The sequence below is a fragment of the Lepisma saccharinum genome, chromosome 9 (assembly GCF_977018435.1).
Source record: "Lepisma saccharinum chromosome 9, izLepSacc3.1, whole genome shotgun sequence".
Lineage (NCBI taxonomy): Eukaryota > Metazoa > Arthropoda > Insecta > Zygentoma > Lepismatidae > Lepisma > Lepisma saccharinum.
This window is the reverse complement of record NC_139237.1, coordinates 85,025,804-85,097,892: the sequence shown is the minus strand read 5'-3', so window position 1 is coordinate 85,097,892 and position 72,089 is coordinate 85,025,804. Positions and strand designations below refer to the sequence as shown.

The window sequence follows — 72,089 nt, the reverse complement described above, 5'->3', positions numbered from 1 at the left end:
AATAAATAATTACTATACAGTTTTAAGTGTTGTTTCGTCATTTACGACCTATTAGCACATTATCTCCGTATTATCCGAGTTTTTCTATATCCGAGGTGATCTCGGTCCCAATTAGCTCGGATAATCGCGAGTCTACTGTATATATATAAAAATGGATGGATGTATGTGTGTATATATGTATGTATGTATGTATGTTTGTTCCGGCATAACTCTCGAAGGCCTGGAGCAATTTCAACTAAACTTGGTACACGTATGACTTACAATCTGGGAATAAATACTGTTGGGGTAAGACACCCCTGGCACCCCTAGGGGTAGGGGGGTGGGAAGGGGTGAGGTAAAAATAATCGAAAACGACCGATATTAGTGTGGAATCCATAGTTTTCGGGGTCGCTAAGCTAATTGGTGACATTCACCATTAAATTTAATCCCAAATAGGTGTAAACGATTTTACTTTATAATTTGAATAATACATTTTACACTATAGCTAGAATTCATTATTTTCCTGTCTAATAGACGATTGGGATAAATAAATACCCGGGCAACGCCGGGTGATCAACTAGTACAGAATAATTCTCTGTTGGGCTTGTGTTTGTAATTGGTGTTTCATTACTTTCATCATATGGGGTGTAAGGGGTGACACTTCCTAACTATACATGTGAACCCGCCTTCCACGTAGCAGACTAGCAAGGCATTGGCGCCTGGACTCTTGCTCAGTTTAATCCTCGGCGGGGTCTTGTTGTTTTGTCCCTGTCTGTGATTGCCCCTTTATCCACTCCATTCGTCCTCATCGTCGCGATTAGCTAAAAATGGCAGAAAGGCGAACTAAAATAAAGCAAATGAACAATTTTCATTGTATCTCCATTAATTCTCGTTGCCGCGGTTAGCCAAGTGTGGAAGGAAAGCGACGTTTCAATAGAAGGAATGTCATTTTCATGGGCGCGATTGGCCTAGAGAGCTAAAAAAGCTGTTAAATTAAACTACATATTCTTGAACATGTACATCATTACTTCACAGTCTATAACAACGAAGTCACAGAATATAAACTGTTAGGTCAAATCCGGCCTACAACAATTAGCCATCTGTACACTCGTAACAAAAGGGACGAAAATTAAAAAAAAAATAGATATCAGTATTTGTCCTTTAGGGAAGAGCCAGTCCAGTTCGTAAATCTTGTTTAAAGCAGCAAAGCTTTTTGAGTCACTGTTTTGCATGAACAGAACGTTCCCTGTTGAACACCACGTGTCTCCAATGAGTACATCCTGCTTGCGACTCTCGGCACACGAAAACAAGCCAGCTATTCACATACCATTATTTTTCCTTCATAGAACTTCACTTTGAATCTTGCCGCGCAGGCCCTATTTACTAAAACCTACCCTTCCTGCTTTCACCGTTGCTTTTCATCCGAGGGGTCACGGGTTAGAGTCTCGGCTGGATCAAAATTCGGAAGTAGCGAATTGGTGATATTCTCTTGTACCTTGCGTGCTCCTCGATGGGAACAAAAATCCTCTGAACATACATGTTTGGGGTCACTTAATTAAACCTTAACAATTGAGATTCATTGATAGTATAAATTAGAGCGCTGCAGCGAGAGGATTTCGTTCGAGTGCCAAATAGTTCGCACGCACGACGCTAGATAGCGCACGGAGTTTAGATCAGCTTCGCTGGAGAGAGTAACGCTCGAGCAGGTAAACGAACCCTATACGCTCAAGCCGCAGTAGTACACGTATAACCGTAATTTGTCTGTGGTAGTGGCCCTCAAGTATGGACAGTGCAGTGAAATTGAAACTTAAGTAAACATTGTCATCATCTCCATGTTAAAATGTAGTTTAGTCTATGTTATCAACACACAGTGACATGTGAAGATGAAGTAGATGATTGTGGGCTGAATCTGCCAGGATGAATATTTTGCCAACGATTATTGTCACAATAAAATTATATTCCATTGTAAATGATGGAGGGTGAGAGACTCGAAACAATGCAAGCGAGCGAAAGTGTATATGAATTCATCTACATTGTCACACTGCTGTAGTTGCGAGATGTAAGGTTAAGTTCCTCTTTAAAGCTTAAGGGGGAAAATGGCTGGAACCATCCTGGCTGGAAATCGTTACCACGGCGTCGCTCCCAACCGAGGCAGGTAATCTTTTATGCATTCCACCCGGGGCGAGCCGTACATCATCGAAACACTACCGATAGTCTGAAACACCCTTGGTACTAATTTTGGAAAATGTCACCGAGGGGGCGAGGAACAGACGCCAGCGTTATGGGAAGGGGGGCAAATCACTTGAGGGGAATGATAGTGTGTTGTCGTTGTGACTAACTAACTAACTAACTAACTCCCTAGCCTTCTTAAACCCGAAGGTTCATGGCTGCAGCAACACAGGCCTTCCATCTTTCCCTATCTTGAGCAAGTTCTATATACTCTTTTCCATCCCTACCGATTTCCCTTAGGTCCATCTCAACGTTGTCCCTCCATCTTCGTCTTGGCCTTCCTACAGGTCTCTTACCATCAGGTTTCCCAACAAGAATCCTGTAAACTCCTCTTTCCTCTCCCATTCGTGCCACATGGCCTGCCCACCTAAGTCGTCTTGATTTAATTATTCTAATAATATCTGGACATGAATACAAATTATGTAGTTCTAAATTATGTAACCTTCTCCACTCACCTGTCTCCTCATCCCTTTTAGGTCCAAAGATTTTCCTAAGGATCTTATTTTCAAATACTCTCAATTTATGTCACTCTTTCCATGTAAGCGACCAAGTTTCACATCCATATAACACTACAGGCAAAATTACTGTTTTGTATATTTTAACTTTTAGTTTCTTAGATATTAAACGAGAAGACAAAAGTTTATGAAGAGAGAAGTAACATGCATTTCCTGAATTAAGCCTACTTTTTATTTCCTCTTTAATATAATTTTCATTTGTTAATATTACTCCTAAGTATTTGAATTTGGAAACTGGTTCAAACGAGTTGTTATCAATAATTAGATTTTGATTATTACCTAACACTTGGTTTCGGCCTGTAAGCATATGTTTAGTTTTCTCTTTGTTAACTTCCAAACCTATCTCTTTAGCATTTTTGAAAAATAGTTTAGCATTATTCTTAATTGTATTCACATCATCCCCCAGTAAGTCTACATCATCTGCATATGCTAACAACTGAGTCACACCATTTAATTTTAGTCCTTCTTTAGTTTCTTTTACCTTCCTAACAGCATATTCTAAGGCAAAATTAAAGAGCAATGGAGATAATGCATCTCCTTGTTTTAACCCATCATGAATTGTAAATTTATCAGACATATTAATACCCACACGAATTTTACTTTCTGTTTCACTGGTGCATACTTTTATCATACTAACAAGCTTCTTAGGTATTCCAAACTCTACTAATATATTATATAATTTATCTCTTTTGACCGAATCATACGCTTTTTTGAAATCAATGAATAGCTGATGGACATTTTGATTATATTCCCACTTTTTTTCAAGTGTCTGTCTGATATGAAAAATTTGATCTGTAGTTGATCTGTTACGTTTAAATCCACATTGATAATCACCTATAATTTCATTAGCATATGGGGTTAGTCTTGTTAAAAGAATGTTAGATAATATTTTATATGTTGTTGAGAGTAGAGAAATTCCACGGTAATTATTGCAGTTCATTTTATCACCTTTTTTAAACACAGGAACAATTAGGGATTCTTTCCACTGTTGAGGGATTTCTTCTTTATTCCATATTAAACAAATTAATTTATGAATTTGACATATTAATGAATTTCCACCTATTTAATTAACTCAGCTGGTATTAAATCAATGCCAGGTGCTTTGTTATTTTTTAGCCTTTTAATAGCATCTTTAACTTCAGTCAAGTTAGGTTCTGGAACTAAAGGTTCTGCTGTGTGGACTTCATTTACTTCTGATTTATCTCCTACATGGACATTTAAAAGGTCATTAAAGTAGTTCTTCCATCTATTTAGAATATCGCTTGGGTCAGCTAGAAAATCACCGTCTTTATCTTTTATCAAGTTTACTTTAGGTTGCCACCCCTTTCTAAACTCATTTACACCTTTATATAGATATCTGATATTTTTATTTTTGCTGTTTGTTTCAATTTCGTTAATTTTCCTTTTCAAGTAATCTCTTTTTTTACTTCTAAACGTGCGGTTAACTTCTCGCTTTATTCTATTATAATTGTTTAGATTTGTATCATCAGAGTTATTTAACCACCTAAGTCTAGCCTGATTTCTTATTTCTATTAGATTATGACATTCATTATCAAACCATGGCTTACTTTTTCTCGGTTTATGGTATCCTATACTTTCTTTAGCTGCTGATTCTATTGCATTACGTATGTGCTCCCAATTCTTATTTACGTCTGTTTCATTTATATTTTCATCATCATTTAAATCCTGCAAAACATCAAATCTATTTGACAGTTTAATTTGGTAATCTTTCTTAATTCTTTCATCAGTAAACTTTCCTGTATCAAATTTTGTAACTTTTAGATTTTGTTGCTTATGATTTATCACTGAGAGTCTTTCTCTTAATTTAGCAATTACTAAATAATGGTCACTGGCACAGTCAGCACCTCTATGTGTACGAACGTCAATTATACTAGTATGCCTTATCTTATCAATGAGAATATGATCTATCTGATTATGAGTTTTACCATCTGGAGAAGACCAGGTATATTTATGGATATCTTTATGTTTAAAAGTGGTACTTTTCACAATTAAATTCTTTGAGGTTGCAAAAGTAATCAATCTTATACCATTATCATTACTTAATTCATGAAGACTTTCTTTACCAATCGTGGGTTTAAATGTCTCTTCTTTGCCAATCTGTGCATTACAGTCACCTAACAGAATTTTCATATCATACTGAGAAAATTTATCAAAGACCTGTTCTAACTCTGTATAAAAATCATCTTTAGTATTATCATCTTTATCTTCCGTTGGTGCATGTATGTTTATTAAAGTAATTTTACACCACCTACCCTGTAAAACTGCATATTATATCCTATCATTAATAAATTCTACTGTTTTAAGAGCCGAGATAATTCTATTATTTTTAAAAAGCCTGTTCCAAAATTATGATTTTCAGTACCACCATAGAAAAAAGTATAATTTTTAGTTTTACAATTCCCTTCTCCTGGCCACCTAACTTCCTGGACAGCTACTACATCTAATTTATATTTAACTATTTCATTAACTGTACACTGAAATGCCCCAGGCCGGTAAAGGCTCAGAGCATTCCAGGTGCCTAATTTAATATCCTTATTCCTAACGTAGATCTTATCCTTAGTCCAGGGACCTCCCAAAGTAGTCCCCACCCGGAGATCCGAACGGGGGACTATTTTACCTCCGGAATATTTTACCTTGGGAACATCCATGGCCTTATATTGCTGTTTCTTGACATGTCTTTTTACAGTGCAGAGTTGTCAGCTCTACGCCTAACCCCAATATGAATGGATTGTTGTTGTTGTGAAGGTTTTTTTTATTCCAACGTCTCACTCAATTTGAATTTTGACTTTTCGCTTCAGCGTTGGTCTGATTTTGAGATCCTAATATAATTCATAGTATTTTTTTATATGTAAATACTCTCTGTATTCACTGTAGATCTGGGTCGATTTGTAAGTGACAGCAGAGGCAAGCCGAAAAGTTTAAAACCCCATCCCTATCCTTTTTGTGGAGCCGCGGTGGTGTAGTCGGTAGGGCGTCTTGACTTTTACGGAAAACCCAGGTTTGATTCCCAGGATGGGTGATCTAAGATATAAATCTTGGCCTTAAACCTCCAATTACAGAAGGAGTAGACTGCGTTTAGTTGATACAATACAAATTACATTGAATATACAAACGCATATTCATTCATGCACAGCACACATATATATTTATACGTAAAACATGAGAACATACATACACTTATCTACATACATTTACGCAAGAATTAATTCATACGTATTGCACACTGTAAATGGAAACATTTATATTTACCTTTCTATAGTCTATTAAAGGTTCGTTTTCTATAGTACTGAGTTTATTATTCTTTTATATACGTATGTCAAGTGGAAGTGAAAAATCTACACATTGGTTTCTTGCAATAAGGATATTGTAACTATGACACATTCTATTTATTTGTGAGTTTTTATATTTCTGAGTTTTTGAAATTTTAGAAGTCAGAATATTTCTATTACGCAGATTGTTTTTTCTTATATTGAATTGTATTTGACCGAGAAAGGAGCTGTTGTCTCAAGATACCATTAATTGTTTTATACAAGATCTAATATTTTCCTCCTGCGAACACACTTACACCCAAATATGTCAAGCAGATTATTATAATTCACGTTATTTTGTCGTGAGGACATACGAGGGGTGTCCCATAAGTAGCGAGCCTAACGTAGAAGAGAACATGATGGTACCACAATAGTAACCTATTTTACTACGTAGTCTCCCTGCAGGGTCACACACTTTTGCCAACGCTTCTGCAGTGCTTTTATCCCGGTCTCATAAAAGCTTTCCTCAAAAAATAGTCAAAATAGTCACCCACAGCACTGATGACGTCATCATCACACTGATTATGCACACCGCCCAAAGCTTTTTTCAGGTTAGGGAAGAGATGAAAGTCTGATGGAGCAAGACCGGGTGAACAACGGGGATGTTCCAACAATTCGAACCCACAATCACGGATGGTTGCCATCGCAACAAGTGATGTGTGAACACGTGCACTGTCCTAATACAGAATCACCCCTTCAGAGAGCTTTCCCCGTCGCTTAGTCTTCAAAACACCTCGTAATTGCCTCACCAGGGAAACATAATGCTCTCCTGTCATGGTGTTTCCCTTTCGGAGATGATCGACCAACAAAACACCCTTAAGAGTCCCAGAAGACTGTCGTCATTACTTTCCCAGCAGAGGGACCAGACTTTGCCTCCTTTGGGGTGGGGGAACCGGGATGTTTCCACAGTTTTGATGCCTGTTTTGGCTCCGGTACATAGTGATGAGCCCAGGTTTCAACAGTCGCAAGTCGTTCAACAAATCAGTCTGAATCGGCCTGGAACAGCTCAAGATTTCGTTCTGAGATCATGCGTCATGTCAACTTTTATTCAGTTGTCAGAAATTTTGGAACCCAACGCGAAGAAACCTTTTTCATCCCCAACTGGTCGTGCACAATGCGCTCCACTGTTGGTATGGACATCTTCAGTTCCTCTGCAATATATCGCAGCGTCACACGTCTGTCTGCAAGAATAATCTTGTGCACTTTCTCTACATTTTCTTCTGTCACCATCTCCACTGGCCTGCCTGGCGAGGGTCATCTTCCACACTTGCTCTCCCCCGCTTAAATTCGGCTACCCATCTCTTCACCGTGGCAGAGGATGGAGCATCCTCTCCTAATGTTGTCACCATATCCTCATGGATTTCCTTGGGACTCAACCTCTTTTTCAACAGATAATTGATCACTGCTCGTTTCTCTTCTCTCTTAATTTTTCTGACGTTACGCACTTAGCACACTTCTAGCTCCTGCAAAGACGTATAGGATGGTTCGAACTGGACATCGCTTTGCGTATCCACTTACAAAGAATTGCTATTTTAAATCCACAAATTATTTTCAGATTGAACTATGGGAACCCTATCAGGCTCACTACTTATGGGACACCCCTCGTGTCATATTTTTTTGTAAAACAGATACCTTAGGAACCTTTTCTGAATTCTTTCTATGCTGTTTTCGTATGATCTATACATTGGAGACCAAATAATGGATGCGTATTCCAGTCTACTTCTTACTATGATCTCATATAGAGTTATAATACAATGCATATTCTTAAAATCTCTAGAATTCCTTATAACAAAACCTAATGATCTGTAGGCCTTATTTACCATATATGATGTGTGTTCTTTGAAGGTCAAAGAAGAATCAATGAAAACGCCGAGATCTTTGATTAGATTTACCTCTGGAAATAATTTGCCACAAACAAATTGAATATGTACACCTCAAATTATTTCTTTTATTCGTTAATTGCATAAAGTAGCATTTATTTGTATTAAATGTGAGATCATTTAAGCAGCTCTATTCATATAGTTTATCTATATTTTCTTTGAGATCTATTGTATCGTCTACACTTTAATTACTTTGTACAATTTGATATCATCAGCATACAAAAGGATTTGCGAGTTCTTGATACAACTTGGTAGATCGTTTACAAACAAAATAAATAAGAGAGGTCCTAGATTAGATCCTTGTGGGACAGAGTTTACAATATATTCACATGATTTTGACTCTTTGTAAGTTACATATTGTCTCCTACCTTGAAGATACGATTTCAGTACAATCAACAGATTATTTGTCAAATCAAAGCCTGATAGTTTGCGTAGAAGAATATGATGGTTGATTTTAGCAAAAGCTTTAGCACATTCAGTATAGATTGTGTGTACAGCAGATCTACAAGAGAATGCAATATATACATCTTGGACAAAATCTTAAATTAGTTGTAGTAGATCTACCTGGAAAGAACCCATGTTGGCTATTGCTTATGTAGTTTTTAATATGTTTGAATATTCTTGTACCTAGGTATATACAATTTACTCCAACACTTTAGCTGGTGCAGATGTTACAGCAATTGGTCTATAATTTTCAATTCTTGTACTTTCACCTGATTGTAAGATTGAACAGACTTTAGTTAATTTCCAAATCTTTGGAGACATTGTGTCTTCATTATTAAATTATAAATAAAACATAAAGGTTTCTGAAGCACTTCGGCGCAAGCTTTAATTACATATGGAGGAATTCCATCTGGTCCACTGCATTTTTTCGGTTTTATTTTTTTTACTGTATGCCAATTTTCTTTTTCAGTTCTATTGTTTGTGAGTGAATTAAATACCTTTAATTCAACTTCATCAGTAATTTCCTATGTGCTAGATTATTCAGTGTAAACATTTAAAATATAGCTGTCAGCTATACATTGATTTGTTTGTAAAATTCTGCTGGGTGTCATAGTTTGATTTCAATACGCGTTTATACCCTTCCTAGTATGTACATAGTTCCATTGTTAATGCTTTTCTCAGTTTCTTTTATGTACATACGATATGCTTTATTTATTTATAATTGCATTTGCCTTTTTGCGAGTTTCTCTATATTTTGTTTTACTATCATCAGCGTATTTCATATTCAAGGAACAAATTTGCTTGTAGAATATATTCAGTTGTCATTGCCTTATTGTTTCTTTACATGTATAGTAAACTATTCTTCCGGAAACAATAGCAAAAGATGTATGTGATTTTTACAATAAATAATTCCTGTTACTCGAATTTTGTTTCTATATTTCCCTTCGTATCCTTTGTTGTGGCATTTTCTATTGACAAAGGCCACTGTCTTATTTTGGATTGGTAGCTTATTGCTCAAACTTGTTTTCAAAATATTTGTCAACAGCACTTATTGCTTAAAATACAACTGTTTATGTAAAGTATATCATTAGCAATAGCTTCTTTCTAAATGACTGTCCTGGTATATTTCTAACACTACTTTTTCTTCTCTTTCATTTCAGGTATGGTTATGTTCCTTTCCATTATTTTATGGTTTCTTCAGACGAGGACATTTCAGCTAAAGTTAGTTAATGTAACCTGTCACTGTTCCTGAAGGGCTATTCTCTTCAGTGCAACACATCCTTGAACGGCAATAAAACAGGTCAGTTTTGAATAGGGATGGGCGATATCCGAAAGTTGATATCGCGATATATCGTCAAGAAAATATCGTCACAGACGATACATTTTTTCCGTATCGGGATATCGGCGATGATGGGCCTATCGTGTCCACGATATATATCGCCAAAAATCGTGACGATATATCGTGTGGACGATATTTTATCAATATGGCGATATATCGTCCAACATTAGTTTTGAATCATTTTGTTTCATAATCTATGTAACAGCGTTTCAAATACGAAAGTATCACAGGAATTTTCAATACGTGTAGAAACGGTACAGTGGAATTCTTCCTATTAAAGCAAGGGGTGAAAATCAACATAAGCAAACTTGCTTTGCCCCAGAAGAACACACTAAGTTTCGGGGTTTGAATTTAGGCATAACAGAAAAAATTGAATGTCTGAGGTACGTGTACTGTTCTGGAAATGTAATCTTAATGGAACTCTTTTCGGTACTTGAACCGAGAACCTTTCCAAGGTATGAGGTTGGAACAGTCCTAGGACGTCGACCAATGCCTGTTGTTTCACTGCACACCAATATTCGGGAAGAACCATGCCATTCTGTAAATCATCCCTCATCGCTTTATGATTGTCATGCATGTACACATGAAACTCGATTTTCTTTGATAGTACATAGCCTGAAAACTACGAGTCTGATGGGAAATTTGAACAAAACAAAAGAAAAGCAACACGGTAAAAGAGGTCTCTCGAGATAGAGAGAAAGTCGTATATCATGCAGTCATTATATTGACATTTGACAAATTTACTTTTTGTTATTTAGCATCGCTTTTCTCCCACTTTTGGCTAGTCGCGACGACGAGGATGAGTGATGATATTATGAAATGGATGAAGGGACACTCACAAAGAACAGGGGCCTCCCCGATGGCGCAGTGGTAGCGTCTTCGCCTTGTAATCAAGGGGTCCCGGGTTAGATACCCGGTGGAGGCACATAGTGGTTCGGAACCCACTTTAAACTGTAGGGCCAGTCCCGATTAGCCTTACTGTGCATAATGTGGACTTAAAACACTAATTCAATCAATTCAAACTCACAAAGAACACTCATTCCCAAGCCGGGATTCGAACCCTAAACCCCTATTGTTGTAGGGAATTTTGCGAATTAATTTATGGAATAATATGATAAATTTTAAAATTTTAAGTACTATTTAAACAGCATAACAAAGTTCGTACTAAAGACTCGAATTTATTATATATTTTAATAATGAGTTTAATTTTTTGAAAGTATACAGATGCGCCAAAGCGTACCAATTGCATATACTACTAAGCAGTGCGTTATTTGAAGAATTTCCAGTGAAGGGAAAATTCCAGAAGTACTCTTTGAAACGTCGGGATGTTATATAAATTAAACATCATCATCCCCCTCCTCCATTAGTTAAAAATTACCAACGAGAAGGGGAATTCCCCCCAGATCAATCTTTCAAATACCGGCATGCTAATGAAATAATGGTTCAGCGAACGTGAATGGGCGGCTGATTTTTCCAACATGGCATCCAGTTGTAACACACTTCGGAAAGATAAGGAAACTTTTGTATACTGTACTGAACATTATACCAAATATAATTCATTTCTAAATGGACGAACGGTAGCCTTTCTAGAGTTTATATTTTTCATATTAACCATAATGGCGATTTCGATGGACTGACGCCTACCTTCGTGGCGGAGCGGTTATCAAGGGTCGCGGGTTCGAATTCCGTCTGAAGCAAGACATTTTGCTAAACCTTCAACGGATCATCCTAGTATTTTCCTTGATGAAATAGGTAACCGCTTTCAATTCGATAAGTTCCATGAAAACTCAGAAGTCACTATTGGAAATATCCATATATTAATCCCGTATTTATCTACATTAATTTGTGTCTTTACTTTTGTTATTATGGGTCTCAATGTCTCAGTGGTAGCGTCGTCGCCTTGTAATCAAGGGGTCCCGGGTTCAATACCCGATGGAGGCACATAGTGGTTCGGATTCCACTTCAAACTGTAGGTCCAGTCCCGATTAGCCTTACAGTGCACAAAGTGGACTTAAAACACCAAATAAAAAATACTTTTGTTATAGAAATTTATACAGCGTAAATGTGTATTAGCAATAATGTGGTAATAATTATTTATGCATCATGTTAATTCAACACAAAGTTTTCACGAAACATAAGAAAACAGCAATTAATAACAAAAATAATGTATTATACATCATGCACAATAAATAAAATTTAAACAATAAATAATAGATGAAATAAATTAAATATTTGGGCCAGTTACACGACCTTCCTAGTGTCGTAGACTCTTGAGGCGGTTTACATTATGCTCAGTTATCACTGCTGTACTTCACAGCAAATTACACGGATGACAGCAATGCACATAGTTTAAATCACCCTGTGGCCGAGTGGTTAGCACATCGCGCTGCGACGCCAAGGGTCCAGCGTTCGAATCCCGGTCGGGCTTGGTTGTTTGTGAATGTCCATTCATCAATTTCATCATTTCATCACTCATCCCCATCTTCGCAAATTAGCCAAGAGGCACAAAACGCGAAGTAAAATAAACTAAAATCATTCAATCAATCAATCAATAGTGAATATGCTTATTATTCGCACTAAAAATAGTACATTAAATTATGTACCAATTACTATGATTCGAACTATATGCAAAAACGTTCTTATCTACATTCTTTTGTTTTCAACAACTGGTTGCTAAGGAACAACACAGCATACTATTACATTTCTTTCTTTTCTTTTTAAACATAAGAATTGTTTATATGTTTCTCAATTTGAGCATGGGTGTTCTTGTGAACGTCAATTTAATCGTGCTCATTGTCGCGATTAGCCAAAGTGGCAGAAAAGCGACGCTAAATAACAAGAATCCAATCAAATCGATGGACTAATATCTCCACTTGTTGATCGGTGCCACGGATCCTGCACACGGATCCTGAGCCTCGCCCTTTTCCTCGAGACAGACCCCGCCACTACTAAAAGCATGGGATGGTGTTTCAGGACTATTTCCGAAGCTTTTAACCAATAAAGCCTAAAGTGACAAGTTCTCAAAGTTGATGCGTTAGGAGCCTGCGCCTAGTTACCACGTCGTCCGAAAGAGGTCTCTGAAAGGCGGCCAATTGAGCAGTCCTCTTGGGTGAAACTTCACCTGGTCGCCGGTAGATGACTCTGTGGTCATTAACAGTTTGTGCAGCTCTCTTTTCTACTATTCTACATTGACGGGAGGAAGAAAATTGCCCTTGGCAAGGGGGGATGCAGAATTTCCCATCGTTGTGGGTGTGGAACCCCACCAAATTCTTCCGGGGGGAGAGTTTTTGTTTTAACAACAAACCAATTAGTTTGGGATTCGAAAATTTTTGCTGCTCCTCCCTTACGCAAATCATTGTTCATAGCATCAGTAATACATTAAAATCTTCATTTTGCAATTACATTTTAAATGACAGACAGTCGTTATAATATATTGTATATTTTATAATATAATTTTATTATTTAAAAATTGACATATATTTAATGACATTACATATACGTACAGGTTTATATATGGTATAATTTTGTGTGTGTGTGTGTGTGTGTGTGTGTGTGTGTTTGTGTGTCTGTCTGTCTGTCTTTCTGCTCCTTCCCCCACACCAATCTGCAATGATTTCAAACCCTGGTTTTAAGTTACTATGAAAGGTGTGTAAGGGTCAATTTAGAGCCAAAATGATCATAAATTTGGCCTTTGTGAAAAAAATAAGGGCAAGGGGATGTTAGAAAGGAGGATGTTTAAATGCGGATAATTTTCTATCCTGATTTCAAATATATCGGGATATCGGATATTCCTGTCAGGATATGAGGATTATCCGGATATCCAAATGTGTGTATTATCACGACAGTTTTATCATTTATCCGTTTTACGGGCTAACCACGTATTTATTTTTTTATTCGTCATGTTCTTATTTCACTGTACGGATTTTCTACAATCCCTTCATCAAATCTGTGAATCCGAAATTGATATAGGCTAATTTGAAATACGGACAGCCAATACCAGATTTTGAAGCCATTCCTAGTTCGGAATGTTTAGTCTGAGCACAGATAAGGAAGGGTATTCCCTTATGTGTCTGAGTTTATTTTTAAAATTCCTTTATTTTCGCATGGATATTTTTGTCATCCGTTGGGAAAGCTTCATTCCGAGGAAGGAACATCACTACACAACACTCCATGTTCGTATAAATTCGTGGGGCCTACCCAATGGCACAGTGGTAGTTGGGCGTCGCCTTGTAATCAAGAGATCCCGGGTTCGATACCCGGTGGAGGCACATAGTGATTCCGATCCCACTTTAAACTGTAGGTCCAGTCCCAATTAGTCTTACTGTGCATAAAGTGCACTTAAAACACCAACTCAATCAATCAGTGGTATAAATTCGTGCACCTGATGGGAATTTTATAGCCGTATATATTAGGCTGAGCCGATAGCGAAACCGATTTGTGGGTATCGACCGATTCTAGTGGTATTGGTGACGGTTTAATTATATTTGCCGATACTTTTCTGATCGTTCGCGGGGACAGCAAGAATGCCCCACGATACTAATTATCCTGGACATTATGCAAAATTTGAAGTTTATATTGTTTGTACCAATATTAGATGGAGAAACTGGATTTTGGGATGACGTAACAGGTATTTTTTTATATTCTGATGTAATTTTTGAACGATTTAAAGCAAAGCACTGGTGATTTCATGCTTATAGTTGGAGGAGAATACTTATCCACTAATGTTAACCAACACGTTTAACATCTTTTGTTACCATTTTCAAGCATGTGTATTGGTGGGAAGCTGTACGATTATCGGTATTGGTATGAATATCGGTTCAACCCTAGTATATAAGATTATGTAAGTCCTACAAGACTTTCATCAGATCGGTTAGTTCATACAGGGTATCTACCAGTCAAGAAAATGTCAAGATATCAAAAGGTAAGTCAAGAAATTATGCTAGTGGTCAAGATTTTTCGCTATTTTTTTTTTTTTTTTTACAGTCTAGTGAATTTACATTGTTATATACCTGTACTGAGATTTGATAAAATTGAATATTTGGAAATCTAAAATTGTATTGAGTTGTGGTTACTATTTTTTCGCTTTGCTACATTCTTGTATGCGTGAAGTTTTGTAAAAATATTAAATATGGTAATGTGGCCATTTCCCATCCAGGATGACGTCTGAAGCATTAATTTTTATATATATCTATCTTCTATATATATAAAAATGTATGTATGTATGGGTGTGTATATTCAATCAAGTTACAGTTACAGTTATCATTTGCAATCTGGAAATAAATGCTGTTGGGGTAAGACACCCCTAGGGGTGGGGTGGGAAAGTGTGACATATAAAAATAATCGAGAACCACCGATATTAAATTTCGCACAAACAGACATCCATGACTCTATGCAATCCGCACAACGGTAATGTTTCTCGGGTTGTCTAACATTCAGGCTGTGTTGCGAATGGAATCCAAAGTTTTCGTGACACTCCCAATGCGGTTCAACTCCAAGTTCATCACCTATCGACATGGGGGGGGGGGGGTGAGAGGGTGTGAAAAATAAAATGCCACAAATGACCTAGATTAGTGTCGAATCCATAGTTTTCGGAGTCGCTAAGCTAATTGGTGACATTCACGATCACATTTAAAATTTGTTACATTTTACACTATAGTTAGAATTCATTATTTTCCTGTATAATACAAGACTGGGATAAACAAATTCCCGGGCAACGCCGGCTAATCAGCTAGTACATTAATAATTAAAGCAAGTCTGAATCTCTTGTTAAAGTAGAGCTTCAGTTTTCATCTTAACCGACCTTGTGGTAGGGGTTTTTCATTGAATAAAAATATCTCTTTTCTTAATTTCCACCTCTACCTAAGTAGGGGCTATTAAATAAATGCTAAGAAAAAGGATAAAAATCCAAGAAAAAGGAATGGAAGGTTAATTAAAAGTCATGAAAAAAGTCAAGAATTTTGGTAGACACCCTGTCAACTTTCCAGTCTAACAATTACCAGTGTGTATTTAGAGATCGGTTATTTATTGATTGATAGATCCCTAACAGTCCAAGCCCAAGTTAATTGAACTTTCTAGCCTAACTATTGCCTATGTTGGGGGCCGCAGGAAAAGGTTCTTGAAGTCCTTCCCTTGACTCATTCGCACCCAACAGGTCGGTAGGTGCCGGGGCTTGTCCCGAGTTGAGATGAGGCCTGCTCGAAAACGTTTTGACTTCCAAGGCGGGAGAAGCGAGCTTGGTACGGACCGAGAATAAATAGTTAAAACGAGCCGAAAACGAGACTTCTGCAAATTCTCGTCTCTCATTAACGTGCGAGTCGGCGCAAGACGGCGACACTTGAAATCGCACCGGGCTAATAAAAACTAATGTCCTCCCGTTACGAGACGTGCGAAAGGTTTAGAGCCCATTAAACTGCCTTATCATAATCTCCGGACCCCATAATGGTTGCAAAAATGGGTGGAGTGGCGGGGAAGTCATTTGCTACATGTTCTTTTTTAAAATTACGGCCAAATTCGTAGGACTTTATGAACTGGGCGTGACGAATTATTTTATTTGCTTGCTTTTGAATGCGTGGTGCTTGGTTGAAAGTTCTTTTATATGGTATACAAAGACACAATTTACGATAATTATCCTCTGCAGCGTCCGTCAGTGATTAACCCTTCATCAGTGTCATCTTATCATTCATCTATCGTCACGATTTGCCTGAAGATGCTGAAGATATGGTATTTGGCCATGTTAGATGTGATTACCAACCTCACAATTAATATTATTATTTTTTATTTTTTTTCAGCATCGTTACTGCATAGAAAATGAAAAATGTTAATACAGAGCATTCCCTGAAATTCGCTACGAGACTCGGCAGCAAGCGGCCCGGCATCAGAGCTTGTCTTTCCCGGTGATCGGGTCCGCGACAGTCGCTTATATTAAACCTCGTAAAACGTTTCGAGTAACAGGGTCAGTTCTGAATAAAAGTGGAAAGAAAAATGGGGAAACAAAGTATACAAAGACAAACCGCACACCATCCGCGAATTAAAAGAGAGTATTGTACGAGAAAAACTCCACAAAAACTTTCCGTGATTATAAACGACCACAAAATTTTAATTATGTATATTACGAAATTTATACGCCGGGCCCTGTGGCCGAGTGGTTAGCACATCGCGCTGCGACGCCAAGGGTCCCGGGTTCGAATCCCGCTCGGGCTTGGTTGTTTGTAAATGTCAATCAATTTCATCATTTCATTATTCATCCCCATCTTCGCAAATTAGCCAAGAGGCACAAAACGCGAAGTAAAATAAACTAAATCAATCAATGAATACAAAATTTATACCGATTCAAAAGAACACCTCAAAGAATTTTAACGGGTGTGTAATTGTTGGCGTTAACTACAACAATAGGTGGCACAACAATAAAAGAATTGAAAAAAATAGCCAAAAGTAGGAGAAAAACACATTTTAGGATGTATGAGAAAATTGAATGAAAATAGGCATGGACAATTTGCACGGTAATACTCATGGATCCCACTATACAATGCTGTATGAATGAGTGTTGCAAAGAAACGTCAAATAATAATAATAAGAAGAAGAAATGTAATGGTGGACAAGAGAGAACACACCAAAAAATCTTTCGATTGTTAATGTGCTATTGTAAATGGCATTGTTGTTAGATTTGTACAGTGGAATCCATGAGTATTACCGGGCAAATTGCGCATGACTATTTTCATTAAATTTTCTCTTACATCCTAAAATGTGTTTTTTCTGCTACTTTTGGCTATTTTTTCCCATTTTTTCATTCTTTTATTGTTATACCATCTATTGTTGTAGTTAACGCCAACAATTACACATCCGCTAAAATTCTTTGAGCTGTTCTTTCGAATGGTATCTGTATAAATTTCGTAATATACATAATTACAATTTTGTGGTCGTTTATAATCACGGAATGTTTTTGTGGACACGCTGTAGATTACAACTTCTCGAAATAGTCGAGCAACCAGTGCTAGACCACACACTTTATGCTTTATTACCCTTTTAATAAGAAAGATCAAGAAAGTGTGGGGCGTTACCCCTACACCCCGTATACGCCTTCATGGCGTGGTGCTAAGCACAGGGGAACACTTTACATTTTTTTTTTTACCTTTTACCCTGTTAATAATATAAAGTTTCAAACCACGCACAGTGGCGAGTTCGATGTATCGATAGTACAGGGCCTCCCCGACGGCGTAGTGGTAGCGTCGTTGCCTTGTAATCAAGAAGTCCCGGGTTTGATGCCCGGTGGAGGCACATAGTGGTTCGGATCCCACTTTAAACTGTAGGTCCAGTCCCGATTAGCCTTATATAAAGTGGACTTAAGACACCAACTCAGTCAATCGATAGTACTGATATCGACAAATTCCAGTGATATTCCATATATCAGCCGAGACTTTTCTAGGGTGGATATAGAGTTCGTAAATATACCATTCGACACTTACGTAGGGCCTTCAAAATACGAAATTTTCATTTTTTTTTTGCTGCTTTTGTGTTAGATTGTAACAATCAGTTCACGATTCCATTTTAGTTCTTTGAGTGACTTGATATGCTGTGAACACCAAGTTAATGTTCAAGCATTGGTAGTCGAGGATATTGTATTGGTATCAACTCGGCCTTAGTTGTATCACCTTATGTCTAGCTGTGAATTACATGGTAAAGGCTGTGTCTATAATTCGGAAAACATTGTATTGTGCGCTGGCTTCCGTGGCGGAGTAGTTAGCACAGCACACTACGAAGCCAGGGGTCTCGAGTTCGAATCCTAGCCAAGACATGAGTGTTCTTTGTGAGTGTCCCTTCATCAACTTCATCATGTCATCTCTCATCCTGGCGATTAGCGAAAAGTCGCAGAAAATCGACGTGAAATACCTTAATTCAATCAATCAATCAAGATTGCATAGGTCAGACGTGGGTTTCATGTGACGTTAGGATGCACACAGACGCCGCCATGTTTGAGGCCAATTTAGTCGTTTTAAGGAAATACCCACCACGTTACATGTGCACCAACTGAACGCTTGTTTTGAATCACGAATGTCGGTGTGAGTATCTTCCGCCCGCCCGCTTGTATTCCGTATGCTTGCAAGAACTTGCCTCGATCATGGCTGCTCGAAGCCACAATGCAGCAGTTTGTGGCCCAGGGGAAACACATCTATTGTGCGTAGAGAGAAATAAATACTGTGAAACAAGTAAGAACGTGGTCTGACAATATGTACTGATGTGGGAGCCCAATTTTAAAAAAGTGTAAAAAATGCTTTTCCCCCTAAAAAACAGATTTTTGCCCACCACTTCCATTATACAGGGTGTTTCCGGGCTGATGATACAAACTTTCAGGGATGATGGAGAAGGACACATGTATCAATTTGAGATATGGAACCCTGGTCCGAAAACGACTTAGTCGAAAGTTATAAGCGAAAATTGGCGTATGAAGATGTAGGCTAATACTTTTATTACCTGTACAAATTTCACAAGCTGTTCCGTGGCCAGCTCGGTCACCTGATCTGACACCACTTGATTTCTTCTTGTGGGGTCATGTGAAAAGTCTTGTGTACGAGACACCTGTAGTACACTGAAGAGGATCTACTGGCAAGAATTCTCGCTGCCTGTGACATTGTTCGAACATCCCCAGGGTTGTTCCAACGAGTACGCCAGAACTTTGTGCAACGATGTCATGCCTGCAGCGAAGCTGGGGAACGCCACTTTGAACAACTGTTGTGAACGTAGCAGCTTGTGAAACTTGTGCAGGTAATAAAAGTATTACATCTTCATGCACCGATTTTCGCTTATAACTTTGGACTAAGTCGTTTCCGGACCAGGGTCCCTTATCTCAAACTGATACATGTGCCCTTCTCCATCATCCCTGAAAGTTTGTATCATAAGCCCGTAAACACCCTGTATAATATTGAATATTGAGGATAAAACAAGAAAATGATTACAATGAGAAGTAATGGAATAAGATGCGATCTTTCTCCAGCGAACGTTAACGCTGGAGGTTGGCGATAAATCTCCACCCACAAGTACCCCTTCGGCGAACAGATACTGAACCGTATGCTTATTTGGAGTTTTGGGGTCAATAAGGGCTTTTGTAGCGTGCTCACGTTTCGCTAGATGGAACTTTCAGTCTAGCCATATTGACTCTCCAGGAGCCCTCCCTCAGACGGCAAGTTGATATTTTTTACTCTCTGAACCCTTCTTATGCCCCCCAACTCCCTCACCTTTCATGGATGCTATAGAAATCGCTCGTCTCATGTGTGCCAAGGGATTCCGTATATTGTGCGGTACCCTTCTGTGTCTTCGTATCTTCAGATTTATGAAGATGTTGCCAGATTTCTCATCTCTTCCTATAAGGTGTTGGTGCTGGAAGGAGAGGGCCATATTTAATATTGATAAAATACCTTTCATGGAAATTCATTTCCGTATTTGTACCACTTTGTAGAACTGAAATCGTAAAGGGAGAATTCAGACCGGAGTGACAAGCTACATGCGACACGCGACATGTATTTCAGAAATAAATGCAACCTTTCGAACTAGACAAGACGAGCTCCTAATACCTTGCATAGTGTCGCTTCGGTCTGTTGTTCGCACAACGGCGATGAATATTTTGCTTAAGTAGATTTGAGACCGGAGTGACGCGCACATGCGTAGCTTGTTACTTTTTATTTACTTGTAAAGGAGATAGTAGGTCAAAAACCTAAAATCTCAGGTCTGATAATATGTACTAGTTTTGGAATTCTCCAACTTTAATCACCAATTTAGTTAATACGAGTCGATCAGTCTCGTGTCAGCCAATTATGATGCAAATTGTGACACACACAAAATTTTATGTGAAACCTGTGCTCCAGTGCCATCTTTATTGTATCACTGACATTTCTGAGTTGTAATCAGTGACGGCGCAGGCCTAAAATAAGTGGTGGGCTACGGATTTCGGAGTCAAATTCTCGGGGGCTAACTAATATTGGCTAAAAGGTAATTACGTAATACTTTACTACGGTATAATTTTACCAGTGACATGCTTTACAGTCAGGTCCAAAGATGAATCACTGAGATGTTATGTTGCATTTTGTTCCACAGGTACGAATCTTTTATATCAAATAAAATGCAATAATTGTATTGTTTTATTTTCTTAAGCCATTATCGAGAGGAAAAATATCATATACTTATTATTCATATGAACAGTAAACAAAATGCCCTATAAAAAGTACACTCATCAACTCGCTGGATATATGTATAAATATTACACGTAACACTCTTTCTATGTAAACAATGCGAGTACTTTTTTTTTTTTTTTTTTTTTGATAAAACAAGAAAATAACCACAGCAAGAAACTACGATAAGATACGTCTGTTCTTATGAGCAGCTACATCATTGTTTAAATCCAAAGATTTTGCAAGCTCTTTCTCACAGGACAGAATAAATATAGCACTCAACCTCTTATTACCATTTCGATTACGAAGGCAACACTTGATTTATCGTGAGCAGCCTTTGGTGGGAGTGTGCACATTTCAATAACACAAAGCTTTTAAAGTTCGTAAAAGGCAATTTTAAATATTTCAATCATTGCAAGCAGCTGCTGAAGGGTCTTTATTTTGAATTCCTTTCTGCCTCAGTGTGCCATAACTGTAAACCGTTCAAATCACAACAGTAGAGAGCGGCGAAAGATTGTAGCTTTTCGTGCTTCAGAAAAGCTACACTAACTTAATAAAGTAGGCATCAAATAAAGCAATGCGAGTACTTTTTTACTTACCACCCTTGCATAGAAAGTATGTTAATGATACTATTTTCTCTTCCATGATGAAATATCTTACTTTTTCTTGTTCAACAACTGGAATTCAGAACTTAGGGCTAAAAATGGGGAGGATGCGAGAAATCTGTCCACTTAGGAGGCGCCACTCTCAAGGAACAAACATATTTTCACTACAAACTCACCTCCACTAGGAGACAAATACATTGACACGAAAGCAATGAATATAGTTTCAACTATTGCACTGGGCATTTTTATTATTGGAAATAACTACTGAAGTTTTAAATTAAATTTATTATGCATAAATACTGAACAGAATTGGATCAATAGTTTTAGAAGTGCTTCACATATTGACTCTTCTGCACAGAATCAAGTTTGGCCACTATGGTGGTATTGCAGCAATAATTTCCTAACCTAACAAATTATAATTAATTAACATGTAGGATTAGGACTGCGAACAAGAAAATTGCCCAAGACCGCTGAATGCTCGCACCGTATTTCAATGATTGCTTCATTGAATTTGTATTAAGGTCTATTATATGCACAGAGGCTAATCGGGACGAGAGCTACAGCTTCTAGTGGAATTGAATTGAATTATTTTTTTTTAAAGTCCACTGTAGGTTAATCGGGACTAGACCTACAGTTTAAAGTGGGATCCGAACCATTGTGCAATATGCCTCCACCGGGTATCCAACTGTGCAATATGCCTCCACCGGGTATCCAACGCAGGACCCCTTGATTACGAGGCAGCACGTTGCCATTACGCCATAGGGGAACCCCTTCTAGTGGAATCTGAATGACTTATTGAAATGTTACCTCCACAGGGGATCGAACCTGGGACCCCTTGATATCAACGCAGCAATTCTATCGCTAGACTAAGGGGGCTGGTAGGCCAATTATAGTCTAATATTTCCATGTTTAGCATTTAGGAATTGGGTAGTTTGTGTACTATTTTATTGTTTAACTTCGTATTTCTCCCTCTCGAAGATTTGCAGTGATGATGATAGGAAGGCTTGTGTTGCTACAGCCATAAACCTTCGGGTTTAAGTATGCTGGAGAATTTGTTACTTAGGAATAGATATAACGATGACGCCAATGAGAGAACATCTCTAACTCTCATACAATTGTCGGTACTCCAATGAGGAACTAACAAACAGAAAGGAAAAATAGCGGTTCTTTACATTTTGAACGTCGCTCTACTTTTAAAAATTCATTTGTCACACCTGTTAGACCTTTCAGAAATATAGTGATAAGAGTTACAAAGGCTGCCAACGACAATCAAAGAACAACGTCAGAGCCACTGAATAGGTCCATCTTGCAGGCAGGCAGCAGATTTCGTAGCAATTTTGGCGACTCATGTCTGGCAAATTACTTGTTAGTATCGAATGACCAGTGGCCCATTGATTTCAGAACACATCGTAATAAAGTAATTGCGATCTACCCCAACTAGAAAATGTACTTGAACATTGTACTTTACCCAATGGAAGTTTCATAATGGAAAATGGAAATTTTACTTTTTAAGTTTTCGGTTGAAATGCGTTTACCGTACTACAAAAATCTAGGGCCTACAGGGGGGCTGAGGTGCTTTTGGGGGGCTTCAGACCCCCTGTAGTGCCGTCCCTGGTTGTAATGCTTCCACTGAAAGTCAATGAAGTTGTTACAATCCAGAAATGACCACGAGTGTGCATAATGTAATACTTTGGGTTCTACAATAAGATTATACCAGCAGCATAGATCATGGATAGACTCAAGTACAAAGAAGCGTTGAGTAAAACTAATATTGAAATAACACTTAAGAAAAAGTAATATACTTTTATTTATTTTACAAGGCCCTGACTGAATAAAACAGCCATGCACACGTAAGTCCACACCCTTACACTTTCATTTCATTCATGTTGTACATGAGACTCGTACATATAAATAATAAATAAATACTTATGTGAAGAAATGCAACTTCTTCGTATTCGAAATTTACAGGCGCCTGATAGTATATGTAATGTAAAATGTTGAATAATTATTTACTTCACACCATAACGTGTGATCGACAGGTGTTCAGAACAGTGATGTCGGTTTATTTCATTCTAAAAATATAAACTTTCAGTCTTTTTGCACCAATATTTGTACCTCTAGAGTAATAACTCTGTCATCAGCATGGGTATGTAGAGGGCTGTAACTGTTGAATATATAACTGTATAGTGTAATGTGACATTATTCTTATGTACTTTTCGCTTACAGCACTAGAAAGTGCATGCCTGAGAAATTGAATTAAATCCCTGTCATTTCTAAACCCAAAGGTCGAGAAGCTACCTAAAAATTGTATTTCATTTCTGTTAGTTTCGGTTCTATTTTGCAAAGAGCAAGGGGTTCTTTGTTACCTGACACCAGGAAAAGTGAAGATAACTTTTAAATTTCTTCTTCTTACACTCATGAGAATCAGCAAATAATTTTAAAAGTACTTTTCTGGAAAATATCCACCACCTGTTTTGAACCTCTTCTGGAAAGGCATTCCCCACAAGAACCCTTGCGTAAATTGATAGCGTATACAACTGTATAAATCACAGACCTCCGGTACTAGACTGAAAATGTGAGCCTTTTAACATGGGTCAACTTTAAGCCAAAAATTTCGAAGTGGGGGGTGGGGGGATACTATTTTGGCTGCTAACATACCTTCGCATTTTCACTTCTAACATCTATTTTGAAGTTTGTGAGTCATTGTACCGCACAAGATTACAATTTTAAAGTTTACTAAAAAGAATATAGCTCTACACATTTTACTTCACAAGTGAGAATAAATCATTTATTCATAAATATGAAGACAATAATGCGCAGCTCCGCCCTATTTCTATCTCCCTGACTTTGCGCGAGCGCATTGTTTCCAGTCTGAAATGTCTGTGGTATAAATGACGTCGTTGAAATGCACGAATCTGTTGCTTATGGATCCTCTCAGAACTATTTTTAGTCCTAATCTTGTTCTACTTATTGCAATTGTTCAAAATATGAATTTAAAATTTTCATTGAAACCATGTATTTGTGAAAATGAAGTCATTTTTTTTAGAAACCTGGGTGCTGTGTAAAATAACATTTATCCTGTGATAGATTTTTACTTGCCTTGTTGTGCTTTGGTTTGATACCATTAATGAAATTAAGTGTTCGATTTTTAGAAGCTTCCGCAATGTGCAGCTGAAATAACGCGTTGTAATTTAAATGGCGTCTACTAAACACCACACTGTCAACCTAGTGCAGTAAACGCATTACCCGTGTCAGAAATATGCAGAGAACATAATATTTTCCTGCAGCAGTAGAGTTGTCACCATCAGTATAGTACGAGGGGTCTACAATTTTCTCCAAGCCTTTTTGATCAGATCCGCACCCTTCTCCCCAATCATGTACGTCGGCGTGGTGAGATGCGCACTGGGCAGCGTGGGAACGATGGAAGCGTCAACAACCCTCAGCCCCTTGATGCCGTGGACCCTGAGCTGCGGGTCCACCACCGCGTCGGGATCCGAACTCGGACCCATCTTGCACGTGCCGCACTGGTGATGGAGAGGGAACGTGAGGTGCCGAATGGCGCAATCCCAGTATTCGTCCGTGCCGAATTCCATGCTTCGGCATCCAGCGACTGGCGTCCGATGCAGCGTGGAGCCGTACTTCTGGAACGCCTTCGTCTCGCTGAGCGCGATGATTTTCTTCACGCCTTCTATCATGATCTCCATGTCCCTGTAGACGTCGAAGTAGTTGTGGTACATGAGAGGCCAGCTGTAAGGGTTCTTGCTCTTGAGCTTGACGCGGCCTCTGCTCTCCGGACGCATGAGGACGGGCATGGCGCTCCAGACGTCCCTGTTGTTGATCGGCCTGAACATGGAGTTGTACGTTTCCTCAGTCAACCCTAGTCCCATCTGGATGGTGCCGCCTCCGTCAGAGTTGATGCCGCCTGCCGTGAAGAGGATCTCGACGTCAGGCCTGTCCTCGGCCGGGTTGGCGTACTTTGTGTTCTCCCATCCGATGGCTTCGACTCCTCCTGGAATCGTCATGGGACCGCTGCGGTTGACGTAGTACTCCAGGAAGGCCCTTGCGTTGTGCAGCCTCTTCTCCACCAGCGCTATGGACTCGTTGACGAGGAAGACAGCCACGGACGCTCCGAAGTGATCCTGCAAGTTGTACCCAACCTTAAGGTCCTGTATGACGGGGATCCCCAGTTCCTCCAGGTGCTCCCTGGGGCCTACTCCAGAGAGCATGAGGAGCTGCGGGGAGTTGATGGCCCCAGCGGACAGTATGATCTCCTTTCTAGCTTTAACGACCCTCTTTCTTCCCCTGCGGACATACTCGACGCCGTACGCTTGCTTCGTGTTCGGGTCGATCAAGATCTTCGTCACCCGTGCCCGCTTGGCGAGGTGGAAGTTGGGCCTGAGCCGGATCGGCCTGAGGAAAGCCTTGGCGGCGCTAACCCTGGCGCCTCTCCTCGTGGTGGCTTGTATGTAGGAGTACTTTGACTGGCTCTCGGCATTGTAGTCGCCGATCTTCATGCCCTTTTCCTTGGCCGCTTCCAGGAACGCCGTCCGCAGCGGCGTGTGCCAGGCGATCTCCTCGATGGTGAGGTACCCGCCGGTGGAGTGGTACGAGGAGTTGGCCAGCTCGGGTATCCTCATGTCCTCCATCTTCCGGAAGTACGGCAGCAGATCGTCGAACCCCCACCCGGGATTCCCCATGGCCTCCCACTCGTTGTAGTCGTGCCGTTGCCCTCTGGTGTTGATCATGTAGTTGATGACGCTGGTCCCTCCGACAGCCTTCCCGCGCGGCCACGAGCACCGCCTCTCCTTCATCCCGAGACACGCCGAGTTGGACGGCTGCGTCCGGTAGCCCCAGTTGTAGTCCGTGAGCTGGATGTAGCTCGTGAAGACTGGGATGTCGGAGAAGAAGAACTCGTCCTTCCCGGCTTCGAGCAGGAGGACCTTCCACCCCGGAACCTCCGTGAGCCTGTTGGTGACCACCGACCCTCCCGGGCCGGCGCCGATGACTATGAAGTCGTACTCCTCGAGGACCTCCCTGGTGTCCGGAACTTTGGCTTCCGGGTGTGTTATGGCCTTCCGGTACGCCTGTATAGCCATTTCCCACAGCGACAATGGGATTATAGCTTGGATCTGCACGAAGCCTAGCGAAAACAACAAAAGAAGAATTGGTTTGGCCATCTTTCTCGGGTGTTGTGTTTCACGTTCGCTGAGACTTCACTATGGTTCCCCAGTGGTGGTTGATGAATGCAGGTTTTTCTGCAAAAAAGAAAACTGAATTAATATCGCTGTACACATTGTGCAAACATACCGTTATAATCAAGCCACACCAAGTATGGAGACCTTTACCACTCTTGTTCTGTGTGTTGTGTTACACCATTTAGGTGTTTCACCACTTTCGGTGGCAACTGAGTTGAATATTTTGTAGTGTACTATAAAACTGAAGATTCTGGAAAACTGAGGGAAAACACAGAGCGTCCACGTGTTAACCCTGAGGTTGTAGCGAAGAAGTACACGTGGACGATACTTGAAAATCAACACAAATCTGCATTACTTGCATGATGATGTCACTACAGTACTAATTGCAACAGCTTCAACATGCTCCGTGAAAAAAAAAAATCAGGTCCCTCGAAACAAAATCCGACTTGTCCTGTGTATAGTATGACAATTAAGCTGGTATTGAGATGGTTAGGCTAAAGTCATAGTTCCACCTCTTGCAATCAAAAGAATAGATTTAGTCACATGTTACTCAAAATGTATTCATGTAATATAATGAAATGTGTCTGGAATTGCAATTTGAACCACTTTGAATAAATATGATGGTTAAAAGGCAAATTTGTATACTACGACAAGTTATCAAATTGTGCAATATTTTGAATTCATATTTATAAGTTATTTTTTGACTGATAATATCAAAAAACAATATCAAACATTACTTTGTATGTGTGTTCCCTCAAGGAAGCAAGATAGAAACATTCAGATTTATAAATAACTTTATTGAAATTATATACATTTACATTGATTGCATCAAGATTTATGTACAAAGGTAAACTCTTTAAAATTGCTCAGTGTATAGAAATTATGTCATTCTTGGTATTTTGTAACAACATGTAAAGAACGATAATTGTAATTGCCAGATATGTATATTTTTATCTACATTGCGAAATAGCTGAATCAGAGCAAATGTGTACATTTAGATCACAAACACCAAAGCTGTTAAGCACTAAGTACTCAAATTATAAAAAAACAATTGGAAGATCACATGTGCTTAGGATTTTTCTGGAACTAGTTGTCTGTGACCATAGAAAAAAAATCTGGTGATGGAATAAGGATAAGTACAAATGTAGTATTTTTGAATGGCTTCATATTTGGACATATATTCATGTCTTAAAAGATTATACTCGAGAATTTAATCATAAATAGTGGGCTTTAGCAAGGTAGAAGCCTTTTTTCTCACAAATCAATATTGAGAGGACGTTGATTATTGTATAATCTTTAAAAATATATTCCCGGATTTGAATCCCAGGCTGGACATGATCTTTCGTGAATGTCCCTTCACCATATCACTTATCCTCATCGTCGCGATTAGCAAAAATGGCAGAAGAGCGACGCTAAATAACAAGAATAAGATCAAACTACACTTGTGGCAAATTCGGCGGAAAAAAATGGAATTTGTTCATTTACTGGTCGGAATTCGAATTTAGAGTAGCTCGACGCCAGTGTGTGTTCGTTTTGTTGTTCTCTGGCCACGTACGCCAGGATAAAACTTAGGCCAAAACCGGATCCAATATGTTCTCAACGTTATGTAATACAGATTTGATTGATTGATTGATTTGGTGTTTTAAGTCCACTTTGTGCACAGTAAGGCTAATCGGGACTGGACCTACAGTTTAAAGTGGGATCCGACCCACTATGTACCTCCACCGGGTATCGAATCTGGGACCCCTTGAATATGTAATGCAGAGAAAGAGAAAACAAGATGAGGTCGGAGAACAGACAGCCCTGCCAGATAATGCCAACACGCTAAGACATAGAGCTGCTCTTTACTTGCAAGCCGTGTTGGGTGTCAGCATTGTGCAGTGTCCGTCAAGGATCCTCGGGTCAAGTACTCAAGGTTCATCTCAGTCTGATAGCCATATCTTAAGTTTCTTACTTTCTCCGTCGTTGCTGGCGAGAATAAAGGAATTATCTATTATAAATTCCCTACAAGGCTTGCGTCTGTCTGCAGATACATCACTTTCTTTTCACGGCCACCTGCACGCACTGCGCACAACGTCTAACCCAGGGTTGTTAAAGGTCCACGAACCTTGCAGGACCGGAACCCTTTTTCTCGCACAATTTAAATTCGGTCCAAGCTGCGTATTGTTTCATTGAAAAAAGGTTCCTGTACCGTATTTAAATTGATCTGTTAATAAGGTTCCTGGACCGAATTGAAATACTTTATAGATAAAAAAGTTCTTTACGGTGCAGAACCAATTTACGCTTGCTGATTGATTTTCTCTCCTGGACCGGAATTGAATTTATTTAAAATTCCTGGACCTTTAACACTGGTAGGTGCGGTCGCGATTAATTTGTGTATCCATATACGTCTCGACTCATTTAGACATATATCGACTTGCTTTTAGTACAATATGATGTAGATTTTGTAGAAAAATCGATTACCATTACTCAATTACATGTCTATGACAGACGCTATTATGAAAAACACAATATCCCCCCCCCCCACGAGAATCGGCTCCTCAATAAACTCAATTCGAACCAGTCACCGTACATGCGGTCAAGATCCTCCAGTGGATCAAAATGAAAATAAATTTTGAATTTTGCATCATTTTCAGGATTATTAGATTCCGAGCAATTGCATTTTTTCGGACCCCGTGGAAGACTACGGTAAATACTAGCCGCTACCGATTCCACAGGTGTCGGCGCATACAGATATATCGACACCGGCATCGGCTAGGTCAGGGTGTGTAAAAGTCATGATTTTTTTTATTTAAATAATCATTTTTTATGATTTTTATATAAATATAATTTTCTTGATTTAAATTACTGTTTTGTTACAAGACAAATGCTTCAAATCTTTTATATACGTTTTTCGGCAGAGCATATATAAATATGTTACGTGTCTTTAAATCAAATAAGAGAATTGTGTGTAAATATACTCTTTTCTGATAATGTACATGAACCTACTTTGGGAAAAAATGTTGAGGATATTCATGAAATTACATAATAACTTCAGTAACTTTTCTTCTAGTAAAAATAAAAAAAAAATTAGATGTACACCCAACGGCGAAAGAAACAGTAGGCAAATTGTCCACCACTATTTTCACTTAGCCTGTATTACACAATGTGATGAAAATTAATTGAAATAATGACTTCAATAAGCAGACAACAATGCCTGCATCGAACCAACATAGCTCCATTCCTTAAAACAACACAGAATGTAGAATAAAAAAGTAATTAAAATATCGGTGGACAATTTGCCTACCATTATCTTTGGCGTTGACTGTACTATATAATTGTAACTTGTTTTTAAATGGTATTTGCAAAATATTATTTACAGTTTAATGAAAGCGTCACTATTTACAGTTTAAAATGATTTATTATTTTGCATATTTTTCTACGTAGGTCAGGGTGGATAAATATTTGCTACTTTTGCCTATGAAAATTATTGAGTTTTAAAACAACAGAAATTTAAGGTTTACAGTTTATATATTACGAGCATCACCTCATCAGTACAAATATTTTGTTCTCGTGTTTTTCCTTTGAAAATGTGAGATTCTAAGAGCCCAATAAGCATCACTGAATGATTATGAGATGAATGTACTTTCACGAAAAGTGAAGTTGACGCTCTCGCGACAACTGTGGATAAAGTAGCGATGTCTAATGTAAGGTTAGATGTCAGAAAGAAGGTGCCAGATATATTTGTATTTGGGAGGACACCGGCCAACATCCTTGCGACAAGGTACGTGCTTATTTCAATTGTAATTGTAACTGTAATTGTGAAAAGTGGAAACATTACAAAACAAGCGGTTTCTGTTACGGACTTCCTGTAACGCAATTTGCCGGGACCTGCTGCATGACTGATCCGCCGAGCGGCCGACGCTCTCGCGGTAAACGACTGAAATAACCTCCCTGTACGAATTAGCTTACGTATGAATCGTAATTTGTAGAAAGTACATGCATCTGGTAATCATTCAATGGTGTTTCTTAGAAAATCTTTACATTTTCAAAAGAAAACACGAGAACAAAATGTTTGTACTGATGAGGTGAAGCCCGTAGGAAAAGGGAAAATGTAATACGTATGTAAACTGTAAATTTGTTGTTTTAAAATTCACAATAGCTTATTTTTACAACCTTGGGCCCAGTCCTTTTATAGGGCGAAATGAAATGTCAGAAATACAAAACTTCACACGCGTTCTCGCTTACCTGTATCAGTCTGCCCCGGCAGCACGAAGCACCACACACAGGAGGCTACATCCCAGCGCAGACTAAACCCTAACCTTCTCGACGGAGCGTTTTAAACCTGCCGAGCCCGCCAAGACAAGGTGAATAGCCTTGTAACGGACTGCTCCGGATATGAGACTTGGAGACTCGGCTCACGTGTTGGTCGTTTACTTCTTTTGGTTTCTTTCCTCGGGCTTCTTCCGTACTCTCCACACTTCTTCGTGTTCCCCCGCGTTCTTTTGTTTTCACCGAAAATAAAAACAACAAACGCCCCGAGGCGAGAGGATGGGAAGAAAGTGAAATTCCTTCTGGCGAAACGGGTTCTGCGACTGCTAATGATGAACGCGCTTGCAACATCAACTGTACCTCAAGTTCAAGTTCATGGCGAATGTCTTTTCGCGTACAGGTGTCCGCGAGGCCCCAGGGCTTGTTTGCTGCATTCGCAAATCGTGTACCCACTGTCGGAAGCTAGGGTGTTTTATTGCAATGCGGCTTTGCCCGTAGCTGCTTTTCGGAAACCCTAGAGCCAGATGTCTGCCGACAAGACGTTAATGTGTCCTGAACCAGGGTTGTTAAAGGTCAAGAAATTATAAGTAAATTCAATTCCGGTCCAGGAGAGAAAATCTGCAATGGAAAAGGGTTCTGGATCAAAATAACCTTTTTATCTCTAATGTATTTCAATTCGGTCGAGATACCTTGCTTCCGGATCAATTTAAATACGGTCCAGGAACATTTTATCAATGATACAATACGCAATTTGGACCGAATTTAAATTGTGCGAGAAAAAAGGTTTCAGTCCTGTTGGGGAACCCAATAGAACCCATTAGAATTTATGGGTTCCAGGACTTTTAACAACTCAATCTAGAACTTCCACGTTGAAGTCTTTGATAGTAGCCTGGAGCCAACCTCCGTGGCGTAACGGTTAGCATATCACACTACGACGACAAGAGTCCCGGGTTCGAATCCCAGCACGGGCAAGTGTCCCTTCATCAAGTTCATCATATCACACTCATCCTCATCGTCGCGATTAACCGAAAGTGGGAGCGGCGGGACAGGTGCTGGATCTTTTGATGAGGGGAGGGTGTGGTTCAAAGTCGAACCACCATACATATAGCGTTTCCACTGGAATTACTACCAATAACAAATTAAAATATTTCCTGAAATAATGATGCTAGAATAACGATTTTTTGAAAACAGAACTCGCCGAGTTTTGCCACTACCCATAAAAGAAAATAATTGCTACATAATGCGAATCCCATTTCTGGATTTTCCAGGGGTTTCAAAACTTTTTCGTTTCATGGCGCCCTTAGTGTTTCAAGATCTTCCCGCGGCGCCCAAGTCAGAATGAAGGCCTATCTAACACTTGCAACGCTCTGTTACTGTGGTTAGGTTGCTGGCCTTGAGTTGAAAATTAAATACATATTTTGATTCAGAAATATGTCACATGTAAAAAGTACTAAATAGCTCATATTTGAAGCAATCATAACATTGATTGAATTTCAGTGAAAGTATTGGAACATTTCGCGGGGCTCCTGTTGGCGTCGCGGCGCACAGTTTGGGAACCACTGTTGTAGTCTGTCTCATCTTGGTCTTTTTCGAAATCTTATCATGTTTGAAAAATACGATATTCTGACAAAATGCATCTGTTCGGAATTGCTTTCTAGATCACGGTGGTTGTTTTTTTGAGTTTGTTTTTTGAAGTCCACTTTACACATGAAAAGGCTAATAGGGACTGGACCTGTGCAGTTCAAAGTAGTATCCGAACCATCATGTGGCTCTACCGGGTATTGAACTCAGGATCCCTTGATTACAATGCGACGATGTTACCTCTATGCCCTCGGGGAGGCAGTGATGGTTTGTGAATAAGTCCCGGACAGTTTCTCGGAATTACTTGTGCAAGTAGAGGGAAAAAATAGTATGGTTTTTCGTGATGAACTGGGAAGATGTACCGTTACCCGTTGCCATTAAGTTTCGTGCCGAACGACCCGTGGTTCTGTTCCAGAGGCAGCAATTACTTGGCAGCCACCTCTTCCGGAATGCGCGAAACAAAAGAAGTGTGCCTGCCATTGAAGTCAGTTGAAGGCTTTACAACTGGTGGTGGTTGACCTCCTGCATGAACTGACTCAATGCGAACTTGCAAGAGTTAAGTCAGTGGTTGGCATGGAACGGTTGGACATCACTTTTACTTTCCTTGTTTGGATTTCGAAGCAAGGATTCTGGATTCAACACCAGTAAGACGTAAGGGATGTTCTGGAAAATTAGCACAGCGGTGCCTCTACGTTCCGAGTTCCCAGGTTGACAAGATCAAAATAGGTTTGCGTGACATTCGACAGAGTATAATCGTCTTTCACCGACAAAAGCGCAATCACAAGTTGAAAATAAGAGACAACAGTGTGAAAACAATATATAGCCTTAATATTGTACGACGGATGAGGGCAAGAATTTGCTTACAGCATCTTTTAGTAGTCTTTTTCATAAGAAGCGACTGTTCTCTAGATAAAAAGGCGAGTAGCAATATTTATTGAGGCTGTATACTGCGTTTTTACGATTTTGTCTCCTATTTTCATTCCCCGTTTTCTGGGTTCATCTCCCGGTAGACGTAAGGGATGCCCTGGAAAATCAGTACAGTAAACTCCCACGGTGAGGCTTGCTAGGTAGTCAACATTAAAATATAGGATAAGGTCGCAATCACAAGTTGAATATAGGGACACTATAGAATTATCACAGCTTTAATAAAATTTCTAGTCACCTTTCTTGTAAAAAAAAATCAAAAAAATCAGTAGATGTTGTGGACAAGAATATACTTTGTTATTCTTGATCTTAATTCATCGAGTGTGCTGCATTACATCACTGCGACCGCTATGTACTATTGAAAATTCTTTGTTGTGTATTTGCTGTATTTGTGCTGTAGTATTTGCAACCTGATTTTTATGTTTCATCACTACCCTTCAACCACAGGCAGAAATATCACTAAATATAACTTTATGCTGAAATTTATCTCCCGTACACATGCATGCATTTTCTTTTTGGAAGATGGTCCGAAAACAAAAGATTGATCGGCAATGAAACAGGTCAATTTTGTAAAGTTTTATTTCATATGAAAAACGAAAGTATCACAGAATTTTTCTTTACATATAAAAACGGTACAAGAAATCTTGAGAGAAATTCCTCCTATTCAAGCTGAAACGGTAAGGAATTCAAAAGAGTCCTGCGAAACCATTTTGAAAAATATTAATGGCAGACTCACTCCTAACTTGCTTTGCTCCAGCGAACTCAACACATAATTGAATATTTTTTTTTTAAAAGAAGTATACAGGGTGAAGAGAAACTGTAGGGACAAACTTCAGGAGGTGATTCCTGACAGGTAAAGGAACAAAAAAGTTCGAATCAACATATGTCCGGAAACGCATATTTGCCAAGGTAGATGTCACTGAAGAACGACATAATTCTCTCATAACAACACTCACAGTGTGCTTTTTTGTGTTGGAGATTATTTGATTGGAGCTACGTCGAAGAACCATGGTGCGTTATTCATACCAGGATCAAACCGAGATGGTCTTCGTATACGGTCAAGCAGATGGAAACGGTTGAGAGACCCGCCAGCATGATGTAAGTCAAGCGACGGTGTTGTGTATCCTGTATGAAAACCGCTACTATCCCTATCACCTGCAACGTGTGCAAGGATTATCCTGTGGATTTTCCTCCAAGGGAACGGTTTTGTCGCTGTTTTTTGTAACTGGCTACCACCATATTGGGATTTCTGTCGTCAGTCCTCTTCACCGATGAAGCGACCTTTGGTAGAGATGGCATCGTCAACATACACAATCGTCATCTGTAGGCTACAGCCAATCCTCGGGCAATGATTGAATCGTCTCGTCAGCAACGGTTCAGCATCAATGTATGGGCAGGGATTATTGGCGACCACCTACTTGGACCATTTGTTCTTCCACAACGCCTTAACGGACAGACGTATCTGGATTTCCTGGAGAACACTCTTCCTCATTTGCTTCAGAATGTGCCTCTGGCAATACAAGTAATGTGGCTGATGAATGATGAAGCGCCAGCCTACTTTCGCATTATTGTTCGTCAACACCTCAACAACATCTTCCCCAGAAGATGGATCGGACGAGGAGGCCCTGTGGCATTGCCCGCTCGATCACCGGACTTCAACCCCTTGATTTTTACTTGTGGGGGCATCTGAAAAGTGTTGTGTATGCTGAGCCAGTTCCTGATGTGCAGACCCTTGAACAGCGTGTCCGTGTAGCCTGAGACGCTATTCGGGTACAGGCTGGAACATTCGAACGAGTGAGGCAATCCATAATGCGACGTGTGGACGCTTGCATTGCATCCCATGAAGGCCACTTTGAACACCTGCTGTAACATGGATGAAAGTCATGCCATGTAATGTGTACCGGTACTAATTGCTTTATTGCAGACTCACCGTCCATTTCCGGACATATGTTGATATGAACTTTTTTGTTCCTTTACCTGTCAGGAATCACCTATAGTTTCTGTTCACCCTGTATACGTGTGAATGAGAATGGTACCTCGATCGAGTGTTAGTCACGAAAATAACATCGTAGTTTATCGACAGCAGATCATGTGATATCTTGGACACTATCGTCTTAGTGGTGTTTTGAAGACAGTTTTCACTCACAGTGCGATTTCCATGCTTTTTCAATAATATTTAAGGGGGAAGATGTGGCTTGAACCCCTCCCGAAATGTACGCAAAGCGGAAAAAATATGGTCATCATACCTTGCTGACTTAAAAATTATGATTCTGTAAAGTACTACCCGTAGGGTATGAATTCCTGAGGCATGTACACCCAACAGAAAAGGAAATAGTAGGCGAATTGTCCATCACCCTTATAATTTAGTTTGTATCCCAGAATGTGATGTTATGATTTTGAAATGCAAACGTCAATAAGTAGTTTACCCAGGACTGCAGACTAACGAGGCTTTGGCGACTGGCCCGATGACCAGTATAATTCTGTGTCGTCCTGTGTTTTGTCCTTATTTGTGCCGAGTGCCGTTTTTAGCCTCAGCTTTTAACGAAGGTAAGGAAATTTTAGTTTTCAGACGTTTTTGTTTTTGTTATGATAAGGGGCTGGACCCCGTATAGTGTGACGGGTGCAAAATAGCATCAGAGCTGACGCACACAAATTTTTTAAATTCAATTTCAAATTCAAAATGCAAACGTCAATAAGCAAAAGACCATATCTCCTTCGCATCAACAGAATCCCATATCTTAAAATAACACACGATGTGGAATACAGGAGCATTAATATAGTGATGGACAATTTTCCTACTATTATCTTTACCGTTGAATGTACTTACGCAGTGTAATGGTGGAGATCTCGAAATGAGATCGTAAATACGCCACTGACTGTTTATACAAATTATAACCGTCGTTTGGTGTGTGGTTCCCAAGCTTTCTTTATAATATCCGCTGCCTTTTCGGCTATCATGTATATCGGTGCGTTTATATGCCCGGTAGGTATGTCTGGCATTATAGAAGCGTCCACAACTCTCAACCCTTTCACTCCGTACACTCTGAGATTGGGATCCACCACCGCGCTGGGGTCGTCTCGCGGGCCCATTTTGCACGTCCCGGACTGGTGGTAAATGGTGAAGGTCAGGTGCCTGGTGGCGCACCTCCAGTACTTATCCGATCCGAACTTGAGATGGTCGCAGCCCGGTATCGGGATATCGTGGAGCCGTGTGCCGAACTTCTGGAAAGCTTTGGTTTTGCTGAGGGCTAAGGTCATCTTGGTCCCCTCGACGATCGTGTCCAGGTCCCTCTCGTCCGAGAAGTAGTTGTGGAAGATGAGGGGAGCGTGGCGGGGATTTCGGTCTTTGAGTTGTACGATTCCTCTGCTCTTGGGTCTCATCACCATGGGGAAAACCATCCACGCGTCCTTGTCTAAGATGGGCTCGTACACCTTTTTGAAAATCTCGTCGCTGATTCCGAACGTGTTCTTGGTCATGGGAATGGTGTTGATGGAAGCGCCGATGAAGAGGAGTTCTACATCGGGGAAGTCTTCCGTTTCGTTGGCGTACTTCGTGTTGAGGAACGCCAGGGCTTCCACTCCTCCCGCCACCGCCAGGGGACCTTTGCGGAACCTCTCGTACATCGAAACGTACTCCAGGCGGTCTATTATCCTGTCCGACATGATGCTGACCGAGGAGTTGACCAGGAACGTCAATCCGCCCAGCGCCATGTGGTCCATGAGGTTGTGGCCCACCTTCAGGTCTTGCAGGACCGGTATCTTCAGTGACTCCAGGTGCTCGCGAGGACCTATCCCCGAGAGCAAGAGCAGCTGCGGGGAGTTTATGGCTCCTGCCGACAGGATAACCTCTCTTTTTGCACGTATGTCGTGGGTCTTCCCTCTACGCGTCATCCGCACGCCGAACGTGCGCATTGTACTTGGATCAACGAGAACTTTGGTTACCAAAGTCTCCTTTGCAACGTGAAGATTTCGTCTTGACCTGATGGGATCCAGAAAAGCCGTAGCCGAGCTCCACCTTCTGCCGTTCCTGGTTGTGGACTGTATGAAGGAAAACCCCGTTTGCGTCCCACCATTATAGTCCACTATGTCGAACCCTTTCTCGACACCCGCTTCCAGAAACGCTTCGCTCAGCGGCGTGTGCCAGGAAGGGTAGGAGACCGTCATGCGTCCACCGGTGGAGTGATACCTGGACCCTTGCAGCTCCGGTATGGACATGTTCTCAAACTTCTTAAAGTGCGGAAGAACATCGCGGTACCCCCACCCTTTGTTGCCGAGCGCTTCCCAGTTGTCGTAGTCCCTCTTGTTCCCTCTGGTGTACACCATGAAGTTGAGGACGCTGCTCCCTCCGAGGACTTTACCTCTCGGCCAGTGGCAGCGCTTGTTCCTCAAGCCGAGGCAAGCTGACGGTTGCGGCTCGGTGAGATAATGCCAGTTGGCGTCCGTGACCTGCAGCATCGGCGCCAGCAGAGGGATGTCCATCACCCAGTTCGCGTTTCTTCCAGCCTCCACAAGTAGCACGCTCCAGTCCTTGTTTTCGGTCAGCCTGTTGGCCAGGAGGCAGCCTGCGCTCCCGGCTCCGACTATTATGAAGTCGTACTCTGGAAGAAAGTTCTCGGCGTCTTCCGGAAGGCCGTCCCACGCCAGACCGCCTTCCACCAGGAAGTTGAGGAGACTCTGGAGGAAGCTGGGGTCCTCTTCTGCTGCAAGACTGTCCAGGTGATTGACTAGAAGGATGGCGCATATTGTCGTCCATGCATGGTACAGTCTTGACGATGACATCTCAGCGGCGTGTGGCTTCTTGACGGTAGGATCTGATGGGAGACACCTGAAAGTACAAATACATTGTTTTGAATGCGGAAATATTGTCGACTTCATCAAAGAATACAGCCTTAACAGTAGCCAGAATTTTGTTTCGGAAAGGAGGGGCGGTCATCCCCCCATCACCAGCCGCCATTTTAAGGCGAGAAAGTGGGAAGAAGCCCTGACTATGAAATTCTCAGTATATTACAAGTTATTATACAAGATGTTTAATGGAAGTAAAATTAGTTACTACTACACACTATTTACCAGATTATATATTTGTAGAATTTCGGATGGGGCTTCAACCCCCTTCCCCCGAGTCTTCCTCCTGGCTACGTGTGAGCGTTAATCTCTTGGTGTAATATCTCATAGGGATGGTTCCTCGATGAGACTTTCACTCTGTCTCGGGGATCTGTGGAGCAAGGCTGAGCCTGGTGGTAGTAAAGGGGAGAGAGCGAGTGGGCGGAGCAAAGCAGTGCTCGCTGCTGCAAACGGCTGGTAGCTTCAGTTGCGCAGAGACTTGTTTTTGTTCGCTCTCTCAAGAGATTCTCAGGACAGAGTGTACTACAGTTTCCTATCTTAAATCAAGAAAATGTAGTCTAGTTCTCTTTTCGATTTCAAAATGGTGGTCTCGATGGATTAAGATTGATTATTTTTGTAACATCTCTGACTTTTGTGCATTTCCAACTTGAGAGCGAGTGGGCGGAGCAAAGCAGTGCTCGCTGCTGCAAACGGCTGGTAGCTTCAGTTGCGCAGAGACTTGTTTTTGTTCGCTCTCTCAAGAGATTCTCAGGACAGAGTGTACTACAGTTTCCTATCTTAAATCAAGAAAATGTAGTCTAGTTCTCTTTTCGATTTCAAAATGGTGGTCTCGATGGATTAAGATTGATTATTTTTGTAACATCTCTGGCTTTTGTGCATTTCCAACTTGGGAGCGAGTGACAACTCTCGAAGCATCCAATCAACAAGAGAACCGCTGACGTCATCTCAACCCAGCACTTATCGCTATGCTAGCTAGACTCGCGGTGTCACCTGGAGATGTTCCGACGTATAGTCGACGCGCTAGCTACGTTAACGACCGGCTGGCTTTGAAGTCAACGGAGCGCGCCCACCAGCTGCAACAATCACATTCAACGCACAGTGTTGCTACACATCTACTCTACGCACCTTGTCCCTCCGCAGTCATGTGACTGAGACTCCACGTGGAGTAGACGAGCAGAATGACAGCTGCGCCCATTGGCTTATGGCTGAGTGTGATTGGACGAAAATAACGCCCGCTATTTATCCCCACCCTCGTTCGCGGCGGCGGCTTTCTTCAGTTCTTCGACGTTAACGAAGTAAACGCGTGGACTATAGCTACGAGTATCCTACCATGCGCAACTGGTGTGTCGCCGAGTGTACATGCTTATTAACTAATGTATAGTTCCACATTTGACCTTTCCGGGTGTAAGGAATGGGCTGTGCATCTGTAATATTAATTGCTGATTTTCTGGTCTAAACCTAGAGTCGTTTTCACGTTCAGAAGACACAACGGCGCTTATGGAGAAACCGCACAGTGTTGCCAATACAGCGCTAGCTCATGTCGCCGGGAAATGATGACCTTCCTTCACAATGAAGGTGTTACATATTTTGTATATATAATGATAATTATATGTAATTATTAATAATAATATTATACTGTGAACGTTACAGTTACCCTTTTTTTACTATGATCCATTGCGATCACTACACACGCGAGTGTAATGCACGAATATGACACTTCAGAAATCACTTAAAAAAGTAAAAATCACTGAGAGCTCACACAACTGAAAACACTTTTTCGGGAGAGGGAAAAAGTCTAAACAGACCAAAGCAGATCTCTGACTCAAGTAAGGGGAACCTGGCACATGGGTTAGATTCAAGTTGCAACCCAAACAAACAAATGAGTTATGGCCCACGTGAACTGATAAGACGTGAATGACTCAAGCGAGGCATGTTATATTTCTATCTTGAAGCCCCATATTTTGTCACGTGTTGGAAAGCCTTTCAAAGGTTAATATGGTGTCTATGAATTTATGTGTACGTTGGAAACTGAAAGGTGATCTTCATTTCAATATTAATGTCGACAGTAATGTAAACAAAAACAACGTATATTTGCGACAGCACTAATGTTGCTCACAACAGCAGCATTGGAAATAATTGTCAATTATTAAATTTAAGTAATTTCAATTCTATTATAACAAACTGCATGAAGTTCATATTTTTACTGAATGGAAATAAAATAACAACTCAAAAACTTGGTGGTGATTAGCCGAAATGCTGCGGTGAGTCAGCTCAAGATGGCCAGACAACGTCTCCTTACTTCGCGCGCGGTTCGGGTTAAAAAGAAACTCCAAATGCATGGAAGTAATATTTCTGGGAACCTTTGAGTGGTTATAAAAAATAATTTCATTATTTTCTCCACAACTTTGTCGCTGGAAGTTTTTACTTGGAATTACAGAACAAAAAATGGCCAGCGACGACATTTTCTACTGCACGAATATAAAAAATCTCCACATACTTTATTTGAATATTTTTTAATGCAAATATGCTTTAAAGTATTGATAAATTCTGAGTACCGCCGTCACTTATGACAATTAAAAAACAGTGTCAATTTTTTTAATAATGAAAGCTTCAATTTTACGGCATGTTTCAACGTTAGGAATGAAAAAAATGTAAAAATTGTGTTTTCACAGAAAATTTGCGTTTTTAATTTATCTAAAATTATGTAAGCAAGTTACCAGTTTTTTGTGTTCACCATCGTATTCTCTACAAAATTTCCTGCAAAACTGCAGGTACCGATTTTACTTAAGCTAAATTTGTAAATCCAGAAATTTGACAACAGCGCGCTCGTATTTCCCATAAGAAAAGCATTGCCCATAAGAGCCCATTGTGTCTTCTGAACGTGAAAACCACTTCTAGGTAATTCTCTCCCAGCGTCCTTCAAGGGAGAAGACAATCGCCTCGGTGACGGAGCGCGTTAAATAATTGACTTTCGTCTAGTAACCAAAGTTCCCGGGTTCGAGTTCCGACGGGGCGTTCTTTGTGGGTCTTCCTTCATCAATTTCATCCAGTCACCACTCATATTCATCGTTACGATTAGCCAAAGGTGGCAGAAATGCGACGTCAAGTAAAGATACAAATGTTAAAGGAGGAGATTAAAATAACTTTCCATTCTTAAACTCACTCAAACTATTTTAAACGATATTCTACTCGATTGGATTGCACTGTTTTCTGTTTACATTATTTTAGGATAGTCTTTCGACCTAGTTAGCCATAACGAAAATACTCTAGACCTGGTATAACTGTACCATCTTTTTTTTTTTAAATTGATCATTATTTGAAATATTGCCGTTAGTCAAGCAGATGCTTATTGTCTTTGCTTTTATCTAGGGCTGAGACGATACCACTTTGAAGCGATACCGGTACCGATACTCTCGCCGATACTTGAAAATTGCAATAATTAAAATTTCTTGAAAATGTTGATTAATATTGGTGAGTTAATTTTCTTCTCCAATTGTATGCATCAAGTTACCTAGAAATTTGCTTTAGAATATTCAAGAATTGCAACAGAATATTGAAAAATATATTATGTAATCGCAAAATATAGTGTCGCGGAGCATTTTTGCGGGCCCTGTGAAACACCAATATGCCGGAAAAGTATCGGCTGGTATCGGTAGATGAGTTTCAACCGATACTTTTCGATACCGATGGTATCGGCTCAGCCCTACTTTTATCATAGGAAAATTGCGATGTGCAAACACAGCACAAAAGTACACGTGAAGATTTCATTACATTTGTTAAAAATCTTGAAGTAAACGATAGTATTAGCAATCATCGAATTAACTCATAACCTCACCTCTCCGAAAATACGAGTTACACCGTCATCGTGTCTGCGAGTCTACTGGGTGATTTCAGCTTGCCCTGGAAAAAGATACATTTTCTAAAGTAAAATTTTGGGTAGTAACATGTAGTATTTTTAGCAGATTTCAAGCAGCAGCTCATCTCTGCTGAAAAGTAGTAGGAAAGTAGTAGGAAAGACTAGAAGAGATAGGATTAGAAATACCACCATTAGAGACCAGTTACAGCAAAAATCACTATTGGAAACAATAGAGAGAAAGGCACTGCAATGGTTTGGACATGGAGGAGGATCGCAAGCCTAGGTGCTGGAGGCCAGACCAGAAGGCAAGAGGGGAAGAGGACGACCAAGAGTTCAATGGGAAGAGTATGTGGAAAAGATAGGAAAGAAGAAAGGGGAAACAATGCCGGAAGTCCGAAAACTAGCCATGGACCGAAAAGTGTACAGGAAGTGGATGATAGAACCCGATGCTTAATGGCAGAAGGGGATGGAAAAGAAGAAGTAGAAGTATTCACGTGAATCTTGACATGTTTTTCCCCGCTGTTGTCCAGATATTCGCAATAGTGTAAAAGGCTTACCTACCCACCAAACCATTGCGAATACCTATTGAATTGATTGTTGTTTTGAGTCAACGCTAATCGAAACTGGACCTACTGTTCGCACAGTGGTTCGGATCCCAATTTAATGTGCCTCACCGGGTATCGAACCCGGGACCCCTTCATTACAAGGCGACGACGTGCGAATATCTAGACAACAGCGAAAGTTAATGCTCTGGAGGAAATTTTAAGCAGATGTACAGGGTGCTCCGTTTGAGATGTCAGAATAATAAACCGTTATCTACAAGAGGTTAATGTAGATATCTGTGAGCAGTCTGTTGTAATATAAGCAGAACGGATGTACGTTTCGAGTGAGTGGAGGTTTACAGTCTTCATGCAATACTCGAAAATTTCGCATACCATACGCCATACTGTGTGCGCTGTTGTGACGTCACCATGTTACCATGCACATTAGCGCCGCCATGTGGCTGAAGTCTGTAAACCTGCACTCACTCGAAACTTATTCTGCTTGTATTACAACAAGCTGCTCGGAGATAAGTACATTAACCTCTTGTATATAACGATTTACTTTTCTAACATCTCGAACGGATCACCCTGTATATTTTGAGAATTAGAAATATCATAGCGGTTTTTCGAAAACTGCTTCGCTGGTGTCGATCGAAGGTCCAACCGAGCCTTAAGTGTTCTCTCGAGGGGTTAACAACACTGGATCGAACAAACCGCAATTAAAACTTTGTTAATTTAATTCGAGTTTCGTCATTCGCTGTCCTTCATTTCATCCCCACCTTATCTGCTCTGTGTACGGGACAGGTATTGATGAAGACATATAATGAGTCTTGGAACTTTGATACAGTGGTCTTAATATGCAAATCCTTCCATGCAGTCATGTGGTATGTGAGAACGTTGAGAAGGAAATTTAATATGCATGTCTGTAGGAGTTTACATGGAAATTTTGGAGAATGACGACTACATAGGATTTCATGTTTTGGTTTCATTCGGTTTGTTTTTGAGTCCAATTTATGCACAGACAGGCTAATCCGATCATCAGTGCCTCTACAGGTGATCAAACCTGGGACCACTTAATTACAAGGCGATAGCGTTTCCACTAAACCCACTGGGAAGCTCTGGTACCGCCGAAAAAATAGAAATTGTGATTTAGAAGCAAACCGATTTCGTGGAGGTAAAAGCGATGGGAGCCAGTGATGGTGTGACGTCGTCGCCTTGTTCGATACTCTGCGTGGTTCGGGTCCTACTTTAAACTGTAGATACAGTTTCGATTAGACTATCTGTGCATAAAGTGGACTCAAAAACAAACTTCAAGCATTTGAGGGAAACGTGATGACGGGGAGCTAGAGTCCAGAGCCCCCATCTGCAAAAAGAAAAGGACAAATTACACTGGACCACAAAGCGGGGGAAAAGCAGGGACTGGAATGGAACCAAAGATATTACAAATAACCAATCATCTTATATTACCTGATCTAACAGTTATGTCCAAAATTGTGGTAAGAACTATAAATTTGCACCATCACATTTGTTATTTGTTGACGACGGTCAGACGTGCACCTACTATATGTGATTTAATTGAAGCAGTCATGTGTGTGTGTATAATCAACTGTAAATAGAGGTGCACTTAATGTTGTTAGGCCGAGGCCACCACATACATAAATCATGGCATTGGATCAACAACAGTGGAAGATGAGGTGATTGAAAAGGGGAACACTTGGGTAAGCTGTGCTTCACAAGGAATTAATGAATAGGTTAAACCGTTCGATATGGACAAACCCAAAAACGTCATGTCGCAAACAGTCCTTTTTAGGAACAAGCCCTGCCAAGTGATGACTGGTCAGCGCATCGTGTGCTATCTATGCTGTTTTTTTCTGGCTTTCGATATGAGGGTACCAGAACTAAAGAAATACAAGAATAATCTACAGAGCATTCCCTGACATTCGCTACTAGACACGGCGGCAAGCGGCCCGGCATCAGGGCTTGTCTTTCCAGGTGAACGGGTCCGCGACAGTCGCTTATATTAAACCTCGTAAAACGTTTAGAGTAACAGGGTCAGTTCTGAATAAAAGTGGAAAGAAGAATGAGGAAATAAAGTATAGAAAGACAATCCGCACACCATCCGTGAGTTAAAAGAGAGTATTGTACGAAAAATCGTGAGAATTACAGTAGACGAACTTGCACGTGTAAATGCCAATTTCCTTCGGAGATGCCAGGAATGTGTTGCAGCAGAGGGACATAATTTTCAACACATTCTGTAGTCAAGGTTAGTACACAATATGGAAACTGTAAATTTAATAGCCGACTCTAGCGACTGTCGCTGACCCGTTCACCGGGAAAGACAAGCGCTGATGCCGGGCCCCTTGCCGCCGAGTCTCGTAGCGAATGTCAGAGAATGCTCTGTAGAAGCACGGAAATGGACCGGAGAGGGAGAAGAGAATAGTGATACGGCTACACAGACAATGAAGGAGAACGACGATAGATGAGATGTACATATGAAAAGTCCTATGTGAAACGAATATTATGTTTCTCTTTAAAGCACGGCCACGGCCACAAACTTTTCCACATAATACACTCTGGACTGGAGTTTGCAGACAAAGGATGCTTGAGCGTCACAGCCAGTATAATCCTTTGTGGGACTTGTGTTGGTTTGATTGTCTGTGCATCACCATTCATCTTATCAATTAGCCGAAAGTAACAGAAAAGCAAAGCAAAATAAAGCAAATTGTTCAGTAAAGCTGTTAGACACGTGGACAACCTTTAATAACTCAATGTATTTCTGTTATTTAGCGCTTTCCTGCCACTTTTGGTTAATCGCCAAGATAAGGACGATTGATGATTAGATGAAACTGATGAAGGGACACTCACTAAGAACACACCCAGGCCGGAATTTCAACTGTTGAACTTCTGTAGCGAAATGTAGGTACATGTCCATCGAACCATGCTCTCTCTCTCTCTCCCAGGTATTCGAAATGCATTTCTTAAATCGATAGTGTTTGTATGGCATCTTTGTCCCAATTTGTAATTCGATATCAATACCTAGTCCTTTCGAGTTTTACTACACACTCATACACCCCCCGTAATCACTTATTTGACATGTACGTAGAAGAATGAGTAAATAACTTGTTTCCAGGATAAGGGAAGGGTAATATTAGGACAAAGAAATGGGAATGTATCAGATTTGGTGTGGCCTGTTAGCAGGAAATGAAAGAACAGTATGTTAGAAGAATGAAATGCCCACTCTGAGCAGTTCAGGATGACAATAAATGAAATATATATGAACAAGACAAAGGCTATGGTTATTAGTAAGGAACTGAGGAATGTTAACGTGAGAATTCGATCCCAAACAAGTTGACAGCTCAATATATGTATTACAAGCAGTGAAATGAGCTGCAGGGAGGAAGTCAAATAGAATATCAATGGCAAAATAAGCATTTAATAAATGTATGTGTGGTGGACCTTTCGACAAACAACTAAGAAACATACTAATGAAGTGTTTTGTGTGTAGTGGAGTGGAGAAACCTGGACCGAAGAAGCGATAAGAAGCTTTAGAAATGTGGATATGGCGAAAAGTGGAGACTGTAAAATGGACAAAGTAAGAAATAAAGCTGCGTTGGAAAGAGTTGGTGAGAGAAAGGCAATGCTGGAAGCTGTCAAGTAGTAAGAAGGTACTGCCAAAACACACAATGGAGAACTCAATATGTTGACCAAGGCAGAAATTTATTTTATTATAAAACATAAACTAAACGTAACGTTTCAGCCTTCTAGCAAGGTCTTCTTCAGACCCTGCACCAAGTACAAATGTAACAAGGTACAAAACAGGACGATATGTCAGAGTATCGTCAGACATATCGTCTTGTTTTGTACCTTGTTACATTTGTACTTGGTGCAGGGTCTGAAGAAGACCTTGCTAGAAGGCTGAAATGTTACGTTTACTAACTAACTAACTAACTCTCTAGCCTTCTTAAACCCGAAGGTTCATGGCTGCAGCAACACAGGCCTTCCATCTGTTCCTATCTTGAGCAAGTTCTATATACTCTTTTCCATCCCTACCGATTTCCTTTAGGTCCATCTCAACGTTGTCCCTCCATCTTCGTCTTGGCCTTCCTACAGGTCTCTTACCATCTGGTTTCCCAACAAGAATCCTGTAAACTCCTCTTTCCTCTCCCATTCGTGCCACATGTCCTGCCCACCTAAGTCTTCTTGATTTAATTATTCTAATAATATCTGGGCATGAGTACAAATTATGTAGTTCTAAATTATGTAACCTTCTCCACTCACCTGTCTCCTCATCCCTTTTAGGTCCAAAGATTTTCCTAAGGATTTTATTTTCAAATACTCTCAATTTATGTTCCTCTTTCAATGTAAGGGACCAAGTTTCACACCCATATAATACTACAGGCAAAATTACTGTTTTGTATATTTTAACTTTTAGTTTCTTAGATATTAAACGAGAAGACAAAAGTTTATGAAGAGAGAAGTAACATGCATTTCCTGAATTAAGCCTACTTTTTATTTCCTCTTTAATATAATTTTCATTTGTTAATATTACTCCTAAGTATTTGAATTTGGAAACTGGTTCAAACGAGTTGTTATCAATAATTAGATTTTGATTATTACCTAACACTTGGTTTCGAGCTGTAAGCATATATTTAGTTTTCTCTTTGTTAACTTCCAAACCTATCTCTTTAGCAGTTTTGAAAAATATTTTAGCATTATTCTTAATTGTATTCACATCATCCCCCAGTAAGTCTACATCATCTGCATATGCTAACAACTGAGTCACACCATTTAATTTTAGTCCTTCTTTAGTTTCTTTTACCTTCCTTACAGCATATTCTAAGGCAAAATTAAAGAGCAATGGAGATAATGCATCTCCTTGTTTTAACCCATCATGAATTGTAAATTTGTCAGACATATTATTACCCACACGAATTTTACTTTCTGTTTCACTGGTGCATATTTTTATCATACTAACAAGCTTCTTAGGTATTCCAAACTCTACTAATATATTATATAATTTCTCTCTTTTGACCGAATCATATGCTTTTTTGAAATCAATGAATAGCTGATGGACATTTTGATTATATTCCCACTTTTTTTCAAGTGTCTGTCTGATGTGAAAAATTTGATCTGTAGTTGATCTGTTACGTTTAAATCCACATTGATAATCACCTATAATTTCATTAGCATATGGGGTTAGTCTTGTTAAAATAATGTTAGACAATATTTTGTATGTTGTTGAGAGTAGAGAAATTCCACGGTAATTATTGCAGTTCATTTTATCACCTTTTTTAAACACAGGAACAATTATGGATTCTTTCCACTGTTGAGGGATTTCTTCTTTATTCCATATTAAACAAATTAATTTATGAATTTGACATATTAATGAATTTCCACCATATTTAATTAACTCTGCTGGTATTAAATCAATGCCAGGTGCTTTGTTATTCTTTAGCCTTTTAATAGCATCTTTAACTTCAGTCAAGTTAGGTTCTGGAACTAAAGGTTCTGCTGTGTGGACTTCATTTACTTCTGATTTATCTCCTACATGGACATTTAAAAGGTCATTAAAGTAGTTCTTCCATCTATTTAGAATATCGCATGGGTCAGCTAGAAAATCACCGTCTTTATCTTTTATCAAGTTTACTTTAGGTTGCCACCCCTTTCTAAATTCATTTACACCTTTATATAAATCTCTGATATTTTTATTTTTGCTGTTTGTTTCAATTTCGTCAATTTTGCTTTTCAAGTAATCTCTTTTTTTACTTCTAAACGTGCGGTTAACTTCTCGCTTTATTCTATTATAATTGCTTAGATTTGTATCATCCGAGTTATTTAACCATCTAAGTCTAGCCTGATTTCTTATTTCTATTAGATTATGACATTCATTATCAAACCACGGCTTACTTTTTCTTGGTTTATGGTATCCTATACTTTCTTTAGCTGCTGATTCTATTGCATTACGTATGTGCTCCCAATTCTTATTTACGTCTGTTTCATTTATATTTTCATCATCATTTAAATCCTGCAAAACATCAAATCTATTTAACAGTTTAATTTGGTAATCTTTCTTAATTCTTTCATCAACAAACTTCCCTGTATCAAATTTTATAACTTTTAGATTTTGTTGCTTATGATTTATCACTGAGAGTCTTTCTCTTAATTTAGCAATTACTAAATAATGGTCACTGGCACAGTCAGCACCTCTATGTGTACGAACGTCAATTATACTAGTATGCCTTCTCTTATCAATGAGAATATGATCTATCTGATTATGAGTTTTACCATCTGGAGAAGACCAGGTATATTTATGGATATCTTTATGTTTAAAAGTGGTACTTTTCACAATTAAATTCTTTGAGGTTGCAAAAGTAATCAATCTTATACCATTATCATTACTTAATTCATGAAGACTTTCTTTACCAATCGTGGGTTTAAATGTCTCTTCTTTGCCAATCTGTGCATTACAGTCACCTAACAGAATTGAAATGTTACGTTTAGTTTATGTTTTATAATAAAATAAATTTCTGCCTTGGTCAACATATTGAGTTTTTCATATGGAAGCAAGGCTTAAGGCGAAGAGGGACAATTACGCACCAGGCATGCATTTATTCCAATATCGTCGGAATGAGCAATGCTACTAAAAAGATCTCCGCCAGAAATGAAGAGTATGAATTTCTCCCCATGTGGCAAGTGGAAGCAGTTTCCTAAGTTGATTATTAAGCCTTATACGATTTTTGAAAAATATGATGAATTAGTATTTACCGAATCCCATGAATTCCTTAATGGACATCAACTTCAACTTCAAGTTACGGCTCATAAAATGGGAGTTTCGACTTTTCCTACTGCTATGACATAGTTCAACGTGTCCTTTTTCCGTCCATGTACTTTTCTACGTCATCGGATGTTTGATATTCCCGAGAGAACGAATAAAATAATGGTCCCATAAGCCTAGTGCATTTCTCCTTTCCTCCTACGGCCATCCTGGTGGTGTTGCCAAACCTGATGTGCATAATAGAGCTAAATTTCACCATTAATATAGCTAAAGAGGACTTTCAAGGAGCTAGATTAACGAAGGCTGCATAAAGTGCCTACTAGGGTAATTTTAGTTGTCAGAGGGGTGGGGATGCTGCTATTACCGTTAGCTTTAAAGTGATGGCAATTTATTCTTAGTTTTCACCGCCTAGATTTGGCGGAATCACCCATCTCAATAATCCAATGATGTTAATATAAAATCGAAAATAAAGGGTTCCCGGATAACAAAATTGTCATCTTCATCTTAGCCACAGCGCTATATATAAAAGTACATGGGGAGGAAAGAAGAGGTGGGTGACGCAGCCTATAGCTATACGAATATCACGTCACGTGCAAAATGTACACTCATGGCAAAGGTTGGTATTTATGGGCCGGAGCCAGTGGTGGCATCATAGTGGGGCAGAGGGCGGGTGCCACAGTTCACAGTCAAACGAGTGCACGAAAGAGCCAGATCTGACTCCAAAAGAGCGAAGTTGGCAACAGTGATCAGCAGCTGCCCCAGCGTGAAAGACTTAGGGGAAATTGTCCCTCCTCGCCTTAATGGTGTTGTGACACAATGGAGGAAAGTCTCCGGCGAATAACAATAATAAGATATCAGGTAATCGATAATATTAATTTACGTGCATTCTACGCTGACATGAAGCTTAAGGCGAATGAACCGGAAGCCTGGAAGTTGCAGTGAAAAGCCTCTCGGATGAACGAATCTTCTTTTAAGGTTTCAGCTCCGATTCTCTGAAGATTTCGTTTACAGAGCAAGGGATGCTTTTCCTGACCCGGTTCACTTTTGGCTTCCCGTTCTCGACCATTGCCACATTTTGTTATTTTTTCTTTTCTTTTTATATTTCCAGAAGTTTGGCACGCGGGGCGAAGCAATTAATGCAAGAAACGGGTTTTTATCACGACGATCTCTGTGTCCTTCCTGCTCTCCTGAACAGGTCTTTTCTTTCAGACTATTTCGCCATTCAGTTTATTCTAAAATGACCTTCTCTAACGGTTTGGCATCAGTTTCCATTTCTTTTTGGTAAAATAAGTCAAATTCGTCACTTTCCAAAAATTCTCAGAAGACATTTTCTTCAATCTTTATACCGGCAGCCGCCTCACCTGATAATGTTCGCATGAGCACATGAACACTCGTGTATATGTCTTAGATTACGTACATATTAAATGCATACACACACATGCGTATATTTATTCGAAAAAAATGCTATGATGTACGAGTATATACACACGATTTACTCTTACACCCGGTCCACACGGGCGGAAAGAATGCTTAAAAAGTGCTTAACGTCTAAGCATTCTTTCCGCATTGTGTCTGTCAGGTAATGTAGAGAAAATGCTGACACTCAGCGGAAACTGCAAATACTTCAAGTGACAGCCAATTATATTTTGGTGATGAATGTAAACATATAAAAAATTATATTTTCACCAAAACAAAAAAGTTGAGCCCCTTCCCTTTTTGGGAGATCGGGATGCCTTTTATGTCGGTGTATTTTGAGATATTTATTAGTAACATTTGTTTTAATTACTCATCCAGATTAATGTGCTTGCATGCTGTGTGTTATGAATAAGCTCTTGTAGATGAGTCATGACTTACCAACAGATTTCCTATCTGCATCTGAAAGGTGATGAAAGGTTCCTGGACCGTATTTAAATTGTTCTTGAAAAAAAGGTCCCTGGACCGTATTAAAATTGATGCGAAAAAAAAGGTTTCTGGACCGAATCTGGTTGCTACCTTATTGAGCTGCACTATACCTATAGAATTGGCAAATCTACGGCCAGTGAGGTTGTCAGAACAGTTTGTCGTGCAATATGGGACACTCCTCATCTCAACCAACGGAAGAGATGTGGAAGAATATTGCAAACGGCTTCGAAAATCATACTAATTTTCCACACTGCATAGGAGCAATAGACGGGAAGCATGTACGTGTGAATAAACCAAAGATGAGTGATTCGTTGCACTACAACTACTGAAAGCTCTGCGAAGTTTGGTAAAAAAGTACAGCAAATTTCATTCCACGCCGAATCTTTTCTGTTCTTGTCTTTATATTTCTCACACCGAATATCCCAAATACATGGCCTCTTTTCCACCTCCATAATAAATACTTCTGTGTCTAATTTATCTAATCTAGATCACACATCTTCACTTGCAAAAACAATTTTTATCAGATACACAACGCTCGAACTCAGCACCACGTGGTGTGAAACAATGCACAAAGCGCGTCACGTGATCATTCAGCCCAGCAGACGTTCCGCTCGTGTGGACGATACCATAAGACGCAATGGAAATAGAAGTCAGCCCAGTCTTCGTTCCGCACTTTGTCCGCTATGGGCGATGCTTACGGAATGCGGCAGACGTTCGGCATCCGCAGGCTAGTCAGTCCGTGTGTCGATCCTATTACTTCCTTCAGCCATAACAACCAATGCTTAAAGAGTGCTGAAACGCTAAGCACTCTTTAAGCATTCTTTTCGTTCGTGTGGACCGGGGCTTACACGACTTCTTTCACGTCTGATAACTTATCTAGATAGTTGGTAACACTGACTCCCACGGTGTTCCACGGAGGGCGTTCAACACAATTGCTCTGCGTGTTGCATAGAGCTGACAGCTAAGGGGTTGTTCACTATAGTCCGAAGATGTTCACTTCGCTGTGCGAACACTGATGCAAGCGGAAGTACTTCTTATTCGGCACCAGAGTGCAGCATGCACAAGGCTTGTCTAGGGGGACTCGAAAATGTCTGTGCTACATAGTTGCAAACTTTAGCGAGAATTCACTAAACCTGGTGGATTTTAAGGGGGCGAGGGACAATTTCCCCTAGGTCCTTCTTGTATTACTTCAAATATAGCGTGAATTTGAGAGAAAATTGTTGAAATTGAAGATGAAGTTACAAGGGAGAGGAGTAAATCTGCATTCAGTACAAAAACATTATTGTGAACACTCGTTTGCGAACCGCACGCGACGCCACTGTATACCGGGTGTTTCATAAATAATAGAGGGGTTACAAAAGTTTATTGCAAGTAAACTATTGAACTTTCGTTAATGAAACCAGTCCAGAACGATCGAGAAACTGAGTTTTTTTCTTTACCACCTTCAAATGTTCAATGTATGCACCACGGGTGACACGATACGTATCAACACGATAGGAACGCAAACGGTTTGCGAGTGCATCTTTCGTTAAGTTCATATTCCTGCCGCTAGGCTACACTCAAATAACTCACATCATTCGCAGTGTTTTGTGCAATGTTATGGGCCCCGAGATCACGAGACCTTACACCTCGCGACTTCTTTTTGTGGGACAACAAATGACAGGATAGTCGTCTCACCGATGCCGCGTGATATCGCATCCCTAAGGAAGCGTATCATCGCAGTGATAGACACTATCGACAGGCTCATGTTGATGCGAGTGTTGCAAGGAGTAGACTATCGTATCGATGTGTGCCGTGTCACCCGTGGCGAATTCATTGAACATTCATAGGCACTGCTCGAAAAGTATTCTTCAGAGCTAGGCGCCAGCTCTGAAAATCAGGCGCCAGGAAACCACCTACCAGCAATTGTGGATACTATAAGAAGCTGAGCCAGCCCCTGTGGCGGAGTGGTTAGCACATCGCGCTGCAACGCTAGGGGCCCCGGTTTGGAATCCTGGACTGGGCTTGGAAGTTGCTGAGTGTTTGTTCATCAATTTCATCATATCATCATTCATTACCATCTTCGCAAATTAGCCAAAAGTGGCACAAAAAGCGAAGTAAAATAAAGCAAATCAATCATTCTATAAGAAGCTGAGCATCATCAAGACATTGCAAAATCATGTGAGAAAGCGGGACGTCGGGGGTTGGGGACGAAGAGTAAGAAATTGTTACTGATTCTATGGAATGTTCACAACGTTGATAAAAGAATCACTTGCTAGCTTACGCTGTACTGCAATTTGAACTTAGAATCTTCAAAGTTTCGTACATTAAAACTTAAAAAAACGGCAATATTACGGCAAGAGATCACAGTCGCCAAGATGAAATTTTTAATCGCCATGGGGACCGGAATTTTTGGAGCCCTGTTCATAGATGTTAAAAAACTGTTTCAATTCCTCTTTCCTTCTGGACTGGTTTCATTAACGAAAGTTCAATAATTTATTTGCAATAAATATTTGTAATCCCTCGAGTATTTATGAAACACCCGGTACTATCTACAGTCGTACAGGGTTGGCATGTTTAAAACCAAGTGTTTAAAACTTAAAACGTTTAAAACACACCCCGTGTTTTTTTCACAAGTGTTGATTGGTTGCTAGCTTTTCTGTCACTTGTGACTAACCGCGAAGATGAGGATGAATGGTGATGCGATGAGACGGATGAAGCGACAGTCACAAACATATTGGGAGCACACAACACTAGCCCCACAGAAGATTGTACTGGCTGTGAGTCCACACGCCAGAGCCTCGCTAGTCTGCAAAATGTAGTCTAGAATGTATTACGTGGAAGGCTGTTGACATTACGGTGTCTTCGGAAAGGATCGTCCCTTACACCCCCACAAGCAGGAGCGTATATTCTAGGCTAGCAGGCTATCTGCGAAGTCTGAAATCTAGAGAATAAAATACAGGAGAGAAATCCATCAGAAATTGTAAATAATATTATTCATATCAGTGAGATGATGATGCTGATTCTGGAGTTGGCAACCTGATTTCTTATGAGTTGGCAACCTGATTTCTTATGAGTTGGCAACCTGATTTCTTATGAGTTGGCAACCTGATTTCTTATGAGTTGGCAACCTGGTTTCTTATGAGTTGGCAATCTGATTTCTTATGAGTTGGCAACCTGATTTCCTATGAGTTGGCAACCTGATTTCCTATGAGTTGGCAACCTGATTTCCTATGAGTTAGCAACCTGGTTTCTTAGGAGTTGGTAAATGTATATCTATTCATAGCCTAGGACCACGTGACATAGCCTAGATCTTGGACTCAGTATACGTCATTGCCCACAAGTGCTGAAGACAATTTTATAACACTACCTGGATGAAACAGTTTTGTTTTCCACCTAACGTACAATGCTATTATGTTAATACATTTGTGTAGTTGCATTCACTATAATATATGACGTTTCGGAAAACAGAGCAGTACCTACAGCTGAAGAGTGCGGCCTGGCTATCGTGCATTGGTTGAACCTTCTCGAACAGCCTCTAGATTTGATTTGATTTTTGTTATTTGCTGTCGTATCAACGATTCTTCTTGGAAAATAAGTCTTCTTGACATTATATTCGAACGGTTTATTTCTTTACAACATGTTTATTTGTTTTTGATTAAAGTACTGTTTGAAACATTCAAAACATGTTTTAAAATATTTAAAAAGGCATTGTTTCTTACAAAGAACACAAATTTGACAACCTTGTCTGAGTACCGTACATCAAAAGACATTTCAACATTTTAAAATTCAGATTTCGATATTTTCGGCAGTCCTTCAGTGGTCCGGTCCAAGAACGTTCCTCACTGTGTTCTCAGAGAAGCCTCAAAGGATGTTGAAATTTCATTATGCAACCTGGTGCGGTAAGAATTGCTCCAATGAGTTTATTCGGTATACATTCCTTTGCCTCTGAACTTAATTGACACGTGTCGAAACCGGTGCGGCGTTGCAGATCACTGTTGGCCGTTCAATTTCTTTGTTCTGATTTGGATGACTGGGGGGAGTTGAATGATTGGTTCAGAACCTCTGAAGACTAGTTGTCCTTGGAACAAATTCGAACAAAGTGTTGTTTTCTGTCATTAAACACGAGCGTTATGAGTTCTTGGAATTCCTGCACTTTCTTCTATCATATTGAACGGTAGTAAAGAAAATCAGCAGGGGATGGTATCGAGCACAGGGGTAACTTAGGGGACACATGCCCTCTCAAATTTTCTGGTTCATTACAAATTCGACACGAGACCAAGGCATGTCTCGATGCCATCACTGAAAGACAGCTCCTGTCAATGCTTTGGCTGTTTACCTGGGAAACATTCATGGCCTCATGTTGCTGTTTCTTGACATAACTTGTTTTACAGTGCAGAGTTGTCAGCTACACGCCTAACCCCTAATATGAATGGAGGACTTCACCTGTCGTTGGTTCTGCGGATCCCGGGTTCGAATCCTGGCCTGGGCATGGATGTGTGTGAGTGTCCATTCATGAATTTCATCGTGGCACCACTCTTCCCCATCTTCGCAAATTAGCGAAAAGTGGCAGAAAAAGCGAAGTTAAATAAAGCAAATCAAATCAAATGGAGGACTGCACCTGCCATTGGTCAGCGGATCTCTCGGATCTAGCTGGGAGGACCACATAGTAGTCCACCAACCCCGTACCCCCCCCCCCTCTGTCAATTGTGGGACGCTCATAGAACCATGACAGGATAGCTGTGTAAATCCCAACAGAGCAAAATTCTTAGAATTTCACTCTGTTGGTTGACTAACTGCAGTGAACAAGCCACTGGACGATGGGATTATCACATCCCTATGTCTAACCATTTTGAATGCATTATTAATATTTTTAGCCTTACATTTGAAACTATAATCTACAGGTGACAAGATAGCCCTAGATATACTTGGAGAGTATGGTCCAGAGACACACAGAGAGACCGGATGTAGATAAAATAGGTGGCAAAGTATTAAAGTATTGTTATTTGCCACCAATATTAGTAAATCTCGAATTACTGTGTCAGTAATTTGTTTAGATACTAATGAAATGTGTGAACAAATACAGGGTGTCCGTATTGTAACTGACAATTTTTAAACAGTTATTACATTTCAATAAACCTAGTTTGTGTTAAGAAAGCATTGCAAAGCAATAGTACATTTGTGAGTTTAGTTCACAACAAGTTTTCATACATGGTGGCGGCGCTAGTGTCGCTAATGTCTTTGGGGGTACATCAATTACATGGCCATCTGGCCAAAAGATAGATGATCTACAAGAACTGCAGGACCGTATTCGGAATGCTCGTGCTTCTGTAACCCCTGAGATGCTACAGAACTCGTGGAGGGAGACTGAATGCAGGCTGGACATTCTTCGTGCAACAAACTGAGCTCATGTGGAGCTACAATGAACTTAACAGCTTCCAATAAAACGTGGGGATTTGCCTTTGGTTTCTAGTTTCCCCTTACCATACTAAAACAACAACGTTTTAAAAACTGCCAGTCCCACTCCGGACACCCTGTACAATAGACCATCCATACCTTATTAGTAGCGAGACAAATTTATGGTAAATAAAAACTGAGGAGAGCGGTAAATAAAATGTTAGATCTGCGGTATATACCAGCGGTGGAAAAAAAATTGTCACACACTTTTTCATCATGAGAGGAAACAACATACAAAAGAGCTATAAATCATAAACTACTTCATTTTTATATACTGTACACATACACAAGTACTTAGCTGTCCAACCAAAAAGAAAACATCAACACAAAATTACTTCATTTCTAAATTGCATATCTCAAGTGATTTATTCATTGTATGTATTTAAAGGATATCCTTGCTGTCCAACAAATAAAATAATCACTACTGCACATACACAAACACATGTTGAAAATCACATGATGATAAACAAAATTCATTCATGACTGAACACAAATTACACCATTGTTTCCCTTGATGTGCGGGAACAGACTAATCGTATCGCTGCTACAGCTAGCAAGTTCAATGAAACTGGAAGTTGAGTAGACATTCGGGGGAAGAAAGGAATGCAGCTGGACAGGAAGCGAAGTTTTCGAACTGAGATTATGTGCATGGGAAATCCAAATTTGCAGCGCCTTCCTGATGTGATCGAAGATAAAACGTTCTTCAGCTGCAAGTGGTAGGAAACTTTAGGCAAACGTTTCGTTACAAATTGACAGTTTGCGCGTAAAACCTGGATTGCCGGTTTTTGCGTGTTTTCTACTTAATTTGATGATATTTCACGGTTATTTCGCGAAAAAGCGTTCATTTCGTGAAAAAGCACACTTTTCGCATTACATCGCGAATAAAACTCATGCATATTTAATCATTGAGGGTGTAGTTACGTGCAGAATGTTCAAAATTGCATATTTTTTTCACATTTCGCGATTTCGCGCATCGCGAAAATTCAATGTCCCTACTTAATAGTGTTGCAAACCTCACTCGCTTAAATTATCACATTGGCCTCTACTGCACGGAGATAAGATTCCTCCACTGCAAAAGCATCCGCATAGATATTTTTAAAAAGGTATGCACTTTTTTCAAGGCTTCAGTAACATAGTTTCCAAAGGCATGGATCGAATATGTGTAACATACTTGATTTAACAATTTTTATAAATATTTATTTCCCCGTGATATTAATATTGATGGAACTTATTACTTGAAATGATTTGGGTGTTGCCGAACAATTTCAAGGGAAATGGCCTAATTGTACTGTTTTTAGCTGTATCTTAAGTTTTTTCATCACTGCAGTCCTAGGAGGTTGCTTCATTCGGTTTAAAAATCGAGTCTCCGTTTTCCTTTCCTTAAAGAAAGAGGACGTTGTGGTCAGAATGAGAAACCGTTGTGATTCTAACTGCACATCAGTCATGTCTTACGAAATGCGACAACCGTCCCGTGCTGTGTGGAGTGCGTGTCAAGGGCAGTGGAAAGAAGCTAACTTTTTTTCTAGGTCCATAGCAATTATTATTTTTCCTACGGCAGGGAGAAAGCTTGAATGTATTTCTGCGTCGATGTTCACTGGCACACGAAATTTTCTCCGCTAGGAATTAATCAAATTCACTTGTTTGACGGCTAAATCAAGCGACCCCTTTGATACACAAGCCAAACGTATAACACCCCCTCTGAGGCAAGCTCCAAAACTAACCAAGATGGAGAGGCTTCCCCATCGCCCTGTACTTGATGGGTTCCGGGTTCAATCCCTGCTGGTTGAGTCTCTGAGCATACGTGTGTCGCTTAGCGAACGCCGTCACATTAAGTTGATTTTCATCGTCACAATGAGCCAGAAGTTGCAGTAACTAAACTCCATGATGCAGCAACCTCCTAAGTGCCAGGGCTTGCAAAAGCGCCCTTTTCATTGGGTGACGTGTTGTAAGCGCATCGAGTCCCATCGCCGCTGTTTTCTGGCTTTCGAGACCGGAGCCCTTCTTCTTTTCAAGTAGCTGCCCAATTGTCCTCCCCATGCTGGGTCAACGCCGAAATTTTGGGACTCGCATCGAGAATCGAACCCGGGACCGATCCCACCAAAGGTAAGAGCGCTAACCATTTGGGCACCCAGCCGGCTCCCGTGGCGGAGTGGTTATCACGCCAGGGGTCCTGGGTTCGAATCCCGGGCTGGGCATGGATGTTTGCGAGTGTCAATTCATCAATTTCATCCTATCATCACTCATTCCCATCTTCGCAAATTAGCCAAAAGTGTGTGGCACAAAAAGCGAAATAAAATAAAGGAAATCGATCAATCATTTGTGTACCCAGGAGTCCCAAAAATAGGAGAAAAGCTGTCCAAAACTGGAGACCCACGAATAAAATAATCTGTTGCAAGATACTCCTAAAGGCTTGATGAGCTATAGTCTGTCCCAGGAATTTGTGGAGCGAGCGAACGAAAGCAAGTCTCTGCGCAAGTAGTGACTCGAGAGGGATCGACCAATGGACGCTTGAGAGGGAATACGATTGCGTGGAGGAGGAAAGCTACTGCAGCTTCCACCTGTTTGTATCAGCTTGTACTGCTTGCCTCCGGCCATCTCCTTCCTATACTTCTGCGCGACCTTGCTCGAGAGATTCCTGGGATAGAGGATAAGAATTCACTACATACGGCAGCTCCTTAAGAGAGCTAATGAATTGTCAAAATTAATCCAATACGTAAACCAATATGGCTGCATTTAGAGATTAAGCTGTACATAACACTCACCCGCTCAGACAAGGGTTGAAAGTGAAACTGGTCCCAACAAGAGCTCAAGGTGCACTATAAGGAACGTCCTTATGACAGAACACCAGCATCCAGATATTGCGAAGCATTCCAGTTCGGTCAGATTTCAAAGCCAGGCGTCCTTCATTCGTTAGCATAGAATTTTTTTTTAAAAAATAACCGCGCAATGTGTCGCATCTTTTTTTTTACCGGCTGTGGTGGTGCAACATAACTTCAAGAACGCGGTTACTAATCGCATTGTAAACTTGGCGAATTCCATGCACCATTCGCTGTAAATGGACAATAGTAACCTTCAATAGTAAGGCACATACAGGATTATTCAAAAGTCCCAGGACACCCTTTTTCCTCTGAAACGGATGCGGTAATGGCAGATCCAACTTCACCTGGGTACATCGATGTAAGGGGCTCATGCGTGAGGGTGCTTCCAGGACATGACCGCCATCTTGAAGTCCGCCATGTGTCATCGAGGTCAATTTTTTCAAATGTCAAGGAGGCCATGACAAAACACAGGATCTTTCAAGAAATGCACTGCTGAAATTAGTTGATTGAGTTGGTGTTTTAAGTCCAGTTTATTCACATTAAGGCTAAATGGGACTGGACCTAGAGTTTAAAGTGGGATCCAAACCACTATGTGCATCCACCGGGTATCGATCCCGGGACCCCTTGATTACAAGGCGGCGACGCTGAAATTAGTTTTGTCATAGCTGATCCTAACTTTGATCTCTCATAACATTGAAACTAAGAGAGAGAGAGCGAGAGAGAGAGAGAGAGAGAGATAGAGAGATAGATAGAGAGAGAGAGAGAGAGAGAGAGAGAGAGAGAGATGGATGGATGGATGGATGGATGGATGGATGAATGGATGGATGGATGGATGGATGGATGGATGGATGGATAGTTAGTTAGTTTGATTTCTGCCCTCAGACCTCCCCCCCCCTTCCTTGCTCACGAAAGGGTAATTGGAACTGGACCTAGAGTTTAAATTTCGATCTAAAGCAATATGGTTCAGAAGAGGATCGAACCAGAGACCTAATAGGTTTTTGTTTTCTTTGTTTATTCAGTCTACTCCTCATACCTGATCGTTTTGTTTACCATGGAAATTGGTACCGGTGGTGGGGGGGTTATGATAGCAACATACAAATAACCATCTATTCCAGCCCTGGACCTCTATTTTTGCAAAAACAATTATCTCTAAAACATGGAAGTCAGAATGGTTTATGTTCACAATACCATATATCATTGCAGTGGCGGCGATTGGGTTCCAAAACCGGTGGTGCAAGGTGCCAAAACTAGGGGAGGGGGGGGGGCAAAGGCAGTAGTATAGTTCCCTTTGTAGATAAGGTGTAGCATAGTGCGGGTGCAAAAGTGGCGAAAAGTCGGGGGCAATTGCCCCCCTCGCCCCCTATTATCGCCGCCTCTATATTGTTGACATAAACCAGTGCTAGCTTAGAATTGATTGTCGGTGAGGTACCCTACTGAAATTCGCCCCTCCCAACTGTAAGTTCTGGATCCGCCACTGAACTGAGGAGGCTTATTTTCTTTTCATTTCTTTGCTTATCCGCATGAAATATGTTGAAGGGATCAGAATATCGGTGGTTTTCGGTTACCCAACGAGAGACTGGTTTTCGAAACGGTCTTTTGTAACGTTTCTGAGTTCTGTTAAGCAACAGTCGCTTATGATATAACGGGAAGTGTGACCTTCAGCCACATGTGCTTCTCCCTCTTCTTTTATAGGGTCGTCTTTCTTCTTCTTCTTTCTTTCAAAATCAGGTCATAAGCTTCCTGCATGCTGAACTAGTTATTGTTTTGCCCCTCTTGCTGGGAAAAAGTCCACTATCTCGGAACGGGCTTTAAGGTGGATTTCATACCGAAGCGACGAGCAACGTGATCAGCGAGCAAGGTGATCGCTCAGCTACTTGACGGCCAAATAAGCGTTGCTCGGCGAGCGCTGCTCACTTGATCGTTGAGCAAACTTGAACCTTGCTCGCCACAGATAAATGAACCTAGTCTGTGGTTTGAGCCACAGAATATAGCTTTTTTGTGTTTGGATCTCGTGAGGAAAAGAAAGATAAAAGAGGATTGCGGGCGGACGGTCAATGAGGAAATAATTATGGTGAACGTGAATGGCTTACAGAGGAAGTTCAAGTAACAGTAGGTAATATAATATTCCAGTTTTTGTAACTGTATTAAAATGAAAGTGTTGTTTATTCGATTCCATGCAAATTCAGACCTTAGTTTTGGAAAGTTGTGCAAGGATGTGAATATGGAAATTTCGACTATTTCCATAATTAACAGCTTTTCAAACTGAAATCTTGTCCACTCGACGCAGCAAAATGGATCATAGATTATTCAAAGGCACTGAAATGTGATCAATGAGCAAACAGCGTCAAATAAATGATTGTCTGCTCAACGAGCGAAAATCTTGCTCAGCGAGCGTCGCTCAGATACTTGACGCGCCCCAGGACGAACATCATAGCGGCACTGCGCTAACAAGCTGTCGAGGGAATGAAGGCGTGTGCAGTTTCAAATTCTTCCGCGTGCCTCCAAAACTTGTTTCGTGGCCTTCCACTATGAACGCTTTTGTGCCTGCTTTCACCTGGGAAGTGTCAAAAAAGAAAAGGAAAAAAGCGACACACAGGTTAATGGGAACTTCACCTACAGTTTAAAGTGAGATCCGAACCAATTGGTGCCTCCTTTAGAAGGCGGCTACGCAGGCACGTAGCAAGAATTTTATTTCCGTGTGACTCATCCCTTATCAACAACCACCATTTAACCTTTAGGATCCCAAGCGTCTCGATCGAGACGCTGTGTCAAGGTCGTAGTTTTTACGTTATAACTTTTCTATTTTTGGCTAGAATTTCGATTTTTTTAAATATTTGTTCCTAACACATGTATTTAACAGAAATGTTTCTTGCACTTTTTTTTCTTCATGAAAATGGAGGTGAAAAGGCGGGAAAAGGGACTTCTCTTTTGCGTCTCTTTACAAGGGAAATTTTTTGCCGACAAAGGAAGACGGGCTTTGTTGTTCTAAAGCAATGCTTTTCACTCCCGCCTGTTAACTGCATTCGAAGGAAACTTGTTTATCAGTATCCGATGTAAAAATGAAAGTTTTACGTGAGGTTGCAAGCAGGGGGTGTGGGTGGGGAAGGGGGAAGACTGGTTGTTGAATCTGCGTTTTGAGAATGGAATTTCGAAGCGCGCTGAAGGAAACCTTTGTTTTTCTAGCACAAGTGTCCACAAGTTGCGACAGGGGTTACCCTGCATTGTCTAAAAATAGAATTTCAAGCAGCTGCAAGAATTGGCGCTCATTTTTCACTGCGTTCTAGCTTTTCGTCCGTGAATGTTGTGCGTAGGTGTCGTTTTGTGCCCAAGTGCGAGGACATTTTTTGGGTGGTGACAATTTTTTAAAATAATTTTGGGTTTTCTCCCTTCCCCCTCCTTATATACGCCAAATTTGCATAAATTTTGCATTTTGTGCATTTTGACATTTTTTCGGGGCGGCGAGGGAAACACCATTTTTTTAAAGAAAAGTATTTTTGAGGGGATTTCCCCCTTTCCCCCTCCATATGTACGCCGAATGTGCATAAATTATATATCGTCTGAATCTGCGATTCATTCTGCGTACAACAGTATATCGTTCATATCTCCAGGGCAAATAGTCTCTGAGCTAAAGTCATTTCAAAGTACCGCTGCATTTTGAAGCTTGAATCAGTGGCGTGCCGACCATATTTTTCTGTTCCTTACATGTCAGCGATCATTTCCATGTGCATGTCGACACTGTCATGTACTTTTTTCTTGAGGGGAGGGTGGGGGAACTAATTTTTTTCCCCGAAATTTTGGAATTTTGAGAGTTAGCCCCCTTCCCCCCGCCACATATATTTGCATAAATGTCATATAGTCTGAATCTCTGATTCATTCCGCGTACAACGGTATATCACTCATCTCTCTAGGGCAATTAGTCTCCGATCTACACTCATTTAATTGAAACTCTGCATTTTGCTCAAAATCGGCTCGGGACCGAGAGGCTTACATGTGAAAATGGCCTTGGGACTCGAAAGGCGAAAAAGAGGTTGTAGAAGCCCTGAATATGAATTTATCATTATCAGTATATTACAAGTTGTTAGGAGCCGCGGTGGTCTAGTCGGGCTCCGTGGCAGAGTGGTTAGCACAGTGCGCTACGACGCCATGGGTCCCTGGTTCGAATCCCGGGAAAGACATGGATTTGTCCTAATGAGAATACAGAGAAAATTAGAGGAAGTTGATATGTGTGAAAATTGAGAATACTACCACTTAGGTGTATTACTTTTTTTAAAGTCGGTATGGCGTCTGACTGCCACGCGGAAGGACCCGGGTTCGATTCTCGGGGTGGGAGATCTAAGGTCGGAATTTTTCCAGTCTTGTTCCCGCAAGTAGCGGCTCTGGGGCTCACCCAGCTTCAAATCAATGGGTACCTGGGGGCAACCCTGGGAGGTAAAGGCAGCCCGAGCGTGGTGCTGATTACATCACCCCCAAAATGGCGGAGACCGAGAATGTGCTTTCATGGCACGATGCTATAGGCACGGGGAACTCTACGTATACCTACAACTTATTATACAAAATGTTTAATGCTGCTAAGGAAGTAGAATTAATTACCATTATACACCGTGTAGCATAGTAACGTTTCTATAATGAGAAATAGTAAGCTAGAGCGTATTTAGCATGTCGCCATTTTGAATCCAATATGGCGGTCTCCGTCTCAAGTTGCCAATTTGGTAACTTCATTTTTTTAACTATCCATTATGACGTCTTACAGAAAAAATAGTGTTGCTTTTTGTGGCAATGAGGTTCCCACGAGGTGACAAGTTTTGGCCAATATGTCGCCCTACTATCTATCAATCGATATTATTGCTGAAAATATCCATTTGAGGTAAATTAACACTTTAAAGCTTGCCTGTCCACGTAAATTAAAGCAGATATCAATTTACTGCCTCAAGTTCAATATGGCGCTTTGTCATGCATGCTAATGCTGTTCCACAAGTCCGCAATATTTTTTAAAGATTATACAAAAATGAACGTTCTCTCAATATTCACATGTGAGAAACAAGGCTTGTACAGTGGGATACACGAGTATTACCGTGCAAATTGTCCATGACTATTTTTATTTATTTTTCTCTTACATCCTATGTGTTTTTGAGCGATGGAGTTTTATGTATGCTAGTGCAGAAGTTGTCAACAGCTTGTTTTGAGTTTTCTTTTAATTCTTGAAGCTCTTATTGGGTCAAATAAAATGCACGAACATCTTGATGGACAATTTGCACGGTAATATTCATGGATCCCACTGTACATTGCTAAAGCAAACTATTTATGATAAAATAGTAGAGTATAATATTTTAAGACATCAATATATGAACAAATATGAAGCCATTCAAAAATACTATATTTGTACTTATTTTGTACATCATCAGATTTTTTTTATTGTTCACAGACAACTAGTTTAAAAAAAAAAACTTATGCACATGTGATCTTCGATTGTTTTTTATAATTTGAGTACGTAGTGCTTCACAGCCTTGGTGTTTGTGATGTAAATGTACATATTTGCTCTGAATTAACTATTTTGCAATGTAGATGACAATATACGTATCTAGGCAATAAAAATTTCCGCTTTTTACATGTTGTTACAAAATACCAATAGTGTACCTTTGTATATACACACCTTGGTTCAATCAATGAAAATTTATATAACTTAAATAAAGTTCATTAAACATAATAAATCTGAATGTTTCTATCTTGTTTCTTTGAAGGAACGCATAACGTTTGAAGATATTGGTTTTTGATATCGGTCAAGAAATAACTGTTATAAATATAAATTCAAAGTATTGCACAATTTGATATTTTTTCTATCATACAAATGTGCTGTTTATTCAAACTAGTTCAAATTGCAATTCCAGACATTTAATTACATTAAATAAATAAATTTTGAGTAATCAAGTGACCAAACTATTATTTTGATTGTAAACGGTGGAACTATGACTTTAGCCAACCATCTCAAATCTACTCGTAAATATGACAATATATCAGCTTTATTGTCTTATTGATTAGCAATTTATTTTAACTTGTGCACATTCTTGATGGTAGAGATTTCTTTACAATTTCCGATCTAGACTTCTTGAGATGAGTAAGTTCATCCTTTGCGTCTCGTTTTTGTGGACGGGATTCGAAAATTAATCTCAGCGAGAAGATGTTCAGCATCTACTTCCCAATCAATTTTCTGTTTCGAAAGGTTTTTATGTATAGGACACTTATAACTATGCATATTAATACATTTCGAGTTCGCCTGTGCGATTAATGACCAAATGTAGCAATTTAGGAGGTACGTTTAAGTTTCAAGCTATGCATAAGATATTGTACAGTCACGGACAGTGCTGGGTTGTAATGATTCCATTGAAAGTCAATGCATTCATTACAATCCAGAACTGTCCGTGACTGTACAGGGACCTCCCTATTAGAATTGAATGAAAATAATTTTTGCCCAGCAATTACATAGTTTAATTTTCCTTATATTGCCAAGTCATATTCTAATGCTAGTTTTTTTCTATTCCAGGTAAGATACAGCGGCTCCATATGTCCTCAGCTGTTACAGTAAGTTCAGTAAGGAAATACTGATGTGATTCCTGTGATCTGTGTTTGATTAAAACTACTTTTGGAGCAGCTTCTTCCTCAGTTACGATGGGCATATGCTGGGATGCTACATGCCAGGAAAGTCACGTACGCTTCTTTCCATTTCATAATCCCGTCTCTTTATAACAAGCCTCCCGGTGGGGTAGTAATATCGTCGTTGTCTTGTAATCGAGGAGTTCCGGGTTCTATTCCCGGCGGGGGCACATTTCCCAATGGCTCGGATACCACTTGGAACGAACTTCGGTTCATCGAGTCTCATTCTTTTCGTCGCGAGATCTTTGTCCCGTCACGGTTGACTTGTAAAGTTACACAGAGAAAAATATTTTGTTTGGAATTACCAAATAATTGTTTGTGGTAACTATATCTTTGTTTCAAAACTACAAACAAACGCTTGATCGCCAGTACTCAAAACTGTTTGGAAGTCGTGCACAATTGTTTAGACTTTCCAAACAATTTGGTCACAATGAACAAACTTAGTAAAGGTTACTCAAATTTTTGATCGTAGGTTACCAAAGAAAAGTTTAACCAAATGTGTTTTGTTAGATCAAACAATGTTCTTTGTACCTATGCAATTAGTAAAGAAACCGAATTTTTTTGACCCACACAGAGTATGAAATGTAAGGGAGGGAAGAGTTACTTCAAAAGGTAACCCTAATTTACTTGTGCTGGTACAACTCGTATAAGCCCTAAAAACTTACATGTCTTTCTTAATTGATATCCTTTTAAAATTGCGGTTGATTTTAGTTAATCAGCGATAAATATATTTAAACATAAAAATATAGATATTAAAAATTCAAAGTAAACCACATTGTTTGAAAGAAAAATACTTCACGCATATTTGCTCTTGCCAAATGGATGTATGAAAATTCAAATTCGATTTCAGTTTCTTTTTAGGAACACTTATTTTCTCAGTTGACGTTTAAATGTAGGGAACAGTAGCTGTTAATTCCGGTACTTATTTCTTGAAAATTCACTGAGCCAAAGTTACTCATTTCAAAATGTAAATAGTCATTTAGTGGTCCCGGGTCCCGGTGGCAACCCACCATCGTGAGGAAATTGGGAAGCTTCGAATGAGCGAGCGTAATCCGGTCCCTGAAACCTACTATAACGGCTGGGGATACGTCGGGCTGACCCCCTGACTATTCCAATACTGGTTGTAGATCTCCACGCTCAGAGGTGACGAAGGAAAGCGTGGGAGGGAGACTGGCAGTCGGTAGGTAAGCCAAGGCCCTTCAGGGCTGTTGCGCAAAGGATTATATAGTTCCATGTAATCCCTCTCTATATATGTAATTATATTTATTGAGAAAATTCCAGTTACAGCACAGGTTGCCATTTTACACTGAAATTGTCAACAATGAAAATGCAATGATAAATAATAATAAGCAAAAAAATAATATAAAAATAATAAATGTAACAAAATAACACAAAAATGAATAGCAAATTAACAAAATATAAGTAAAAGATGGCACTATTTGATATTATTCACAAACATTTTTTCTAATAGAAGACCGAGAGGCAAACTCGGAGGAAAATATATCGATTATTGATGAGAGATCATTGTATTGTGTGTCAAGTCTGTAAAAGATAATCTTTTTTGAATTTCTAGTCTAGGTTTTTTGTATAAGATAAACTTGTGTTGCGAGTTATGCGCATATATATTATATATATACAATAGCAAATAATATGTTACCAATAACTGACGACATCTATTGCATTGTACAATGTCTAACGATGAATAAATGCATTGTATTGTTCAAATCCCGTCCTGGGCGAGGGTGTTCTTTATGATTGTCCATTCATCAAATTTCATCATACATTCTCATCGGCACGATTAGCCGTAAGTGGCAGGGAAGCGACGCTAAATAACAAAAATCAACTAAGTCAAAGTTACTAATTTAAAAAGTAACTAGTTAGTTCTCTTTTCAAAAAGTAACTAATAGCGTGGGATTTGAACCCCATTTCAAATGAAATCTTAAATACAGCTATTAATATTTGGAAATTAAATATATGATGAATACCACTTTTCTGGTGAAAATTAAGTGCAAAAAAAAAAAAAAGGTAAAGTGCTCCCCTGTGCATAGCACCACGCCATGAAGGCGTATAGGGGGTGTGGGGGTAACGCCCCACACTTTCTTGGTCCGGTCGTGAGTGGGGGTGATGTGATCAGCATCACGCCCCTGACCGCCTTTACCCCCCAGGGTTTCCCCCAGGTACCCATGTTATTCGACGCTGGGTTGGCGCCGGGGCCGCTTCCATCGTTAGAAAAGTTCCCGGATTTGAACCGGCCGGGGATCGAACCCTGGACCTTTAGCATGGTAGTCAGACGCGTTACCGACTGAGGCAAGTCTCTTTCTTTCCATGTTGGGGTGGGGGGTAAATGCACAAATAGACTGCAAAGAAAATGGGATGAACTACCCTCTCCTTTCTCCTAGCTTATCCCGTTACTTATTTGTTTCGCGAAGTTGGGAAGATGTATTTCATGATTCACGCGACAGATGGCGGGAGCGCATGACTTCTCATTCTTCTGTGCAGGCGTGTGCAGTTGTTTCAAGAACTGCTCGGTAGATGGCTGGCTTGAAGGTAAAGAAACTTGGGGAAACCACACATAGATGTCACTACTGTAACCAGGGTCAAGATTTACTTCTGGGGGAGAGGGGATGCTGCATCTGTACAAGGACGTCCAGATTTTATTCCCAATAAAGGCAAGCAACCTCCTCCCCCTATACAGTGATGCCCCTCCAATAAAGCATCTCCTGTTGCGAACCTCTTCAAGTTTTTATTGTAGCTAATTATCACTGTTATATAATCAACAATATGCAGGGGTCACGGATTCGATACCCGGTGGAGGCACATAGTGGTTCGGATCCCACTTTAAACTGTAGGTCCAGTCCCCATTAGCCTTACTGTGCACAAAGTGAACTTAAAACACCAAATCAACCAACCAATCAACAATATGAAACTTATTGTACACTAAAGGCATTGACCCCCTCTTGCCCCCTTCTAGCCAGCCACGGACGCAACTTTAGCAACTACTTTTAGTGTATACAGTATTAAGAAAGCATTACCCTTGCTTCCAAAGTTTACATAAATTGCTTCGCAATATGTAAATATTGCCTATTCTCTATCCAATGTAAGAATGAAGTCAGTGTAAACATGACTTGCGAGAAATCCTATTGGTTGCCCCAATGGCTCTTGCGCAGGTATCTTGAGCGTAAAAATACTATAATGCATTTTATAAGTCCATGCCACTCAACTTACTTGTTATGTTGAAGTTATGAGCTGCAGCTAGGACCAATGTATTCATGGGCAAGATAACGCCAGTACTAATCCTTAGAAAAGGAACAATTTATAGAAGTCAACGTAGTTTTGTTTACATTAACTTCATTTTTGTAGTGAGTCGAGAATAGGCAATCTGTTATAAAAAAATGTACTGTCGTATACAGTGCCATAGTTGTGAAGTAACAACCCATGTAATTACGTAGGAGTAATTACAACGGTACTTTGTTACTTTGTGTTACCTTGATAAATTCAGAGTTGGACGAAACATAATTTATTGTGTTGTTTTCAAAGTTTGCGTGTAAAGATGCTCTGGGAAAACCTGGGCTAGGTGTGATACTTGTGTAAACAGTTAAAAAGCCATTATTGTACAGGAAAGTAACTGTATAACATGTTACTTCTGGAAGCAGTGTAACGACAGGTGTAACTGTAAGGCGTTGGAGATGGTTCGGGTGATGTCCCTATGGTTTAGCATTGCGGCAATCGAAAAGCTGGAGCATGCTTTTCATACATTTCACTTCACTAGTATTGCAAGCAAACAGCGGAGGATTCATTACTTAAATTTCCCAATTGTGGCAATCAGACAGCTGGAGGGTACCATCTTGCTGCATGTTGGGAATGTTTTTACGTATACGTAGGGCCTAACGTGCAATTGTATTGTGGCGCATGTAGATTGAACTGATTGTTGATGCGCTGGTCCATGCTTCACACACACAAAAAGATAGATTTCGCTTCTCTAGTTAGGTTGGCGTGACTGTAGGAAAGTTACCGTAGCCATACGTAAGAAGCGAGTCCGGCATATTATATTCCTCACCGTCACTAACGATAAATCACGCTGAAGACGGAAGGTTGTCGTAGGTTTGTCGACATGATTACGTAAACTAAAACTACGTTCCCTCTCTGCTTCTGATACTTACATAAAGACGCACCAGTTCCTTGCTTCCTCGATTACTACGCTTCATTTGGATTCCACGCACATATTTTCCCACCCAATAATGCAAGAGGCATGCACGTGGGCGAATTACCTGACGTGAGAATCGATGTGAAATGGTTTCCCTTCTCAAGCCTCGATGCTTTATGTTTTCCTCCCGGCGTTTAGCAAGCTGGGAGCCTGTTCTGCTGCTTCAATTCCATTCTTGCTTTGTGGAGCAAAAGCTTTAACGACCTTACTAAGATTAGATAGAAACTCTGGTAGGTGTTGCCGTGGACGTCGCCAGAAATTTCTGTGGGATAGGTCAGGAAGCTGACGTAAGATTAAGTAGTAAAAATTAGCGATGGTCACAAAATCCGGATAACGGATATTCGATGTCAAATTATCCGATGTCCATCCTGATATTACAGATTTGATGAAGAATTTCTTGAGAATCCGTACAGTGAAGGACAAACATAAATATAAGAATATATGGATAGCCCGTAAGACGGATAAAACTTTCCGATTAATGCACACATTCGGATATCCGGACATTTAGGATAATCCAGATATCGAATACAAATATCCAGGTAATCCACATATGTGATGTAATGTAAGGATGTATTGGATATCCTGCAATCATATCCGGATAATCTGGATATTAGAATATCCGACCTATCCGATATCCGGATAAAATTTTATCCTGATTTAGGCCTCCTCGATGGCGCAGTGGTAGCGTCATCGCCTTGTAATCAAGGTGTCCTGGGTTCGATTCCCGGTGGAGGCACATAGTGGTTTGGATCCCACTTTAAACTGTAGGTTCAGTCCCGATTAGCCTTACTGTGCATAAAGTGGACTTAAAACACCAAATCAATCAATCAATCAATTTTATCCTGATTTGGCCATTCCTAGTAGAAATACTAATATATTAATTATAGTGGAACCGCAGGCAAGCCTGCACAGAACTGCTTGTCCTGTGCATCGTACTGGCGCGTGGATAGGAGGAGCAGAATGGAGCATGGTTTCGTATGGCTCGTAGCGATGGTGCAGTGGTAGCGTCGTCTCCTTATAATCAAAAGGTCCTTGATTCGATACCCGGTGGAGGCTCAAAGTGGTTCCGATCCCACTTGAAACCTTAGGTCCAGTCCCGATTAGCCTTGCTGTGCATAAAGTGGATTTAAAACACGAAATCAATCAATCAATCTTATGGCTCCAGTTGGACGGGTGGAGGGGATACGCGTGAAGGCTTTTGACCGATGATTCTTTTGTTTGTGGGCGCTTTTAAGCTAATTATCTATTATTTGTATTGCCAATTTATTATTAGGTCCTTCGGGAAACACATCGTCGGTCCATTCGAACGCAACTGTTTATTTAAAAATGTTGTTTCCGTTTCGTAAGTCCATATATTTAAATGAATAGTTATTCTTAAATTGTTATACCCTGACTTAGCATTAATAGAATACTTCATCAGTATCCAACAATCCAATACTATTTTGTTATGAAACTTTACACACCCTGTTCAGAAAGATCGTTAAATTTTAAGGGGAAATTTTAGCCATAAAGATTACATTGTCCGACCTCTTAAATTAAGATGTATTACAGAGAAACTTAATATACTGAATTTTCGGCGAAACTGTCTTTTGTTGTTGTTCTATTGATTTCAGTTGTCACTGCCATCGTCCTCAT

General features: G+C 40.2%; 2 pseudogenes across 1 annotated transcript; both read right to left on the bottom strand.

Annotated features, from left to right (window-relative positions):
* Positions 1 to 22,942: 22,942 nt before the first annotated feature.
* On the bottom strand, positions 22,943 to 30,995 carry LOC145992216 (glucose dehydrogenase [FAD, quinone] pseudogene; annotated as a pseudogene). The gene is made up of 2 exons (XR_014442155.1): positions 30,902 to 30,995; positions 22,943 to 26,734 (listed from the first exon to the last, which is right to left on the bottom strand). The product of XR_014442155.1 is annotated as a glucose dehydrogenase [FAD, quinone] pseudogene (transcript).
* A 5,324-nt stretch (positions 30,996 to 36,319) lies between these two features.
* LOC145992522 (glucose dehydrogenase [FAD, quinone] pseudogene) lies at positions 36,320 to 38,209 on the bottom strand (annotated as a pseudogene).
* Positions 38,210 to 72,089: the final 33,880 nt, after the last annotated feature.